Source organism: Oncorhynchus gorbuscha, linkage group LG06, assembly GCF_021184085.1.
Source record: "Oncorhynchus gorbuscha isolate QuinsamMale2020 ecotype Even-year linkage group LG06, OgorEven_v1.0, whole genome shotgun sequence".
Taxonomy (NCBI): Eukaryota; Metazoa; Chordata; class Actinopteri; order Salmoniformes; family Salmonidae; genus Oncorhynchus; species Oncorhynchus gorbuscha.
The window spans coordinates 44,550,175-44,622,263 of record NC_060178.1 but is presented as its reverse complement, the minus strand read 5'-3'; the positions used below and the strand labels follow the sequence as shown (position 1 = coordinate 44,622,263).

The window sequence follows — 72,089 nt, the reverse complement described above, 5'->3', positions numbered from 1 at the left end:
TGTTTTTCGCTCATTTCGAGTTCGTTATTTCTTATCGTCCGGGCACTAAGAACACCAAGCCTGATGCTTTATCCCGTCTCTTCAGTTCTTCTGTAGCCTCTACCGACCCCGAGGGGATTCTCCCTGAGGGGCGTGTTGTCGGGTTGACTGTCTGGGGAATTGAGAGACAGGTAAAGCAAGCACTCACTCACACTCCGTCACCGCACGCTTGTCCTAGGAATCTTCTTTTCGTTCCCGTTTCTACTCATCTGGCCGTTCTTCAGTGGGCTCACTCTGCCAAGTTAGCTGGCCACCCCGGCGTTCGGGGTACGCTTGCTTCTATTCGCCAGCCTTTTTGGTGGCCTACTCAGGAGCGTGACACGCGCCGTTTCGTGGCTGCTTGTTCGGACTGCGCGCAGACTAAGTCCGGTAACTCTCTTCCTGCTTCTGCTCCTGGCCTTGCTGGGTCTCAGTCTGTCCCCAGCCACCGCATCTCTCCTGCCCTTGCTGTGTCTCAGTCTGTCCCCTGCCACCGCATCTTTCCTGCCCTTGCTGTGTCTGTCTGTCCCCAGCCACCGCATCTCTCCTGGGCCTGCTCCTGCACTTGCTGTGTCTCAGTCTGTCCACAGCCACCGCCTCTCTCCTGTTCCTGGTCTTAGCCTTGCTGTGTCTCAGTCTGTCCCTAGTTGTTACTCTCCTGGCCTGTTTGGTCCTGATTGCTCTAACTCTTACAGTTCTCTACCCGTGTCTCATTTTTATAATAGTAATTGCACTAGATTCCCTCTTCATCGTTTCCCGTTACGGTCCTGAGGAGAGGAGTTGGGTTCCATCTCGGGACGTGCTGGACCGTTCGTTGATCGATGATTTCCTCCGTTGCCGCCAGGGTTCCTCCTCGAGTGCGCCAGGAGGCGCTCGGTGAGTGGGGGGGTACTGTCATGTATTGTCATATATTGTCATGTCTTGTCCCTGTGCCTTCTCTTCTATTCGTTTCCCCCTGCTGGTCTTATTAGGTTTCTTTCCCTCTCTCTATCCCTCTCTCTCTCTATCGTTCCTTTCCTGCTCCCAGCTGTTCCTCATTCTCCTAACGACCTCGTTTACTCTTTCACACCTGTCCCCTATTTTGCCCTCTGATTAGGTCTCTATTTCTCTCTCGGTTTCTGCCTCTGTCCTTGTCGGATCCTTGTTTGCTGTTCGCTGTGTACTTGTTCCGTCCTGTCGTGTTTTGCCTTATCTTCAGATGCTGCGTGTGAGCAGGTGTCTCTGTCAGCTACGGCCCGCGCCTACCCGAAGGGATCTGCAGTCGGTTGCCGCTTATCCTGCAATTACCCTCTACAACTAGAGGATTTCTGTTATCCCCGTTTGGACATGTCCTGTTAAGGATTGAGTATTATGTTATTTCTGTTTGGACTAAATAAACTCAGTTTCTGTTAAGTCGCTTTTGGGTCCTCACTCACCTGCATAACAGCCTTGGTGGAAGAGTGGGGTAACATCTCACAGCAAGAACTGGCGAATCTGGTGCAGTCCATGAGGAGGAGATGCACGGCAGTTCTTAACGCAGCTGGTGACTGTTACTTTTGATTTGGACCCCCCCTTTGTTCAGGGACACATTATTCCATTTCTGTTAGTCACATGTCTGTGGAAATTGTTCAGTTTATGTCTCAGTTGTTGAATCGTGTTATGTTCATACAAATATTTACACGTTAAATTTGCTGAAAACAAATGCAGTTGACAGTGAGAGGACGTCTTTTTTTGCATAATTCCTATTAGAATACAGGCTGAGTGGAGATATCCAGCACCCACAACCTGCATTCAGAATTACTAGCAGGGTTAAGAAGAATATGATATGAAACTACCTAAAACATCTAAACTGGAACAACCATTTCAGTAATGGGTGCAGTAAGTCCAAGTAACATATTGGATTAGTTTAGAAAATGTATGGCATTGATATTTTAGTAGCATGAGATGAATAAATCAATCAATGTGCACATCACTTTGCAAGCCAGTATAATGTGACTTGTAGGCCTGCTGTGGTCTGTAAACCATGTGTTTCAGGCCAGTATAAAATACCTATTGTGTTGTGTCGCAAAAAGTGTTTAATTGTTAACATATTCACTTAGGATCTCACTGAAAATGGATAAATGCAACAACAATGTATATGTCACTAACAAAATAATCATGGGTGGTACTGTAACTCTACAATTCACTAAAAAGGCAAGGCTCTCTGGGAAAAATGCAAATAAAGCTTTACACTAAGCAGTGTGTCAATATAACACAGTTCCAGTATCTGTATGGGACCACACTTTCAGTGTCAAATGCTCTCAGTGTTGATTTAACACTGGATAATTTTCTGTATAATCTTGAGCAATTTCAGTATTACTTCATTATGATTCACTATTAGCCAATAAATAGTCAAATGGAATAAAAAAATAATGTAATTGTGCATCATATCTCACTGCAGTACTTGATGTGCTAGTCCCTTGCTTCAATATTTGAGTTGGGCTGTAACTCTTTGCTGTCACAGATAGTCACTGTACCTCCTTTTGCCCACATATTAATCTCTGGCCAGGCCTTGTGTGGGACAGATGCTGATACATCAGGCCCCCGATCATCTGTCTGGCACAGCTTCACAGCCACCGGAGTAAAGGAGGATGAAGCGAGTGAGTAGGGATCAGTGTTAACTGGCCTGGAGTGTGACTCTGAGCTATGAACGCAGGGGGCCTTGACACACACACACACACACACACACACACACACACACACACACACACACACACACACACACACACACACACACACACACACACACACACACACACACACACACACACACACACACACACACACACACACACACACACACACACACAGGGAGGGAGGGTGCAGAAGTCATTACTACCATTAGTCAGCAGTTTGGCCAACTGAAGATGAAGGATGATGACAGTTAGGTCAAAACTTTTTGGCACACTTGATAAAAAATGACTGTATGAAATAAATATTACAAATACTGAGCTATACTGTATGCACATTGTTTTTTACATTTTCAATTAATACAATTTCTCAGAGACAGAGATTTTGTTTAACAAGTAAGAAGAGAAAATATATAAAAAATACAGGGGTCAAAATTATTGCCACCCCTGTTTATAAATACTCAGGCACCATCCCCTTGCTAGGATAATGACACTGAGCCTTTTTCTAAAATGTTTTATGAGATCGGAGAACACATTGGGAAGGATCTTAGACCATTCCTCCATACAGAATATTTCCAGATCATTGATATCCTGTGTCTGTGCTTCTGGTGGTAGATCATCAAAGATCTACCACCATATTTTACAGTAGGTGTGAGGCTATTTTCTGCATATACATCTGTTTTTTTTTACACCAAATGAGGACACTTTAGCCAAAAACCTGGAGGCTGAAACTTGGCCTCAAGTGGATCTTCCAGGAAGACAACCCCAAGTCCACATTAACCTGTTACTCCTACCCCCTACTTTTTCGAACATTCTGTTAAAAATCGCGCAACATTTCAGCGCCCTGCTGCTCATGCCAGGAATATAGTATATGCATATGATTAGTATGTGTGGATAGAAAACACTCAGACGTTTATAAAACTGGTTAAATCACGGCTGTGACTATAACAGAATGTGCGTTTCATCGAAAAGCGCAGGAAAATCTGATCACTGAAAATTGGAAAATATATCAATGCGCCACTTGCATGTATTGTCTATGGGAAAGCAAATTACCTGGAGCCGAGATTGCAATTCCTACAGCTTCCACACGATGTCAACAGTCTTGTCATTTGCCTAGGCTTTGTTTCTTAACCTTTATGTTAATGTCATCATATATGCAAATACACCCATCGAATTTATGCAAATGAGACACAATTTATTTTTATTATAAAAAATATATATACCTGATAATATAAGAAAATGTGTAAATAAGAACATTCTAAGAAAACAGTTGTGAAATTTTACAAAAAGAATAGAATCCCACCAAATTCCCTGAACTGTTTTACAGTTGAAGTCGGAAGTACACCTTAGCCAAATACATTCAAACTCAGTTTTTCACGATTCCTGACATTTAATCGGAGTAAATAATCTTAAATCATTGGGATCACCACTTTATTTTAAGAATGTGAAATGTCACAATAATAGTAGAGAGAATTATTTATTTCAGCTTTTATTTCTTGCATCATATTCCCAGTGGGTCAGAAGTTTACATACACTCAATTAGTATTTGGTAACACTGCCTTTAAATTGTCTAACTTGGGTCAAATGTTTCGGGTAACCTTCCACAAACTTCCCACAATAAGTTGGTTGAATTTTGGCCCATTTCTCCTGACAGAGCTGGTGTAACTGTGTCAGGTTGGTAGGCCTCCTTGCTCGCACACGCTTTTTCAGTTCTGCCCAAAAATGTTCTATGGGATTGAGGCCAGGGCTTTGTGATGGCCACTCCAATACTTTGACTTTGTTGTTCTTAATAAGCTATTTTGCCACAACTTCGGAAGTATGCTTGGGGTCATTGTCCATTTGGAAGACCCATTTGTGACCAAGTTTTAACTGATGTCTTGAGATGTTGCTTCAATATATCCACATATTTTTCGTTGCCCATGATGCCATGTATTTTATGAAGTGCACCAGTCCCTCCTGCAGCAAAGCACCCCCACAACATGATATAGCCACCCCCGTGCTTTACGGTTGGGATGGTGATCTTTGGCTTGCAGGCCTCCCGCTTTTTCCTCTAAGCATAAACATAAAGGGAAAAAGACAAGAGGATATTTCTCCAAAAAGTTTGATCTTTGTCCCCATGTGCAGTTGCAAACCAAAGTCTTGCTTTTTTATTGCGGTTTTGGAGCAGTGGCTTCTTCCTTGCTGAGGGGCCTTTCAGGTTATGTCGATATAGGACCTGTGGATATAGATATTTTTGTACCTGTTTCTTCCAGCATTTTCACAAGTTCGTTTGCTGGCCTCCAGTACGCCTCCCCAGTTCGGTACATCCTGTGCCAGCTCCACGCACCAGGCCTCCAGTACGCCTCCCCAGTTCGGTACATCCTGTGCCAGCTCCACGCACTAGGCCTCCAGTACGCCTCCCCAGTTCGGTACATCATGTGCCAGCTCCCCGCACCCGCCCTGAAGTGCGTGTCACCAATCCGGTGACACCTGTGCAGGCTCCTCGCACCAGGCCTCCAGTACGCCTCTCCAGTTCGGTACATCCTGTGCCAGCTCCACGTACCAGGCCTCCAGTATGCCTCCCCAGTTCAGTACATCCTGTGCCAGCTCCACGCACCAGGCCTCCAGTACGCCTCCCCAGTTCGGTACATCCTGTGCCAGCTCCACGCACCAGGCCTCCAGTACGCCTCCCCAGTTCGGTACATCCTGTGCCAGCTCCACGCACCAGGCCTCCAGTACGCCTCCCCAGTTCGGTACATCCTGTGCCAGCTCCCAGCACTCTTCCTGAAGTACATGTCACCCGCCCTGAAGTGTGTGTCCGGTGCCACCTATTATTCTGACATTTCACATTCTTAAAATAAAGTGGTTGTCACGCCCTGTTTAGGGCAGTGCGTGACTAGGGGTGTGTTCTAGTCATTGATTGTCTTTGTGGCTGGGTTGTATGGTTCCCAATTAGAGGCAGCTGGTAATCATTACCTCTGATTGGGGATCATATTTAGGAAGCTCTTTCTCCCACTTGCTTTGTGGGATATCGTGTTTGTGCTTGTGCTCGTTGCATCACTGATGTCACATTTTCGTTGTTGGTTTATTGTTTTTGTTTGAAGTTTCACCGTAATAAAGATGTGGAACTTTAATCATGCTGTGCCTTGGTCCGTCTCTCCTCACGACCGTGACAGTGGTGATCCTAACTGAACTAAAACAGGGATTTTTTTACTCTGATTAAATGTCAGGAATTGTGAGAAAATGAGTTTAAATCTATTTGGCTGATGTGTATGTAAACATTTGACTTCAACTGTATGAAGCTGTCCATAGTGCTGAAGTTAGAGATACTGGTACAGGTAATGTGGAAGCCTACTGATTGCCAGCACACCACATCAACGTGGCCAGGGGTATAGTATGTTGTGCATTTTTTTAAATGCTCTATAACAATGAGAATCCCATCCCCACCCATTGTATAACTTGTTATGGCTGCAGGGGCAGTATTGAGTAGCTTGGATGAAAATCTGCCCATTGTAAACGGCCAGCTCCTCAGTCTCACTTGCTAATATATGCATATTATTATTAGTATTGGATAGAAAACACTCTGAAGTTTCTAAAACTCTTTGAATTATGTCTGAGTATAACAGAACTCATATTGCAGGCAAAAGCCTGAGAAATTACACTTCCTGTTTGTATTTTTTCTGGGGGTGGCAGATTTTCAACCAAGCTCTCATTGAAATTACAGCGAGATATGGATGAGTTTCCACTTCCTATGCCTTCCACTAGATGTCAACAGTCAATAGAACTTTGTCTGATGACTCTAATGAGAAGGGAGGTCGAATGAGAAAGGAAATAGTCACCACAGCCATGAGTGGACCATGCTTTCACCATGCGCGTTCACAGGGGAAGGACCTACGTTCCACCGGTCATGTGAAGTCATCCTAATTCTCCGGTTGGAACGTTATTCAAGATATATGTAAACAGCATTCTAAAGATTGATTCAGTACATGGTTTGACATGTTTCTACTGACTTTTACATAACTTTTGGACATTTCATCACGTTATAGTGGACGCGCTTTGTGACTTTGGAATTGTTTACCGAATGCGCTAACCAAAGTAGCTAATTGGACATAAATAACGGACATTTTCGAACATATCAAGCATTTATTGTGGACCTGGGATTCCTAGGACTGCATTCTGATGAAGTTCAACAAAGGTAAGGAAACATTTATCATGTATTTTCTGGTTTCTGTTGACTACAACTTGGCGGCTAATTTGACTACTGTTCTGAGCTCCGTCTCAGATTATTGCATGGGTTGCTATTTCCGTAAAGTTTTTTTGAAATCTGACACAGCGGTTGCATTAAGGAGATGTTATGCACGTGAGTGAGGACCCAAAAGCGGTTTAACAGATACAGAGTCTTTTAATGTCAAAACACAGGGAAGACATAGATCCTCTTCAGATGTATAAAAATGGCAAAATAGCCAACCCGCAGAGAGGGCGACAAAAGAATAATAAAGTCCCTCTGAATATTACAGAAGAGTCCCCTTCTTAGCAGCAGAGGAGAATAGCTGGGTTAGAGTCCCCTTCTTAGCAGCCGAGGAGAATAGCTGGGTGAGCGGCGACAGACTGCTGGTCTCTCTGGGTAGGCGCGGGTCGTAGAGGACAGAGGTACCTGATCACACGTAGCATCAGATGAACAGGTAGATTCCGACAGGACGGGACAAGGGTGAAGCAAACAAGACGATAGTTTGGTTCTGGCATGAGAAACTCAAACGAGAATCTGACAAAGACAGAAGCAGGAACAGAGAGAGAAATAGAGACCTAATCAGAGGGAAAAAGGGAACAGGTGGGAAAAGGGTGAATGAGGTAGTTAGAGAAGATGAGGGACAGCTGGGGGAAGGAAAGGAAGAGAAGGTAACCTAATACGACCAGCAGAGGGAGACTGAGTGAAGAGAAAGAACAGGAACAAGACATAATATGACAATACATGACAGTACCCCCCCCCCACTCACCGAGCGCCTCCTGTCGCACTCGAGGAGGAAACCTGGCGGCAACGGAGGAAATCATCGATCAGCGAACGGTCCAGCACGTCCCGAGAGGGAACCCAACTCCTTTCCTCAGGACCGTACCCCTCCCAATCCACTAAGTACTGATGACCACGGCCCCGAGAACGCATGTCCAAAATCTTACGGACCCTGTAGATAGGTGCGTCCTCGACAAGGATGGGGGGGGGGGACGAGCGGGGGCGCGAAGAACGGTCTTAACACAGGAGACATGGAAGACTGGGTGGACACGACGAAGATATCGCGGGGAGAAGAAGTCGCACTGCGACAGGATTAATGATCTGAAAAATACAGAACGGACCAATGAAACGCGGGGTCAACTTGCGAGAAGCTGTCTTAAGGGGAAGGTTTTGAGTGGAGAGCCATACTCTCTGACGGCGACAATATCTGGGACTCTTAGTTCTACGCTTATTAGCGGCTCTCACAGTCTGCGCCCTATAACGGCAAAGTGCAGACCTGACCCTCTTCCAGGTGCGCTCACAACGTTGGACAAAAGCCTGAGCGGAGGGGACGCTGGACTCGGCGAGCTGAGAAGAGAACAGCGGAGGCTGGTACCCGAGGCTACTCTGAAAAGGAGATAGCCCGGTCGCAGATGAAGGAAGCGAGTTATGGGCGTATTCTGCCCAGGGGAGCTGTTCTGCCCAAGACGCAGGGTTACGAAAAGACTGCGTAAGATGCGACCAATAGTCTGATTGGCCCGTTCTGCTTGACCGTTAGACTGGGGATGAAAACCGGAAGAGAGACTGACGGAAGCCCCAATCAAACGGCAAAACTCCCTCCAAAATTGAGACGTGAATTGCGGACCCCTGTCCGAAACGACGTCTGACGGAAGGCCATGAATTCTGAAAACATTCTTGATGATGATTTGTGCCGTTTCTTTTGCAGAAGGAAGCTTAGCGAGGGGAATAAAATGAGCCGCCTTAGAGAACCTATCGACAACCGTAAGAATAACAGTCTTCCCCGCTGATGAAGGCAGTCCGGTGATAAAATCTAAGGCGATGTGAGACCACGGTCGAGAGGGAATGGGAAGCGGTCTGAGACGGCCGGCAGGAGGGGAGTTACCGGACTTAGTCTGCGCGCAGACCGAACAAGCAGCCACGAAACGACGCATGTCACGATCCCGAGTGGGCCACCAAAAACGCTGGCGAATGGAAGCAAGCGTACTCCGAACGCCGGGGTGGCCGGCTAACTTGGCAGTGTGAGCCCACTGAAGAACTGCCAGACGAGTAGGAACGGGAACGAAAAGAAGGTTCCTAGGACAAGCGAGCGGTGACGGAGTGTGAGTGAGTGCTTGCTTTACCTGCCTCTCAATTCCCCAGACGGTCAACCCGACAACACGCCCCTCAGGGAGAATCCCCTCGGGGTCGGTGGATACTACTGACGAACTGATGAGACGAGATAAAGCATCAGGCTTGGTGTTCTTAGAGCCCGGACGATAAGAAATAACGAACTCAAAACAACACCCAACGAGCCTGACGCGCATTAAGTCGTTTGGCAGAACGGATGTACTCAAGGTTCCTATGGTCAGTCCAAACGACAAAAGGAACGGTCGCCCCCTCCAACCACTGTCGCCATTCACCTAGGGCTAATCGGATGGTGAGCAGTTCGCGGTTTCCCACATCATAGTTACGTTCCGACGGTGAAAGGCGATGAGAAAAATACGCGCAAGGATGGACCTTGTCGTCAGAGAGGGAGCGCTGAGAGAGACTGGCTCCCACGCCCACCTCTGACGCGTCAACCTCGACAACGAACTGTCTAGAGACGTCAGGTGTAACAAGGATAGGTGCGGATGTAAAACGATTCTTGAGAAGATCAAAAGCTCCCTGGGCGGAAACGGGCCACTTAAAGCACGTCTTGACAGAAGTAAGGGCTGTGAGAGGAGCTGCCACCTGACCGAAATTACGGATGAAACGACGATAGAAATTCGCGAAGCCGAGAAAGCGCTGCAGCTCGACACGTGACTTAGGAACGGGCCAATCAATGACAGCTTGAACCTTAGCGGGATCCATCTTAATGCCTTCAGCGGAAATAACGGAACCAAGAAATGTGACGGAGGAGGCATGAAAAGTGCACTTCTCAGCCTTCACATAAAGACAATTCTCTAAAAGGCGCTGGAGGACACGTCGAACGTGCTGAACATGAATCTGGAGTGACGGTGAAAAAATAAGGATATCGTCAAGGTAAACGAAAACAAAGATGTTCAGCATGTCTCTCAGGACGTCATTGACTAATGCCTGAAAGACAGCTGGAGCGTTAGCGAGGCCGAAAGGAAGAACCCGGTATTCAAAGTGCCCTACCGGAGTGTTAAACGCCGTTTTCCACTTGTCCCCCTCCCTGATGCGCACGAGATGGTAAGCGTTACGAAGGTCCAACTTAGTGAAAAACCTGGCTCCCTGCAGGATCTCGAAGTCTGAAGACATAAGAGGGAGCGGATAACGATTTTTAACTGTTATGTCATTCAGCCCTCGATAATCTACGCAGGGGCGCAGGGTCCCGTCCTTTTTCTTAACAAAAAAAACCCCCGCTCCGGCGGGAGAGGAGGAGGGGACTACGGTACCGGCGTCGAGAGCTACAGACAAATAATCTTTGAGAGCCTTACGTTCGGGAGCCGACAGAGAGTATAGTCTACCCCGGGGGGAGTGGTTCCCGGAAGGAGATCAATACTACAATCATACGAACGGTGCGGAGGAAGAGAGGTGGCCCTGGACCGACTGAACACCGTGCGCTGATCGTGATATTCCTCCGGCACCCCCGTCAAATCACCAGGCTCCTCCTGTGAAGAAGAGATAGAGGAAACAGGAGGGATAGCAGACATTCAACATTTCACATGACAAGAGACGTTCCAGGAGAGGATAGAATTACTAGACCAATTAATAGAAGGATTATGACAAAGTATTATACACCATTTTAACGATAAACTTCTTGTAAAACCAGCCACAGTGTCCGATGTCAAATAGGCTTTACGGCGAAAGCACACCAAACGATTATGTTAGGTCAGCACCTCTTCACAGAAAACCATATAGCCATTTTCCAGCCAAGGAGAGGGCTCTCAAAAGACAGAAATAGCGATTTAAATGAATCACTAACATTTGATGATCTTCATCAGATGGCACTCACAGGACTTCATATTACACAATAAATGTGTGTTTTGTTCGATAAAGTTAATCTTTATGTCCAAAAACCTAATTTGAAATTGGTGTGTTATGTTCAGAAATGCATAGTCTCAAACAAACATCCGGTGAAAGTGTAGAGAGCAACATCAAATTACAGAAATACTCATAATAAACATTGATAAGATGGAATTATAGATAAAGGTCTCCTTAATGCAACCGCTGTGTCAGTTCTCAAATTACAGAAATACTCATAATAAACAACTTGTTAAGGCTAGGCAGTATACAGCCCCCTTGGGATGAATTGCGTGCCCAAAATTGCTAATATATGCATATAATAATTATTATTGGATAGAAAACACTCTAACGCTTCTAAAACCATTTGAATTATGTCTGTAAGTATAGCAGAACTCACAGGGCAGGCAATCTCCCAAACTGGTTTTGGAATCCTGAAAGTTGGGGCAACTTTGACGTCATCGCCCCCACCCTTCCCAACCAGCTATGGATCTGGAGACACTTTCTATGTCTTCCACTAGATGTCCTCATTCAGTAGAGCATTGTTTATTGTGTAAATTCCACGAGCTTTGACCCTTTGGGAGGCGAAAGAGTGAGTGTCGCGAGAAAATACATGGGCGTTAGAGCTCGCTTTTGGAACAGACCTTCCTTTGTTCCAGAATGCCTGAGAAAGAGTATGATTGTCCGGTTGAATTGAGAATTGTTTTGTATGTTTATAACATCCTAAAGCTTGATTCTGCACTTAGTTTGACCAGTTTAGTCGACATGTAATATGTAATTTTGAAGTTTTGATGCGCAACTGTTCGGGACCAGAAGTAATTTTGGATGCATTTCAGCTGGAACTCGTAGCATAAGGACACACGAACTGAAACAAAACAATATATTAGGTAAGTATGACTCCTTCCACTACATTCTGATCGAAGACCATCAAAGGTAAGGGAATATTTATGTTGTAATTTTGTATTTCTGTTGACTCCAACATAGAGGAGAAATATTGCTTACGTCTGAGCGCCGTCTCAGATTATTACATAGTGAACTAATTCTGTAACGTTAAAAATAAATGTGGCACAGCGGTTGCATTAAGAAGCAGTGTATCTTTCTAACTATATGTAGAACATGTATTTTTGTCAAAGTTTATGATGTTTATTTCTGTTATCTGGCGTAGCTATCTATAATTTCTCCGGACATTTTCTGAACATGCATCAATGTAAACAGAGATTTATGGATATAAATGTCATATTATTGAAAAAAACATGTCCTATTACTGTCCTATTACTGTCATCTGATGAAGATTTTCAAAAGGTTAGTGAATTATTTTTCTTTTAATCCTGCGTTTGTGATTGCGTCTTTTGTTCGACAAAATGGCTGTATATCGTCTGTGTCTTTGTGGTGGTTTGACATAAATATGTGCTATGTTTTCGCCGTAAAACATTTTAGAAATCTGACAAGCTGGGTAGATGAACAAGGTGTTTATCTTTCATTTGAGCTATTGGACTTGTTAATGTGTGGAGGTTAAATATTTCTAAGAATATTTTTGCCTTCTGTGCGCCACTGTTTTATTTGAGCGGGGGTGTGTGGTACCCCTTGGGGAACATGTACCGTTAACAGGTTTTAATAAAAGATGGAATTATGGATAAAGGTCTCCTTAATGCAACTGCTGTGTCAGATTTCAAAAAGGCTTTACAGCAAAAGCACACCTTGCGATTATGTTAGGTCAGCACCTAGCCACAGAAAAACATACACCGATCTTCCAAAGAAGGGGAGGTGTCACAAAAGTCAGAAATAGCGTTATAAATCTTCACTTACCATTGATGATCTTGATCGGAATGCACTCCCAGGAATCCCAGTTCCACAATAAATGTTTGTTTTGTTCGATAAAGTCCATAATTTATGTCCAAATACCTCCTTTCTGTTCGCGCGTTTAGCCCAGTAATCCAAATGCTCAATCACTTAGTTCCGACGAAAAGTATAAAACGTTATATTACAGTTCATAGAAACATGTCAAACGATGTATAGAATCAATCTTTAGGGTGTTTTTAACATAAATCTTCAATAATATTGAAATGAAAAGGAATGCAGCTACCTCTCACGGTCAAGCGCATGATTTAGCTCATGGCATTCTGCCAGACACCTGACTCAAACAGCTCTCATTCGCGCCCCCTTCACAGTAGAAGCCTGAAACAAGGTTCTAAAGACTGTTGCATCTATGGAAAGCCGTAGGAAGTGCAATATGACCACATAGACACTGTGTATTGGATAGGCAAAGACTTGAAAACCTAAAAACCTCAGATTCCCCACTTCCTGGTTGGACTTCTCAGGTTCTTTCCTGCCATATGAGTTCTGCTATACTCACAGACATCATACAAACAGTTTTAGAAACTTCAGAGTGTCTTCTGTCCAAATCTAATTATATTCATATGTTTGCTTTTGGGCCTGAGTAGCAGGCAGTTTACTATGGAATCCTTACTATCCAAGCTACTCAATACTGCCCATCAGTCCCAAATAAGTTCAAATAAATCATGTACAGTGCTTCCTCTGCGCCGATGTCTAGGCACGGCGTCCAGTCCTGCTCCATGGTCGGAGCCGCCTTCTGCGCCAGTGCCCAGTCCAGGCACGGCATCCAGTCCCGCTCCATGGCAGGAGCCTTCCTTTGCGCTGATGTCCAGTCCAGGCACGGCGTCCAGTCCCGCTCCCTGGCAGGAGCCTTCTTCTGCGCTGGTGCCGATGTCCAGGCACGTCTTCCTTTGCATCTGGACCCAGTCCGGGAATGGCATCCAGTCCAGCTCCAAGGCTGGAGCCTTCCTCTGCGCTTATGCCCAGTCCAGGCATGGTGGCCAACTCAGCTCCATGGCCGGAGCCTTCCTCGGCGCCGGTGCCCAGTTAGGGTGCGGCATCGAACCCAGCTCCATGGCCGGAGCCTTCCTCGGCGCCGGTGCCCAGTTAGGGTGCGGCATCGAACCCAGCTCCATGGCCGGGGTCTTCCTCTGCGCCGATGCCCAGTCCGGGCACGGCGATCTATCCGGCTCAATGGCCGGACCCGTGGTCTGGGTAAATGTTTGCTAATTTATTAAAAATAAAAAACAGAAATATCTAGTTTACATAGGTATTCAGACCCTTTATTCAGTACTTTGTTGAATCATCTTGAGTATGACGGTACAAACTTGGCACACGTATATTTGGGGAGTTTCTCCCATTCTTCTCTGTTGATCCTCTCAAGATCTGTCAGGTTAGGTGGGGAGCGTTAATGCACAGCTATTTTCAGGTCTCTCCAGAGATATTTGATCGGGTTCAAGTCTGAGCTCAGGCTGGGCCACTCAAGGATATTCAGAAACTTGTCCCGAAGCCACACATGTGTTGTCTTGGCTGTGTGCTAAAGGTTTATGTCCTTTTAGAAGGTGAACATTGACCCCAGTCTGAGGTCCTGAGCGCTCTGGAGCAGGTTTTCATCAAGGATCTCTCTGTACTTTGGTCCGTTCATCTTTCCCTCGATCCTCACTATCCTCCCAGTCCCTGCCGCTGAAAAACAGCCAGAACAGCCAGATTCTGCCACCACCATGCGTCACCACCATGACACTTGGCATTCAGGCCAAAGAGTTGAATCTTGGTTTAGTCAGACCAGAGAATCTTGTTTTTCATGGTCTGAGAGTCTTTAGGTGCATTTTTTGGCAAACTGCAAGTGGGCTGTCATGCCTTTTACTGAGGAGTGGCTTCTGTATGGCCACTCTACTATGAAGCTCTGATTTGGTGGAGTGCTGCAGAGATGGTTGTCCTTCTTGATGGTTCTCACATACCCACAGAGGTACTCTGGAGCTCTATCAGAGTGACCATCGGGTTCTTGGTCACCTCCCTGACCAAGGCCCTTCTCCCCTGATTGCTCAGTTTGGCCGGGTGGCCAGCTCTTGGAAGAGTCTTGGTGATTCCAAACTTCTTCTATTTAAGAATGATGGAGGCCACTGTGTTCTTTGGAACTTTCAATGCTGCAGAAATGTTGTGGTACCCTTCCTCCAAATCTGTGCCTCGACGGACAATTCTTTCGACCTCATGGCTTGGTTTTTGCTCTGACATGCACTGTCAACTGTGGGACCTTATATAGACAGGTGTGTGCCTTTCCAAATCATGTCCAATCATTTGAATTTACCACAGGTGGATTCCAATCAAGTTGTAGAAACAGCTCAAGGATGATCAATGGAAACAGGTTGCACCTGAGCTCACTTTCGAGTCTCATACCAAAGATGACTCATTAAGACTTTTTTTTATACATTTGCAAAAATTTCTAAAAACCTGTTTTTGCTTTGTCATTATGGGGTATCATGTTTCGATTGCTGAGGATTTAGATTTAGGATTTATTTTATAATAAGTCTGTAACTTTACAAAATGTGGAAAAAGTAAAGGGTCTGAACTTTCTAAAGGCACTGTACGTATTCTTGCACAAGATGGAATCAACTATAACTGTGTTTAGTGGAAATACATGAAAATAAATGAATGTTTGAAGTCTGGTTGTCTCTCTGTGAACATTGATCACTTTCTGTTGGATACTATAGCAATCCATGGAACCTGTCACAGAGACAGAGAGAGAATTACAAGAGGTGGAAGACAAAGAGAGGGAGAGAGGAGAGAGAGCAAGAGGGGGAGGAAGAGAAAGAGGGGAACATCGGATGGAGCCACAGTGTCTCCTGACTCCTCCTGTCTCAGCCTCCAGTATTTATGCTGCAGTAGTTTATGTGTCGGGGTGCTAGGGTCAGTCTGTTATAAATATCTGGAGTACTTCTCCTGTCTTATCCAGTGTCCTGTGTGAATTTAAGTATGCTCTCTCTAATTCTCTCTTTCTATATTTCTTTCTCTCTCGGAGGACCTGAGCCCTAGGACCATGCCCCAGGACTACCTGGCATGATGACTCCTTGCTGTCCCCAGTCCACCTGGCCATGCTGCTGCTCCAGTTTCAACTGTTCTGCCTAGGGCTATGGAACCCTGACCTGTTCACCGGACGTGCTACCAGTTCCAGACCTGATGTTTTCAAATCTCTAGAGACAGCAGGAGCGGTAGAGATTTTCTTAATGATCGGCTATGAAAAGCCAACTGACATTTACTCCTGAGGAGCTGACTTGCTGCACCCACGACAACCACTGTGATTATTATTATTTGACCATGCTGGTCATTTATGAACATTTGAACATCTTGGCCATGTTCTGTTATAATCTCCACCCGGTACAGCCAGAAGAGGACTGGCCACCCCTCATAGCCTGGTTCCTCTCTGGGTTTCTTCCTATGTTTTGGCCTTTCTAGGGAGTTTTTCCTAGCCACCGTGCTTCTACACCTGCATTGCTTGCTGTTTGGGGTTTTAGGCTGGGTTTCTGTACAGCACTTTGAGATATCAGCTGATGTACGAAGGGCTATATAAATAAATTGGATTTGATTTGAACAGAGGGAGGAAGAGAGAGGGAGAGTGTTCGGGAATTCAACCAGCAGTAAAACCCCATCTCTGCCACACTGAACCTTATAAGGCCCACAAGCACCCAACCCAAGCCATGGAAGCGGAGCTTGCTGAGGAATTCGACAGAACCAAAATAAAGTAAACATCTATTCAGTGTCGAAGAAAACGCTCCACATCAGAATATGAAAGGGGGAAAAAGGAAGGGCTGAAAGAAATTGCTTCGCCGGTGCTGTGTTTTTGCTGGATGCCATGAATGGAGGCGTTATTGGTTGGCCTGGATGTAAGGGTGGGTGCAGGTGTAGACAATCAAAAGACGCATTGTGATCTGATTGTAATTAGATCTTCCTGATCACCTAAGGAGGCAGAGACAGTAGAGAAAGCGAGACATCTCATTCCCTAATTTTTTCTGATCTGGGCGGGGCCACTCTGGTCTATTTATTGCCCCTGCCCCACGGAGGGAGTGCCCCCAGAGAGATACACCTTACTGGCATTTCTTTTTGTCAGGGCATGTGGGGGAGCGGGGAGAGACAATAAGTACACCAAAGCTAGCTGTTCCCCAACTCTTCTGAGCATGAAAAATATTATGGAGGAACACGAGCTGACACGGGAAATCTAGCTCACGCAAAAAAAGAGGGAACGCTCACTTACACAGACAGGAATATTGAATATTTTTAACCATGGTAAACAATTTAAATTAACTATCTTCATTTATCCACCATCTTTGTCCAAGGGTAGTCGAAGATGCATCTTGTAAGATGTCCTAGAAGTGTAAATGACTCCTGACAACACAGCCATATACATTTGGCAAACACCACGGTTGTCCCACCCTCTCCGAAACTTCACACTGGCTAGTAATTATGGACAACGATACCGCTACCATTCCTCCAGAATTAAGATCATGGTGCTCATTAGACACCAAGTGCCTACTGGTACTGTGGTCGGATGCCACAGTCCAATCGAAATTAGATCAAGCATAGGCTTTAGAAATAAAGATACATTATTTATGAAGAGATATCGTCCCTAATGAAAGAAAAAGGCTTCTCCCTTTCCAATGCCCAATGCCAGTGCAAAACCAATATCTGAAAACATCATACAGAAAGGCCAAAGACTGTAATAGCAGGAGTGGGAATGGGAGAACCCAAAGACCATCCCACCAAAAGCTCGCCTTCCCATGCATCCCCAATACATGTATAGTTCAGTTTAAATGACTTAATGCTAGTACATTATATCAGCCTATCAACCCTCAATGAGTGAAAGAGACTGTCAGTGAATTATCACTGATTAATGTTGGAGGAAACCAAACCACGGTCGTATGGTTTGGTATGGTTTAGACCTGTACTAATTAAGAATCTGTAATAATGAAATCCTGTACATTATATTCGGTGAAACTTCTAGCATTTTCCAGACAAATTGCTATAGCGATGAAGTACAGAAGATATCCAGACTAATGTGTAAAGGTGCATAGATTCCAATACGCATGAGTGAGGCCACTGTCTAATATAATGTACAATATGAAGGACTCTTTAGGCAAATTTCTGATTTACACGTTATTCCTTTATTGGTATTTGCTTTACATGTGTGCTCCTTTGCGAGGGGGAGCTAGCATTGCTCCTTTTCCTTTTCAATAAATATTGATTACCCATTCATTTGTCTCTGCCGGCAAGTCATCCTCCTAAAATGTAGGCTATATCCTATATGCAAAACATTGCTCAAGAGAAAGTTTAAGTGTTTGCTCTCATCATTCTTGCTGCTTCAAGTTCAATAGCCATAGGTGGAGATTCAACCTCAACATCAGGTGCGTGTGTGGTCTCAATTAAATAGGCCATAGCATATGCATGGGTGGAAAAACAGGGGGCAGCTATCTTTCCAATGAAATTTACTTCATAAATATGATTAGGCTATAGTTTACTACATTGCCTAGAAATAAATATGTATCACCGATATTTTCCTCCAACTGAAAATCGTCCCACTTAAGGTAGGCTATACGTAGCTCAAGAAAAAGTGCAAGTCTCTCAAACTCTGCCCTCTGTAAACTATGTCTAGCCTATTGGCTGATATAGCCCAGTAATACCGATAGCCTAAAATAATGGGCCATGTGAGAATCTGTGGTTATTTAACCTATTTCTTAGGTTATTGCGCATTTTGATATTACCTATAGGGCTCAACATTTCTGCAACCATGGCTGGCAAGTGAGCTGCGTCACATACGCCTTAGATAACATTTGCATGGTACTGTGCAATGACTATGATGGGAGACAGAGTGCTGGTTTCAAGCACAGGGCGCAGCAGGTGTTTATTAGTAAAGGACCACAGGAGGAGGCAGATAGCTGGGTCCAGGGACAGGCAGAAGGTCATACACAGTGACTCCAAAAAGGTAGCAGTACAGGCAGGGAAAAGTTTAATAACGTAGTCCGGGAGATCAGGCAAGAGGTTGATGACAGGAAATCTGATAGGCAAAAGTACAGGCAGGGAATAGGTAAGAAGGTGTCGTTAGCGAGGATGGCCAATAACTATGATACATGGAAGGACTAATACGGAACTAAAACAGAGCTCCGACTAGACGTGTATCAAAACAAAACGATGCCTCACAATGATGGGGTGCAAAGAACTGAACTAAATAGTGTGTGATAATGACATACAGGTGTGTGAACAGGTGATCAGAATTCAGGTGATTGAGATCTGGAGAGTGGGCTGCGTTCAGGCGATCTATGTGTTTGAAAGTGTGAGTTGGAAGCAGACGTTACAGACTGTAGGACCAGTCAGTAGGTGTAGGCAGGTATGGTATGAAAATCTGCGGTATGGGTAGGAGCGGGATGAATAAATCAGTCTTGTGCTGCCTTAAGGCTTTAATATGTAACTTTTTGGGTGACCTGACCAAATTCATATGAAAATATGTCATTCTTATTGAAGGCAAGAAATGTGAGTTATATATATGTAATTCGCATTTAAAATCTAAGAATCGGTAGATCTGTTCTATGTGTGCTATATCTATGCTTCCCGTTCTTACATTTAGTTTTTGTTTCTCTTACTTTCGGTTTTGTACACCAGCTTCAATCAACTGAAAATATATTTCCACAGCAGTTTAGATGGTACAATGATTCTCTACTTGCTTGTTTTGTCACATAAATTGAAAATAGGAAAATTAATAGAATTTTAGCAACCAGAAATTGAGTAGCGATTTTTGCTTATTGCACCTTGGTGTCATTTTTATTTATACAATCCACTAATTGTATTTTATACATACATTCAGATATACTCAGCTCTTTCTTTCCGACTGATGTGGAGACCATTTAAGATTCTTGGAATATTTATGTGTATAGCTGTTATCGGGACAGTAGCCTATTAAGCCCAGTCTTAAATCACTGGAAAACAAATATAGTAGGGCTGGGAATTGCCAGGGACCTCACGATACGACATTATCATGTTTGGGGCCAATATGAAATGTGATGGACATTTTTACTGGTTGTGCTTTGGTCCTTCTGTAGCTCAGTTGGTAGAGCATGGCGCTTGTAACGCCAGGGTAGTGGGTTCGATCCCCGGGACCACCCATACGTAGAATGTATGCACACATGACTGTAAGTCGCTTTGGATAAAAGCGTCTGCTAAATGGCATATATTATTATTATTATATTATAATAGCCAATGCAAGTGACTGATTGAACAAATCCTCACTATCAGTATCTGCAATTTGGTCGTACACCCAGACCCTTGTTTTGAGAAAGAAAGATATCTCAGTTTTAAGGTCTCAGTTTAGAGAGAGAAGCCTCGTGAGGTCAGTCACATGTTATGAACCAGTATTGGTTGGTCACATGAAGGAAGCAAAGTTATTGATAAATTAATTATGAATGATGAATTAGCTAAATCATGCAAGTATAACTTGTCTGTGTAAAAGAGAACTAACGGGACTGCCCCGGGTGGAGCTCCTGATCGACATGTGTACTTGTTGCATTGATTGGTACCTCTCCAGCATGAGGTACCTCTCCAGAGTTGGTACCTCTCCAGCATGCTGATAATAAAGGATGATTAATTTAAGATTGACTTTGAGTGTCCCTTTGTAGAATTTTCACTACAATATATATTGTGATTCCCACGATTCTATATGTATTGCGATTTGATACAGTGATTTTATTGCATTTTGATGTTCTAAACGTATTGCTCACCATATGTTTGCTGCAGAGTGACAAGAGAAATTAGAAAAAAAGTCATGGAAAGTACTATGAAGAACAAGCTATGAAGGACATTTCCAGATTTCTTGGTCCCTGCCTGTAAATAAATTATTTGCCAAATATGATTTAAAAATATTTATTTATTTGCATATTGACGTCATAAGTCAATGGTGCCACCTGTCAATGATTTTAGAAGTCAGGATAGTGATGACTTAAATGGTTTCACTGTCTAGATCCATATACACTTGTGAGATATCCAGACACAATGTGTGCCTGACTATCTCCAAAGGTGTTCAGTAAGATCTGATCGCAATCAGATCACAATGTGCCTTTTGATCATCTCACCCTATCTACAAAAGTGGGCACAATTAGGATTTGGACACAATCAGAACAAAGGGCGCACCAGGTATAAGCAAGGTGTTAGAGAGGCTGAGAGAGTTGGGATTGGAGGGCTGCCGTCACAACACATGCTGAACATGTGTTTTACCTCCCTCCTCGGCCACCCTCCCAGACCAGAGAGGTGAGGGGGGGAGCTAAGGTAGGGTTAGGCATGGCCGGCCCTAGCCTTTTCGGGGCCCTAAGTAGCTCTTTACATTTTGCCATGGGGCGGGGAGAAAATGTCAGTTCTACAACTAATTTCCTGCAATTCCATACATTTTGCCATGACTTATGCCAGGTTAATATGGTATCTGAGTGAGAGTGACTCGCAAAATCTATGTGGGCCCCCTGGAGGTCAGGGCCCTGGGCACATGCCCTGCATGCCTGATTGTAAATTCAAACATGATTACAACAAGTTTAGATAGCTGGCTAGACTCATTTACCAATCTACAAAATGTTAGCTGACATGGGCTAATTGGGTGACTGTCAGTGACTGATATACTGTACCAAGAGGAAAACTGCTGATGCACAACCTAATTTCAAAATTGCAACTTGTGTATTCTATTGTTCTAACACTCAACAGTATGTTGAGACTAGGGCTGTTGCAGTGACCGTATTACTGCCACACCGGCGGTCACGAGTGATGAAGCCTGTCAAATTCCACATGACCGTTTAGTCACGGTAATTAGGCTTCTCCAAGCTCTGATGCTGCTGCTGGTCATTAGTAGCCTACCAAACTTGCTAACTGCCTGGAACTCAGCACTCTATTGTCCCTCTAATCACTCTGACATCAATACAAATGAAATTGAAAATCTAATTAATCACTTAATGAGAGCTCATGAGCTCATGTTGTGCAACATTTATATAGGCTATGCAATTGTGGGAGAAAACAGAGTGATGGCCGCTAATAAAATATCCTAATACTAAGCAAATTGCTTATATTTACAACAGCGGTATAACTTACCTGGCTAACAGGAAAATAAACCAAGAGGAAAAGCATCCTCCATTCGCTATTTGGATAGATAACCTATTTTTCCCCTGCTGCCCCTGTTTCGATACAGGTGCATGATAATGCTCCATTCTAAATAAATAAAAATGTCAAACTTATATTATTTAGTGTATGTAAAGGACAAGATTAAATCAATAATAGTCTGATGGGTGGCAATATTAGCCTATCACAGAAAATGCCTTTAAAACTTTTTTTTTTAGAATCACGGTCACACACCTCATATATCTTAGCCCATAGGCCTATATGTTTTAATAAAAAATAACTTTTCAAAATGAAGCACGTTCGTTTGTTTCACAAGGGGTGTAGAGCCTAACTGTTGTATATAATACCTTGGCGTGATCCTGGACAACACCCTGTCGTTCTCAACTAACATCAAGGCGGTGGCCCGTTCCTGTAGGTTCATGCTCTACAACATCCGCAGAGTACGACCCTGCCTCACACAGGAAGCGGCGCAGGTCCTAATCCAGGCACTTGTCATCTCCCGTCTGGATTACTGCAACTCGCTGTTGGCTGGGCTCCCTGCCTGTGCCATTAAACCCCTACAACTCATCCAGAAGGCCGCAGCCCGTCTAGTGTTCAACCTTCCCAAGTTCTCTCACGTCACCCCGCTCCCCCGCTCTCTCCACTGGCTTCCAGTTGAAGCTCACATCCGCTACAAGACCATGGTGCTTGCCTACGGAGCTGTGAGTGGAACGGCACCTCAGTACCTCCAGGCTCTGATCAGGCCCTACACCCAAATAAGGGCACTGCGTTCATCCACCTCTGGCCTGCTCGCCTCCCTACCACTGAGGAAGTACAGTTCCCGCTCAGCCCAGTCAAAACTGTTCGCTGCTCTGGCTCCCCAATGGTGGAACAAACTCCCTCACGACGCCAGGACAGCGGAGTCAATCACCACCTTCCGGAGACACCTGAAACCCCACCTCTTTAAGGAATACCTAGGATAGGATAAAGTAATCCTTCTCACCCCCCCCTTAAAATATTTAGATGCACTATTGTAAAGTGGCTGTTCCACTGGATGTCATAAGGTGAATGCATCAATTTGTAAGTCGCTCTGGATAAGAGCGTCTGCTAAATGACTTAAATGTAAATATAAGCAGCACGTGAGTTTCAAGATTGGGGAAGATCATTTTCACCATAAAAATACACCTTTATAATAAAGGCATTACATGCATTTGAGGTCACTTTTGATAATTGTGTTTTCCGCTAACGGAACATTTGCACGTATTGCCTATTACCGTGCATTGATGCACATATAATGTGAAGAAAAAGCCAAATATTTTTTTAAGCCTCATTGTAAAAAACGTTTTTGGGATTCTAGTGGTTCTATTAATTTTGGGATCTATCGCATCTCACAACTATTGTGAAGGTGTAGGCTATATTACATAGATTGTTCAAACTTTTCAAATGGCTTGTAGGCTATGTGTGGAAGCGAGGAGATGCTTAATGTGTCCATGGTAATTAACGGACAATTATCGTGAGACCGACAGTTATTTGCTTGACAATCACCGGCTGACAACATTTCGTGACTGCCACAGCCCTAGTTGAGACCCCGACTGAGTTCCCCCCGAAAAAGAAACAGTCGCTTTGTGGCTAGGGTTAGGTTTGGGTTTGAAGCTAAAAAATAATATGTTTATCCAACTCAAAGTAAAAAGTTCACTCAAGTCAGTTTACCCAAATCTAAATAATAATAATTAAAATGTATATTTAATACCCAACTCAAACTCCTCAATCAGTTTACCCAATTCAAAATGGAATGTTTAAATTAAATACTGGGAAAATACTTAATGCCGGCAAGTGGCAAATGCAAATAATAATGTCAATAATAATTATATCCAACTTAAAATAATAAATTTATCAAGGGAAAGGGATAGATTATATCAGATCTGCGCTAGCTAGCGCCCAAATAGTGGTTGTTTTGGCGGTGTCAGAGGTGGAACTGCATTAGAGCTGTCAAATCGACAAGCGGCTCATTGTGTTAGCTTATTGTGGGCACTGCCATCAGATGCAACAAAACTACCCGACTTAATAATCGCATGCAGCCATGTTAGAAGTGCATGTAGCCTCCTTCAAACACTTGAATGCATGATGTTCATTTGTCTGCACCTCATTAGGCAAATAGGCTATAAACCCCCCCCCCCCATCCAATTAATATGAAAACGTGCATTAGCCTACACTTTCTATCGCTGTTTCGAACTTCTAATGTGGATGAAAAGGAGGGAGTGGTTTGTGACACACAAAAGCAGTCGCTCAACTACTGTATTTGTCTGCTCATACTGGAGTTACACCTCCAACATCACCAATGCGGGTTAATGCTCGATCTGATTGAATCGAGGCCAAAATTACGGGAACATTTTTGGAAAAATGCTGGAAAGGGGGAAATGCTATCGCTAGGGTTAGGGTTAGGATTACGATTAAGGCAAGGATACAATTAAAAGATCTGGGTTAGGGCTTTGTTGTCCCCCTTCACACTTATAATTCAGAGCCTTTGAAATATTTTGGAGGGAAAAACCCAACTTTAAAAAAAGTGCCTTTGGGAACTGCCTTCGTCAAACTGGTCGAGACAGGGAATGCATCTTTTGAAAGTGCCTCTTGAGTACCTCAGAGTGATGAGGATCTAATGAAACTGAGGGAGGAGGGCAGAGCTGGAAATGAGCAAATGGAATACTAAACAAGGGCAGGTTGCATAAATACAACACAAGCATGGAAATGTATTTGAAATACTGTAGCAGCATGTTGTGCTGTTAGTAGAAGAAATTTGAGTTTTAGTGTTAATGTTCATCTGGTGATGACCCCCAAAACACACACACGCACACAGACCCTTTCTTTCTCTCGCTCCTTTTCTTGAGGTCGTGTCTCCAAGCCGCCCATTGACGGAATAAACATAACACTAGAGGACTAGTGGGCCTGGGCCAATGAGGTTCATTACAGTCCATACAGCTATTCCAACATTGGCTCACTTTGTCACACCATCCAACTTTTTCAGTTGTTCACAACTTTCTTACACACTCCCTCCTACACACAGTCTCCCCTCTCAAATACAACATTTCACATGTGAATGAAAATAAGGTCAGTTGAGAGGCGTCTGGCGCTTAATGTGTGCACTGAGTGTGCTCACATGTATGTTTTTTCAGACAGACTGCCCAGGAAATTCAACCCTTTCCATGTACCTTTACTACTCCATCACCGGTGAAGGGGGCTGCCTGCACAGCCAACCCAGCTCTGCTCAGCCCAGCAAAACCCTTCTCCCATCACAACCTCACTCTCTTCTCAGGCTAATTATACACTCAGTACACTGAGAGGGGGTGGGGTCAGGCATAGAGAGAAAGGGGTGAGAGAGGGAGACGAGGGAGTGCCGTAGAGAGACAGAGAGTCTCAGAGCGAAAAAGAAAGAAAGAACCCTCTGGGTATTTTTACACCCTTTTATTACCAGGCCTGTTCTGATGAATGACATGGAAAAGAGAAGTTGGGAGTTTGGTGGAAAGTTGGAAAGTTCTTTCCCCAGTGTTAACATGAAAGGAGTTTCACTTCATCAGACTGAGACAGAAAAGAGGAGGTGGAGAGGAGGAGGAGGAGGAGAGATGGAGATGGCTCGAAAGATGCACTGAATCCCAGCTGGGTTAACAGACACACATTGTGCAAACACATCACGCCAAGTTAGTAAAAGAATGATCTAATGTTCATACCGACCACATACATGTCCCAGGGTTTTGTTTGAGTGTGTGTGTGTGTGTGCGCATGCGTTATTTTAAAAGCAAAAATAGGAAACAAACTCAAAACAAGCTTTTTTTAAATCATGCCAATCCAAATACATCTTTAGTCAAGCCCAGGTTAGAAGCAATGGGGAAGTCCAGAGGAAGGCCCGGGCTGAAAGGTCCCTTAGAGGTCTGGAGGGTGGCTGTACTGTGTTGTGCTGTGGTTTAGTATGGGATCATCTGACCCTCACGACGTTCCCCATTAGTCACACAGACCAGGCAGTCATTCAGTTTATTGTCCATTGAGGGCTGTCCATGACAATACATGGTCAGCTGATGGAGAAATACTGGACTGTTAGAGAGAGAGCCACTTCCTCTATTGTCACAATGTCTGTCACACTGAACAACAGTGGATGCATCAATTCAGTCTACAAGTGTAGGCCTATTGACAACACGTAGGTGTTTTGTAACTGATGTCTCTCTCCGTTCATCAAATTGCTGGTGCACAGTGCACTGTTGGGGTTTGGAAGCTGAAATTATTTTGACAATCAGATGAAAACATTATGGCTGGTTGTGTTTATGTCACATTAAAAGGCATAGGGGGCTTGTCCATAAGGCTAGGGGGAAACAAGGTTTCCCTAAAGTAAATTTAATTAACTTATCAAAATGATGAAACCTAATTAGCTTACTCCAGTCGACATAAATACATACAATTAATTCAAAATAGGCTACTACACCAGAAAGCATAATTTGGCCACAGAGGATCATTAGCTTCTTTTAAAAAAAGCTATGGATTGCTTAAAATCGCAAAGCCTACAATCAGCAAATACTAAATAGATGATTGTTAGGTTGTTACTGTCAGTGAAAAGCAAAGAGAGCCAGTCTGGCATATCGCAATATTTAAAAATATAATCGCAGAAAAACTGTTTGGAAAGCTATTCTGTGAAGTGTTGACATTGAAAAGACTCTAATCTGTCTTTTAGTTATCAAATTTCTTAACTTAATGGAGCAAACAGTAGCCTATCTTATTGGCACCAATGGAGAACATTGGCCATTTCAATGTCTTTCTCATTGGGTTAGTGCTTGTTTTGGGACAATAATTTCCTCCTCCAGGTTAGATGACCGTCTTATTGTATTTGTGTCAAATCAAATCAAATGTTATTTGTCACATGAGCCGAATACAACTGGTGTAATCCTTACAGTGAAATGCTCAAGTTAAAACTTCTTAAGGAAGTAGCAGAATACAGTTCCCTGGCAGGAACATCACTGAGGGCGGTGTTTCAGAGCGCCAGCTATAGTTTTTGATAAAACTCAAACTGTCATTAAACTTTCATTAAAATACACATTCAAGGTAGTGAATTAAAGCTACACTCGTTGTGAATCTATCCACCAAGTCAGATTTGTAAAATGCTTTTCGGCGAAAGCATGAGAAGCTATTATCTGATAGCATGTACCCCCATAATACCTAACGACCGGGGCTACCCAAAACGCTACCCAAAACGCAGAAATAAAATATAAAACATTCATTACCTTTGACGAGCTTCTTTCTTGGCACTCCTAGATGTCCCATAAACATCAGTTTGGGTCTTTTTTCGATTAAATCGGTCCATATATAGCCTAGATATCGATCTATGAAGACTGTGTGAACAACGAAAAAAATAGAGTTTTCTAACGTAACGTCATTTTTTAAAAATTAAAAAAGTCGACGATAAACTTTCACAAAACACTTCGAAATAGTTTTGTAATGCAAATTTAGGTATTAGTAAACGTTAATAAGGGATCAAATTGATCATGAGGCGATGTATATTCTTTAGCTGTCCGTCTGGAAATAATGTCCGGGTAAATCTCAACCAAAATATCCGGTCGGAGACCTGAACAAATGGCTTGTCTCTTCTTCGTTTGACCAAGAAACAAATCGTAGGCAAATGACAAGACTGTTGACATCGTGTGGAAGCTGTAGGTATTGCAAACTCAGCCCCATTTAATGTGGTTCGCCTTTAACAATGGGTTGAAGTGGCAGATGGATATATTTTTCCATTTTCAGTGATCAGATTTTCCTGCACTTTTCGATGAAACGCACGTTCTGTTATAGTCACAGCCGTGATTTAACCAGTTTTAGAAACGTCTGAGTGTTTTCTATCCACACATACTAATAATATGCATATACTATATTCCTGGCATGAGTAGCAGGGCGCTGAAATGTTGCGCGATTTTTAACAAAAAGCTGCGAAAATTCGCAACAGCCTTAAGATTAACTAACAAGGCATTAAGAAGCCTTTAACCAGCAATGCAGTTTCAAGAAATGTAGAAGGGGGTAGAAGGGGGGGGTGCAATGCAAATAGTCTGGGTAGCCATTTGATTAGCTTCAGGAGTCTTATGGCTTGGGGTAGAAGCTGTTTAAAAACCTCTTGGACCTAGATTTTGCGCTCCGGATACCGCTTGCCGTACGGCAGCAGAGAGAACAGTCTATGACTAGGGTGGCTGGAGTCTTTGACCATTTTTAGGGCCTTCCTCTGACACCACCTGGTATAGAGGTCCTGGATGGCTGGAAGCTTGGCCCCGGTAATGTACTGGGCTGTATGCATTACCCTCTGTAGGGCCTTGCAGGTCGGAGGCCGAAGCAGTTGCCATACCAGGCAGTGATGCAACCCGTTAGGATGGTGCAGCTGGGATCTGAGGACCCATGCCAAATCTTTTCAGACTCCTGAGGGGGAATATGTTTTGTCGTGCCCTCTTCACTACTGTCTCGGTGTGCTTAGACCATGATAGTTTGTTGATGATGTGGACGCCAAGGAACTTGAAGCTCTCAACCCGCTCCACTACAGCCCCGTCGATGAAAATGGGGGCGTGTTCAGTTCTCCTTTTCCTGTAAACTTCTATTTTGTCTTGATCATATTGAGGGAGAGGTTAGCAAGCCCTGCCACATCCGATTCGATCTTTGTCCTGTATCGATGCTTTGCCTGTTTGATGGTTCGACATAGCGGGATTTCTTATAAGCTTCCGAGTTAGAGTCCTGCTCCTTGAAAGCGGCAGCTCTACCCTAGCTCAGTGCAGATGTTGCCTGTAATCCATGGCTTCTGGTTGGGGTATGTACATACGGTCACTATGGGGACGACATCATCGATGCACTTATTGATGAAGCCAGTGACTGATGTGGCATACTCCTAAATGCCACCGGAAGAATCCCGGAACATATTCCAGTCTGTGGGAGAGGGAGAGCTTTGTACGCGTCTCTGTGTGTTGAGTAAAGGTGGTCTAGAGTTTTTTCCCTCTGGTTGCACATTTAACATGCTGGTAGAAATGAGGTAAAACGGATTTGAGTTTCCATGCATTAACTTCTCTAGGGTAGGGGGCATTATTTGGAATTATTGGATGAAAAGCATGCCCAAATTAAACTGCCTTCTACTCGGACCCAGAAGATAGGATATGCATATAATTTATAGATTTGGATAGAAAACATTCAAAATTTTCCAACACTGTTAAAATAATGTCTGTGAGTATAACAGAACTAATTTGGCAGGTCGAAAACCTGAGAAAAATCCATTCAGGAAGTAGGGTTTTTGTTGTTGTTGTAGTTTTCTGTTCATTACAGTATCCATTGACTTATGCCTTCCACTAGATGTCAAAAGTCTTTACAAATTGTTTCAGGCTTGTATTCTGAAAAATGAGGGAGTAAGAGCAGTCTGACTGAGTAGACCCTGCCGTGTCACAGAGCTTTTTCATGCGCGCGACCAGAGAGAGTGAGAGTGCCTTTTTTGTTTACCTTTTATATTGACAACGTTATGGTCAGGTTGAAATATTATAGATAATTTAGGCTAAAAACAACCTGAGGATTGAATATAAACATCGTTTGACATGTTTCTATGAACTTTACGGATACAATTTTTTTCTTTGCCTGTTGTGACTGTGTTTGAGCCTGTGGATTACTTAAGAAAACGCGCAAACAAAACAGAGGTTTTCGGATATAAAGAGAGACTTTATCGAACGAAAGGAACATTTATTGAATAAATGAATGTCTTCTGAGTGCAAACATATGAAGATCATCAAAGATAAGGGATTAATTGTATCTCTATTTCTGACTTGTGTAACTCTTCTACTTGGCTGGTTACTGTTCGTAATGATTTGTCTGCTGGGCTATGTTCAAATAATTGTTAGGTATGCTGTAATTGTAAGGTATGCTTTCACCGTAAAGCATTTTAAAAATCTGACACCGTGGTTGGATTCAAAAGAAGTTCATGTTTAAACCTATGTTTAATAGTTGTATCTTTTCTGAATTTTACAATGAATATTTCTGTATTTGAATTTGGCGCTCTGCAATCTCACTGGATGTTGGCCAGGTGGGATGCTTAGCGTCCCACAAACCCTAGAGAGGTTAAAGTCCCTGGCTACTAGGTGCGCCGCCTCTGGATGAGAATTTTCCTGTTTGCTTATGGCCGTATACAGCTCATTGAGCGAGGTCTTAGTGCCAGCATTGGTTTGTGGTGGAATATAGACAGCACAGAAAACTACAGATGAACCTTCCTGATAGATAGTGTGGTCTACAGCTTATCATGAGATACTCTACCTCAGGCAAGCAAAACCTCAAGACTTCGTGCACCAGGTATTGTTTACAAATATACATAGACCGCCACCCATTGTCTTACCAGAGGCCGCTGTTCTATCCTGACGAAAAAGCTGTTTCCCCGTCTCATTGACCGATTATATGGATCAGAAAATATAGTTTTTATTGATCTGTTTGTCAGTGTCAGCAGAATAGGCGACCCTGTAATTTGTGTGGTATTAAAAAAAATGTGTTCCCGTGCACTTGGGTATCCCGTACCGGTGAGAAATGAAATCTACTTTCACCCCTGGTCATGTGAGAACTACAATAATGGTTTCTACAACAAATAAGACAACAAGAGGGAACACACTCTTTCACAATCATAACAGTACAATGACAATAGCTGAAACCATAGCAGTGTAACCATAACAGACATTCATGAATGGAGGCAATAGTATAGACAAAAAAAATATCTGCAGGGTCATCCAAAACGTGAGTGTGAATGGTTCCTTCAATGGGGCAATGAGGCCCTTTATCCATTTCCCCAGAGTCAGATGAACTCGTGGATACCATAGAGGTAATTTTGTGAGCTAATGCTAACTAGCATTAGCGCAATGACTGTAAGTCTATGGGTATCTGCTAGCATGCTAGGAGATACCCATAGACACCCAGACGTACATAAGAGAAATGCATTAAACTTCCTATCCATTGAGATGTTTAGAATATTTGAGGCTCAGCTTAGTTCTCTGAGCCAGCTGCCGGAAGTGCTAGGTTTGGCAGAACACAACAGAGAACAGAACAGATAATATACGCTGAAGCATTGTGGGAAGTGTGAACATGACCGAGACCCACAGACATGCATCAGGAGAGAGCCCATCCATTGCCTATACACACACAGGCCCGGGCCTATACTTATGTTTCCACTGAGAGAGCGGGATGGAGAGGAATGTGGAGGGACAAAAAGAAAGAGAAAGGGAGGGAAGAAAAGGGAAAGGAGATTGAGCGAGAGGGGAAACAGGGATTGATAGACTTTTTGGAAATGTTAAGAACTATTTTTCCCTCAGTGGGTTTCCAAAGGCAGTGTTCTGTTCCTTGTCAGACCTTGTCTCTGGTACAGAGTTACTAGTCAGTCACTCCTTCTGTATAAGACAACAGCACAGCACACAAAATCACAATTGTACATAGTGCCTGCCTGTCTTTAGTTACAGGTGCTCCGCTTCTGTCTCTATGCTTATACAACAGGTTTCTGGTTATAAAACAAACACACACACAAACACACAGGCATGCACACACACGCAGAACCATTGCCAGCCACATTGCCAGCTCTCTAAAGTGGAAACACCTACACAGTCTAATGTGAGAGAGAGGAGAGAGAGAGAGAAAGCGTGAGAGAGAGAGAGAGAGAGAGAGCGAAAGAGAGATGTTTTCATGATGGATTTAAGACCAGTTGTTCTAGTAACAAAGAGGTAGAACTGATTGGTCAGTCAGTAACTTTGAGTAAGAATGTTTAATATAAATCTAGTAATGATTGGGAGCAAACAAACAGATGGATTGAAGCCTGGGACCACAGAGGATAAACTATAAGGGCACAAGGTGAGACCCAGAAGCAGACAGGGGAGGCAGATGGTTTTAGCCTTTGATAATTATTATAATCCAAAAGGGTAGGCAAGAGAAAGGTCGTGGACAGGCAAAAGGTCAAAACCAGCTCAGAGTCTAGGAGGTACAGAGTGGCAGGCAGGCTCAAGGTCCAGAAACAGGCAAGGGTCAAAACCAGGAGGACTAGAAAAAGAAAATAGAAAAAGCAGGCGCACAGGAAAAACATGCTGGTTGACTTAAACATACAGTACAAAACGAACTGGCACAGAGAGACAGAAAACACAGGGATAAATACACCAGAGAAAATAAGCAACAGCTGGAGGGGGTGGAGACAATCACAAGGACAGGTGAAACAGATCAGGGCGTGTCAGAAACAGATGGACAGACAGAAACAAAGGAAGGCATTGGGTTATGTTTTAAATTCTCCGACAGTTGGACTGAAATATCACTCTCAGCTCACATAACCGGACTCTTTGTTCGGAAGTTGACACATCAACTTTGTCACATTACTTACTGACCTACCCTGCTCTGCCCTTCAAGACTGTTGAGACACCTGCACCTTCTCACCACCTCACACATTCATGTACCAACACACGTGTGCACATACACACATACACACAACCACTGCAAACACAGACACACACAAATTCGGTGACTCGCATGCACACACACACACACACACACACACACACACACACACACACACACACACACACACACACACACACACACACACACACACACACACACACACACACACACACACACACACACACACTCCACCCATGTGGTCAACGTTGTCCACTTATCTAGCCCCCTTCACGTACATGTCTCTCCGCTCTGTCCCTATCTGCCCATTCTGACAGCTCCTGGTATCACAACAGCCCAGCCCTCCAATCACACGCTCTGAACCAACTCTCTCTTAGCCAATAGCTGCCTAGTTGCTAGGTTTTATTTCCTGTCCATGCTATTGCTGAACGTCATAGCCCAATCTTACCGTTGATTACGTGACACAAAATAAAACAAACAGAGATGTGAGGGTGGGCGCAAAAAGAAGATAGAGGGGTCTTCCCACTAATTAAATATTTTTTTATGAATGTTTTGAAAAGCTTTCGCAGTGTATTGACGGCAGAAAATTGTTCTCACTCAAGCCAGGGAAGCCACATGATAGCCGCATGAGAGTCCTGTACGAACAGACAAACAGACAGACCAACGAACAGACAGACAGGAGGCAGTGACCACAAGGTGGCACTCTTCATGTCTTTTACAGTGGAAAGTGTGGTGACTCACCACCCTGTTCTCTCTGTATAAGATCCATACAGACACACATACACGCTGAACATAACATAACATGCTGACCAAACCGGATCCGCACATACTTCCCTGTTGATTTTGTTCACCCACAACAGAAGCGATCAGGACACACAGGTTGAAATATCAAAACAAACTCTGAACCAATTCTATTAATTTGGGTAGAGGTAAAGAAGCATTAAACATGTATGGCAATTTAGCTAGCTAGCTTGATGTTGCTAGCTAATTTGTCATGGGATATAAACACTGGGTTGTTATTTCACCTTAAATGCACAAGGTCCACTCCTCCGACAATTCATCCACAGATAAAACGGTAAACCAAATTTGTTTCTCATCATCTCCCCTCCTTCCTTCAGGCTTCTTTTTTTCTCTTTGGACTTTATATGAAGATTTGCAACCAACTTTACAGTGCATTACTGCAACTGACTGGAGTGCGGACCTCAGTTCATCTTTCAATCACCCACGTGGGTATACGCTCCTAAAAACCAATGAGGAGATGGGAGAGGCCGGACTTGCATCGCGTTGACCGTCACAAATAGAACCAATTTCTATTTTAGCGCCTGGCCTTGCAGACGCTCGCTGACGCGCGCGAGCAGCGTGGGTGCAATGATTGAATAACATGTATGTGTACATTTATTTTGCAGCGCTCGCGCACGCAATGAGAGCGGTGTGGTCAGCATGTCATGAACAGCGTCCAAACTGATTCCATTACATCTCCCATACACACACACACACAACCTTATATGCCCTCACACACACTCTATACTACTCATAGTGCAAGGATGGGAGCTGAGCAACACACAGTATTTTATACGTAAGCGCCCTGTGGGTACTGTGGGGTCCCAGTTCCCTTCTTGACCCATAGTCAACCATGCTCAGAGCCAATGCAGCTCTACATCACTAATGATTTAGGGGGAAAAGGGGGAAAACATACAACTCTCTTTATATCTGGTACCTATCTCTCCTTTCTCTCTTACCTTTACTTTAATTTCGTTTTGTTTTCTTTCATCTCCTCTCCTCTCCTCTCCTCTCCTCTCCTCTCCTCTCCTCTCCTCTCCTCTCCTCTCCTCTCCTCTCCTCTCCTCTCCTCTCCTCTCCTCTCCTGTCTCTGAGTTCACAGCTGATTCTGACTGGGGATGAAATATGAAAGGCAGAAATCTTTCCCTCTGATGTTTTCTTCATGGTGTCTATCTTCTACACTGGACACATACAAAAATATGGAGAGGGGGAGCTCCTCACATGGCTGTGGATACAGGGGTCCATGGGTGAATGGCAGCCACAGGCACCGCGGGGTCCCGCCTGCAGGACGGGATGGGCCCACGGTGAATGGAACTTCAGTCTTTTGAAGCAGTGCCTGATTTATCATGGAATTGGGCAATTCTGACTGTACAAATGAGTGAATCCCTGGTTGTCTACTGGCTATGTTTTGGATGTAGGAGAGAGAGCATACTAATAGACTGGAGGGAGCCTACGTCACCTCCAAACCATGACTGAGTGACCAGGCGGCATGATATGACTTGGACTAAGGACAGAGAATATCATCCCCAAACTTCTCCTTCTAAACAAAAGCAATTACATCTTGGTTGGTTTCTTCTATACAACATACAGTAGCTAGGCCTTACTGTATAATGTGGACTAGAAGTCTACACTACTTGGTTGGATATATTTGTTGATTTGTTGTGGTTAGTTGGAGCTTGCACTGTTGTTTCCTGAAAGTATGAAATGTGCTGTAAAAATATCTATCTTCATGATCATTATTCAAAAAACAAGAAGAGTGAGCCCGTTTCAGCAAATCTCTCCTTCCCCTGCTGTCTGTCTGTTCGTGAATCAGTTGATAATGTGACAACTTTATGGCCACTAAGAGAATGTGTAATGTACCCTGACACCTTGATTTGTTTGGTGACTCACAGCACCCATTGTTTCATTTCAATACCTCCTGAGGAAAGATTGTCTATGGGCTCTATTCAATCTGTACTGATGAAACGTTGCAGATTGCGCGATAGAACTGTAAAGGTCATTTCCGTTTGAGCCGACATCGCTTACCGTGACTGTAAGTCTCCGCTATAACACTGGAACGTTGCCTTTAAATTTCAATCATGCTGTTACTCTGAACTTCTGCGATATGGATAGAATGGAGCCCTTATGACTCCCCGAACTCATTCAGCTACATACGGCAGCAGCTATGAAATGGGAGAAACACAACATTTCCGCATCTGGGTTGTAATTGTGTGGCGAACGCACTTTCTGTTTTAGCAAACAAAGGCCGTTCTGTTGTGTTGCGCCTCTCTGGATGTGGCCCGTGATCATATCGGTGAACATTCACAACCACCATGGCCATACATTTCCCCATGTAAAAACATAATTACTGCCTATCCAAGTCACTGCAAGGCTTTACTGTTAATTACAATTCAATTTATGGGACAACGGGAGAGAAACAAATCTGCTGTTTCAACACTTTGGGATATAATGGATGCTTTATGAAATGATCAAGGAATGCAAAGAAGAAGAAAGCAAATGTGGGATGGCTATGGAAGCTGTTGTCCATTGCTGTGAAATTTCAAGAGTTGCTGTAAGGTAGTTTTATGTGCTGTTGGTAGGAGTTTACAGTCCTATATTTCACTTATAGGTCCTCCTCCTCAGTCACAGGGTTCACAGCATTAATCATTGAATGGGAATCAATTAAATAAGCACATTTTTCCCAATCTGATGCTTGGCTGGCCAGGACTTGAGGAGGTATATCGGTCTGTATATGGGTCTATATAAGTAGTGTGACAGTCCCTGCCTCCCTGTAATAAATGGCTAGTCAGGGGCTGAATGACTCATGTCTACTGTATGTGTGAGCCAACGTGGCTGGAGCGCATGGCTGGGTTTATATGTGCCGGAGAGAGAGAAAGTGTGTGCCCACGTGTGCGCGGGCTGGATTCAATACATATCGCAGAAGTATAGCGGAGGACTGCAGATCAATTTAATTTTCTTTCTTTTTTCCTGCTCTATGTTGGGCCACGTGTTTTCATTTAAACAATGAGTTATTGTGTCCGTAATTGCTACAAAATAATGTGTTTGAGGTGACAGAAAAAGCAATACAGTACACTGAAGCAATAACATGAGGTCATTAAAACTGTGGTCAGGGTGTGTTAGCTAACCGCTGAACCATTAACCCTTTAGGCACCATAATGCACACATGCTAGACATGCTGTTGCAAGGGGAACAGTGGAAGGTTGAATATGTCATTTGTAAAACAGTGCCACATAGTGAAAGGTTGATTACACACCCTGCTCTCATAGTTTCCTTTCTGAATTTTCCTTAATTGGATGAACGTAGATTTTTGACCCAATACTCGTTGTCACGAGTCCGACCGAGGGTGGTTCCCCTTCCCGGGCGGGTGGCGCTCAGCGGTCGTCATCACCGGCCTATTAGCTGCCACTGATTGTTTTTCCTCCCCCTCCTTGTATGTTTAGTGGTAGCACCTGTTTATGTTTAATTAGTTTGTCTTTATTAGACAGCCGGCCCGCCTGGTTGTTGTGCGGGATTATTTTATTGTAAACCTTCGGCTCTGTTGTAGAGGTACGTGCTTAGTCGTGATTTTTTCTATTTGTACTTTTTTCCCTGTGTTTGGGAACGTTACTTTTGTGTGCACCCTGTGGTGCGTTTGGTGCTAGTAAAGACTCACAGCATTGAACTCTGTCTCCTGCATTTGACTCCACACCCACGACACCCGGAGCGTTACAGAATCCCGCACCTATCAGATTGATGGAGTCAGCAGGAGCAGCAGCCGGCCCTCTCCCATCGATGGAGGAGCGGGTTCTCCACCACACCACCGTCCTCCATCGGATCGGATCCGCGATGGATCAGGTGATGGAGAGAATGGAAAGATGGGAGAGGAGTGGTTTCCTCTCTCCACCTTCGGCACCCCCGGTTCCGGACTCCCCATCTCCCGACTCCAGCACCCTCCGTCTGACGCTACCGAGGGCTTATGATGGAGCGGCGGCGGGTTGCCAGGGGTTTCTGCTTCAGCTGGAGCTATACCTGGCCACCATCAGACCCACTCCCTCAGGAGCAGAGAGGGTGAGTGTCCTCATCTCCTGCCTCACGGGTCGTGCTCTGGAGTGGGCGAACGCAGTCTGGAATGGTCCAGACTCAGCGCGGGAGCACTACACAGAGTTTTCCTGCCGCTTCCGTGCCGTGTTTGATCACCCTCTAGACGGCCGAGCGGTGGGAGAACGACTATTTCATCTCAGGCAGGAGAAGAGGAGCGCCCAGGATTACGCGCTGGAGTTCCGGACCCTGGCAGCCGGATCTGGGTGGAACGACAGGGCCCTTATGGACCACTACAGGTGTAGTCTCCGAGAGGACGTCCGCCGGGAGTTAGCGTGTCGGGACACAACTCTGTCACTGGATCAGCTGATCGACATGTCCATTCGACTGGATAATCTGCTGGCTGCCCGCGGGCGTTCAGAGAGGGTTCTGTGCGTTCCACCACCCAGCCCCTCCGCTCCCATTCCCATGGAGTTGGGAGGGGCTACGCCGAGGGGTACCGGAGGAGGTGGCCTTCCCTGCACCAACTGTGGTCGGAGAGGGCACACGTCTGATCGGTGCTGGGGGGGTCCGTCTGGGAGTAGAGATGGCAGGCGGAACGCTTCTCGGTCACCCCAGGTGAGTCAGCATCAAACTCAACCAGAACCCCTTGTTGGCCATATGTTTGTCTTAATCTCTTTCCTTCACTTTTTTCCCTCTTCCCAGCATAGGGCGCTAGTCGATTCAGGCGCAGCTGGGAACTTTATGGATCGCGGACTCGCCCTTAGGTTAGGGGTTCCGCTGGTGCCGATAGATTCTTCTTTCCCCGTGCACTCCCTAGATAGCCGGCCATTAGGGTCAGGGATGATCAGGGAGACCACAGTCCCACTGGACATGGTGACGCAGGGGAATCATAGGGAGCGTATCAGTTTTTTAATTATTGATTCGCCTGCGTTTCCAGTGGTGCTGGGGACTCCCTGGTTGGCCCGGCACAATCCTAAAATTTCATGGAGACAGGGGGTTCTCCAGGGGTGGTCAGAGGAGTGTTCTGGAAGGTGTTTGGGAGTTTCCATCGGTGCCACGTCGGTGGAGAGTCCAGACCAGGGTTCCACGGTGTGCATTCCCCCCGAGTATGCCGATTTGGCAATCGCTTTCAGTAAAGTGAAAGCGACTAAATTACCACCTTATCGACAGGGAAGGGATTGTACGATAGATCTCCAGGTAGATGCTGCGCTTCCCAAGAGTCACGTGTACCCGCTGTCCCAGGAGGAAACGTTGGCAATGGAGACATATGTCACGGAGTCGCTGGGACAGGGGTACATTCGGCCCTCCATTTCACCCGTCTCCTCGAGTTTCTTTTTTGTGAGGAAAAAGGAGGGAGGTTTGCGTCCGTGTATCGATTATAGAGGTCTAAACGCTATCACAGTGGGGTATAGTTACCCTCTACCTCTCATCGCTACGGCGGTGGAATCATTCCACGGAGCGCAGTTCTTCACAAAACTGGACCTCAGGAGCGCGTATAGTCTGGTGCGTATTCGGAAGGGAGATGAGTGGAAAACCGCATTTAGTACTACATCCGGCCACTATGAGTACCTCGTCATGCCGTATGGGTTAAAGAATGCTCCAGCCGTTTTCCAATCCTTGTAGACGAGATTCTCAGGGACCTGTGCGGGCAGGGAGTGGTTGTTTATATCGATGACATTCTGATCTACTCGGCCACTCACACCGCGCATGTGTCTCTGGTGCGCAAAGTGCTTGGTAGACTGATGGAGCATGACCTATACGTCAAGGCTGAGAAATGCGTGTTCTCTAAACGAGCCGTCTCTTTTCTGGGATATCGCATTTCCACCTCGGGGGTGGTGATGGAGGGGGACCGCATTAGGGCCGTGCGTAATTGGCCGACTCCAACCACGGTAAAGGAGGTGCAGCGGTTTTTGGGTTTTGCCAACTACTACAGGAGGTTTATCCGGGGTTTTGGCCAGGTAGCGGCTCCCATTACCTCACTGCTGAAGGGGGGCCCGGTGCGGTTGCAGTGGTCAGCAGAGGCGGACAGAGCATTCAACAGGTTGAAGGCGCTGTTCACTGATGCGCCCGTGTTGGCGCATCCGGACCCCTCTCTAGCATTCATAGTGGAGGTGGACGCGTCCGAGGCTGGGGTGGGTACCGTGCTATCACAGCGCTCGGGTACGCCACCAAAACTCCGCCCCTGCGCTTTCTTCTCAAGGAAGCTCAGCCCAGCGGAGCGTAACTATGATGTGGGGGACCGGGAGTTGCTAGCGGTGGTTAGAGCTCTGAAGGTGTGGAGACACTGGCTTGAGGGGGCTAAGCACCCTTTTCTCATCTGGACCGACCACCAGAATCTGGAGTATATTCGGGCAGCTAGGAGACTTAACCCACGTCAGGCAAGGTGGGCCATGTTCTTCACCCGGTTCCGGTTTACTTTGTCTTATAGACCGGGCTCCCAGAACGTGAAGGCAGACGCACTGTCCCGCCTTTATGACACCGAGGAGGGGTCCACCGAACCTACTCCCATCCTTCCCGCCTCTAAGCTGGTAGCCCCAGTGGTATGGGAGGTGGACTCGGACATCGAGCGGGCGTTACAGGCTGAACCCGCGCCTCCTCAGTGTCCAGCGGGGCGAAGGTACGTGCCGCTTGGTGTTCGGGACAAACTGATTCGGTGGGCTCACGTCCTACCCTCCTCGGGTCACCCTGGGGTGACGAGGACAGTGGGGAGCCTTCAGGGGAGGTATTGGTGGCCTACGTTGGTTAAGGACGTTAAGGGTTATGTCTCCTCTTGCTCAGTGTGCGCTCAGAGTAAGGCTCCTAGGCACCTTCCTAGAGGGAAGCTACAACCCCTCCCCGTTCCACAGCGGCCATGGTCACATCTGTCCATAGATTTCCTGACCGATCTCCCGCCGTCTCAGGGGAACACCGCGGTTCTAGTGATTGTGGATCGGTTTTCTAAGTCCTGCCGTCTCCTCCCGTTGCCCGGTATCCCTACAGCCCTACAGACTGCGGAGGCATTATTTACCCATGTCTTTCGGCACTACGGGGTGCCGGAGGACATCGTTTCTGATCGGGGCCCCCAATTCACGTCTCGGGTATGGAGAGCGTTCATGGAACGCTTGGGGGTCTCTGTCAGCCTGACCTCCGGTTATCACCCCGAGAGTAATGGGCAGGTGGAGAGATTGAACCAGGAGGTGGGTAGGTTTCTGCGGTCGTATTGCCAGGATCGGCCAGGGGAGTGGGCACGATACATTCCCTGGGCTGAAATGGCTCAGAACTCACTACGCCACTCCTCTACTAACGTGTCCCCTTTTCAGTGTGTGTTGGGGTACCAGCCGGTCCTGGCAGCATGGCATCAGAGCCAGACCGAGGCTCCTGCGGTGGAGGAATGGGTACAGCGCTCCAAGGAGACCTGGAGGGCCGTCCAGGAATCTCTACGACAAGCGAGTGGACGGCAGAAGAGGAGTGCTGACTGCCACCGCAGTGAGGCCCCCGTGTTTGTACCGGGGGACAGGGTCTGGCTCTCGACCCGAAACCTACCTCTCCGCTTGCCCTGCCGGAAGCTGGGTCCGCAGTGTGTAGGGCCCTTTAAAGTCCCGAGGAGAATAAACGAGGTGTGTTATCGATTACAACTCCCTTCTTATTATTGTATTAACCCCTCGTTTCATGTGTCTCTCCTCAGGCCGGTGGTAGCTGGTCCCCTGCAGGACAGTGAGGTACCGGAGGTCCCTCCCCCCCTCTGGACATCGAGGGGACCCCGGCGTACACGATCCGGGCCATTCTGGACTCAAGACGCCGGGTGAGGGGCCTGCAGTACCTCGTGGACTGGGAGGGGTACGGTCCGGAGGAGAGGTGCTGGGTACCGGTGGGGGACATCTTGGATCCATCCATGTTGAGGGATTTCCATCGCCTCCATCCGGATCGCCCTGCACCTCGTCCTCCGGGGCGACCTCGAAGGCCGGTGTCGGCGCGCTGCGGGAGCCGCGCGTCAGAGGGGGGGTACTGTCACGAGTCCGACCGAGGGTGGTTCCCCTTCCCGGGCAGGTGGCGCTCGGCGGTCGTCATCACCGGCCTATTAGCTGCCACTGATTGTTTTTCCTCCCCCTCCTTGTATGTTTAGTGGTAGCACCTGTTTATGTTGAATTAGTTTGTCTTTATTAGACAGCCGGCCCGCCTGGTTGTTGTGCGGGATTATTTTATTGTAAACCTTCGGCTCTGTTGTAGAGGTACGTGCTTAGTCGTGATTTTTCTATTTGTACTTTTTCCCCTGCGTTTGGGAACGTTACTTTTGTGTGCACCCTGTGGTGCGTTTGGTGCTAGTAAAGACTCACAGCATTGAACTCTGTCTCCTGCATTTGACTCCACACCCACGACACCCGGAGCGTTACACTCGTTAAGAGTTCATTGAGGTAAGTGACATGAAAAACAAAATCCAATACAAAATCCATCAAATCAAGCTGGAGTTATCTGTTTTATTGAATGGGCTGTGTCTCAATCCACTGCATCCGACAAGTGTGGCGTTCGGCATCTGCGGTGGAAGGTGTCCGAGCTACAGCAATGTTTGTCAGAACATGAAACATCCCAAAATTCGGTATTCTCACGAAAACGTCTGTAGTGTCTGAACGGTTTGTCTACTATTTTATGGAAAGGGGAGACTCTCACAAACATGATAGTATTCTCCTTTTTGCTCTACGACCCCCACAAGTGTCACAGGACTTTTTTTTCCTGAGATTTCTTATATCTCATAGATATAGGACAGACACTTCAAAACCTTAATCCTGATGATAAATTTTTTTACCGTCTTTTTTTGCCATTTTTCACGTGTTATTCACGTGTTATTCAATGTGTTTCTATGGGATAATAAGTAGTAATAAGTAGTAATAAGTAGTAATAAGTAATAATAAGTAGTAATAAGTAGTAATGAGCAGTAATAAGTAGTAATAAGTAGTAATAAGTAGTAATAAGTAGTAATAAGTAGTAGTAAAGGCAAAATTCTATATTTGATCAAATACAGTGCATTTCCACTTTTTGTTACGTTACAACCTTATTCTATAACGGATTAAATTAAATAAAAATAATTTTCAATCTACACATAATACCCCATAATGGCAAAGCGAAAACAGGTTTTTCAAAATGTTTGCACATGTATTATAAATATTAAAACAGAAATACTGTATTTATACCGTATCACACCCCTGGGCCAGACTACACGCAATTATAGGACAAGTGGCTTAGAGGGTGATGTTTTTGAAAGTGCTTGATTTGGACACTTGTAGCTCGTTTTATATCACAGTCTTCCTGAGATTTGCAGGAATATAGTTAAATGTTTTCGGCTGATTTTACACTGGCCTCCCACTAACCCTCATTATATCACACCCTTGACAGACCTGGGATAGACTGTTACCCGTAGAAACAGAATCTCATTCTAGTTCTGTGCTGTGCATCCAGTCAAACACAGAGCCCTTAACTCCATTGGGGGGAGGGGTGCACTCATGTATGCGAGTGACTGTGTGTTTGTGTGTGAGTACATGTACATGTTTTCCTAGATTATCAGGACGGGAATGTCATGACAGGGTAGGAAAACAAGATTGTTTTTGATGTCCTGAATTTATTAAAATGCTATTTTAGGCTTTTAGTTTTGGGGTTAGTGTAGGATTAACGTTAATGTTAGGGTTAGGTTTAGGGTTATGTTTAGGGTTTGGGATTGGAGTTAGGGTTAAGGTTAAGGTAAGGTTAGGGTTAGAGTTTGGTCAAGAGTTAGGGTTAGGGTTACAGTTAGGGTTAGGGTTAGGAAACACAGGATTTTGAATTAGAATACCTTTTTACTCCCCAAAAAGTCCTGAAAATGCACTTTATAAAAAAAAGCTGTGTACGTGTGTTTGGAGCCTCATTAGACATTGCAGTATGGACTCGGATAACCCCTCCATCTCGCTTCCTTTCCCCAGTGCTATTTCACTCTTTTTCTCAAATCAGTTATTTTCGCAATTCGACAAACGCAGGAGTCAAACTCCGGTCGCCAGTGCTGCTGTGCTTTGGTATTGGCAGGGGCTGGGAGCAGACAGGGAGCGTATCAAATTCAGTATTTTCATCTTCACAAGCAAGGAGCATGGTTTCTGTTGAATGTGGGTTCACATTGAGGCCACAGAGATAATGATGGAGGAACTCTGAGTGTCGACAAGTAGTTGTCTCTGATCTCTCCGATTCCCGTGGGTTACTGGGAGGTTGTGTGCTATTTTATTAGTTGCCTGGATGATGCTACCTGTAGGCTATCATAAATATTAAACATCAGCAAAATATTATGATTCTAACATGAAATTGCAGAAAAAGTTTGGACCAAACCATGTCATCAACAAGTTTGGACCTTGGTGTGATGTCATCAACAAGTTTGGACCTTGGTGTGATGTCATCAACAAGTTTGGACCTTGGTGTGATGTCATTAGTAAAGTATAGTATGTGCAGTCACTTCAACATCAGATTTGCAACTTTTCTGTTTACACTACATTTACCTTGAATGTGGTGTTGCCAAATGTACCTTCCTGCTTCTCCGTGTGTATGCGGCTATTTGCGTACCGTAAATACCATAGTGTGTACATATACGATGCCTTCGGAAAGAATTCACACCACTTGACTTATTTCACAGTTTGTTGTGTTACAGCCTGAATTTAACATGGACTGAAATATATGTATTGTTTCATCTACACAACTGCCTATAATGGGTTTTTGCACATTTATTGAACATTAAATATAGAAATATCTCTTTTAGATAAATATTGACACCCCTGAGTCAATACTATGTAGAAGCCCCTTTGGCAGTGAGTAAGGCTGTGAGTCTTTCTGGCTACATCTCTAAACTTTCCTGGATTGTGCAACATTTGCACATTATTCGTTGCAAAATTCTTCAAGCTCGGTCAAATTGGTTGTTGATCATTGCTAGACAGCCATTTTCAGGTTGTACCATAGATTTTCAAGTATATTTAAGTCAAAACTGTAACTCGGCCACTCATGGACATGCACTGTCTTCTTGGTAAGCAATTCCAGTATAGATTTGGCCTGGTGAATTCATCTCCCAGTGTCCGGTGGAAAGAAGACTGAACCAGGTTTTCCTCTAGGATTTTCTCTGTGCTTAGCTCCATTCCGTAAATGTGCTTTTTGTGAAGAGAAAAAAAACTCCCTAGTCCTTAACGATTACAAGCATAACAATAACATGATGCAGCCACCTGAGAATATGGAGAGTTGTACACATTAATGTGTTATATGGGATTTGTCCCAAATATAACACTTTTGTATTCAGGACAAGAAGTTAAATGACTTTGCCACATTTTCTGCAGTATTACTTTAGTGCCTTGTTGCAAACAGGATGTATATTTGGGATTTTTTTGTTGTTGTTGCTCAACAAGCTTCCTTCTTTTTTACTCTGTCAATGAGGTTACTGTTGTGGAGTAACTATGATGTTGTTGATAGATCCTATCACAACCATTAAACTCTGTTTTAAAGTCAGCATTTGGCCTCATGAGAAAATCCCTGAGTGGTTTCCTTCATCTCCGGTAACAGAGTTGGGAAGGACGCATGTATCTTTGTAGTGACTGGGTATAATGTGTAATTAACTTCACCTCAAAGGGATATTCAAGGTCTACTTTGTCAAATAAAAAAAATACAAAAACCTGGTCTTTGTGGTGGAATTTGTGTTTGAAATTCACTTCTCGACTGAGGGACCTTACAGATAATCCCATGTGTGGGGTACAGAGATGAGGTAGGCTTGCCATACCAAAGGGGTTGAATACTTATTGACTCAATACATTTTAGTTTTAGATGTTTTTATGCATTTGTAAAAATATATATATTGAAAAACATTATTTTACTTTGACATTATGGGGTACTGTGTGTAGGTCATTGATAATCAATGTTAAATTCAGGCTTTATCACAACAAAATGTAGAAAAAGTGAAGGGGAATAAATAGTTTCTGGAGGCGCTGTAGACAAAGAATAGGGTTTCAAACTATACAGGAGCTTCTCATCTCAGCCATATTGCACATAATGTTGGTCACTTGATTAATAAAAAACGATTCTCAAATGTGTGGATATTTTCAATTTGGCTAACAAAACAGAAATGCTGTCTACTGCTATTAAGGTAAGGTCATTTTTGCAGGGACATGTGGCTTTAGAAAGCCATGGTCTTTATACTGTACCACTCAGAGTGGGCTATGTACCACTCAGAGTGGGGTATGTACCACTCAGAGGGGGGTATGTACCACTCAGAGTGGGTATGTACCACTCAGAGGGGTATGTACCACTCGGGGGGTGTACCACCCAGAGGGGGTATGTACCACTCAGAGGGGGGTATGTACCACTCAGAGGGGGTATGTACCACTCAGAGGGGGTATGTACCACTCAGAGGGGGGTATGTACCACTCAGAGGAGGTATGTACCACCCAGAGGGGGGTATGTACCACTCAGAGGGGGGTATGTACCACTCAGAGGGGGGTATGTACCACTCAGAGGGGGTATGTACCACTCAGAGGGGGTATGTACCACTCAGAGGGGGTATGTACCACTCAGAGGGGGGTATGTACCACTCAGAGGGGGGTATGTACCACTCAGAGGGGGGTATGTACCACTCAGAGGGGGTATGTACCACTCAGAGGGTGCCTGCCTCACTAACGATGCCTTTTTGCCTATTCCCTGCCTTTCAGATTTCCTGTTATCTACCTATCTACCTATTGCCTGATCTCCCGGGCTACGTTACTAGTCTATTCCCTGCCTGTACTGTTGACCTTCTGCCTGCCCCTGGACCCTGCTACCTGTCTCCTCCTGTGTATGACCTTCTGCCTGCCCCTGGACCCTGCTACCTGTCTCCTCCTGTGTATGACCTTCTGCCTGCCCCTGGACCCTGCTACCTGTCTCCTCCTGTGTATGACCTTCTGCCTGCCCCTGGACCCTGCTACCTGTCTCCTCCTGTGTATGACCTTCTGCCTGCCCCTGGACCCTGCTACCTGTCTCCTCCTGTGTATGACCTTCTGCCTGCCCCTGCACCCTGCTACCTGTCTCCTCCTGTGTATGACCTTCTGCCTGCCCCTGCACCCTGCTACCTGCCTCCTCCTGTGGTCCTTTGCAATAAACACCTGCTGTGCCCTTGAAACCAGCTCACTGTCTCCACTCGTGTTCATGACACTTGCAAGTTTCCATTGATCCGTAACATAATGATTAGAGGATTAATAGGACCCATTGTGATTTATTGGTCGCCTACTGGGTTTAACAATTAATTGTACAGTATTTATAATTGGAAGATTATTTTTGATATTTGGTTAAATTTGGTACAGTGACGGAAGGTGAAGGTACAGTGACGGAAACTTGACACTGAAGCGATTTATCTACCAGTACCTCATCTAGGGCCTCTTTCACTACACTAGTTTGACTACACACACTAGTTCCAGGACACATATTTTAGTAGTGTTAAGAGACATAATGACATACAGGTGTGTGAGCAGGTGATTACAATTCAGGTGATTGGGATCTGGAGAGTGAGCTGCGTTCAGGGGATCTGGGTGTTTGAGAGTGGGAGCTGGAAAGTGAGCTGCGTTCAGGGGATCTAGGTGTTTGAGAGTGGGAGCTGGAAAGTGAGCTGCATTCAGGGGATCTAGGTGTTTGAGAGTGGGAGCTGGAAAGTGAGCTGCATTCAAGGGATCTAGGTGTTTGAGAGTGGGAGCTGGAAAGTGAGCTGCGTTCAGGGGATCTAGGTGTTTGAGAGTGGGAGCTGGAAAGTGAGCTGCGTTCAGGGGATCTAGGTGTTTGAGAGTGGGAGCTGGAAAGTGAGCTGCGTTCAGGGGATCTAGGTGTTTGAGAGTGGGAGCTGGAAAGTGAGCTGCGTTCAGGGGATCTAGGTGTTTGAGAGTGGGAGCTGGAAAGTGAGCTGCGTTCAGGGGATCTAGGTGTTTGAGAGTGGGAGCTGGAAAGTGAGCTGCGTTCAGGGGATCTAGGTGTTTGAGAGTGGGAGCTGGAAAGTGAGCTGCATTCAGGGGATCTACTTGTTTGAGGGTATGAGTTGGAAGCAGATGTTACAGCAGGTGTGTTAGCAGAATGTGTGGAAGAAATAGTGAGTTTGTGGCACCAACAATAGTGATCAATAAGGCTTCAACTCCACTACCAATGCCTAGCACCTAGAACCACAGCGTCCATTTTGTGCCAAACGGCTCAGCAGACACGGGCCAAAGCAGAGAGGTGTGTAACAGTGTGTAACTGTGCTGTAAAGGATCAGTGAGCCATTGATCAGCAGCTTAATGTGCCTTACTGGAGTCGCTGCGTAAACGACCGCTATTGTTTTCTCCTTAATTTAATGGTTCTATTTGCAGTAAACCGTTCCCCATCCACCTCATCAACCACAGACTACGGTCACACAGAGACTCAACACACACATGCAGGCATGCACACACACGCACACAAGCAATCATGCTTGCAAACACAAAACATTTAAAGGAAACAGACAGAAGAAACGAGAGCCATTCCTCCCACTGTAGCCATCATCTCTCCTGCACAGGCATCATCTCCCCTACACAGGGGTCTTAAGTGAGCTTAAATTGGAGATGAGTCCTCTGTGTGTGCTTTATGAGTGTGACAGTGAGCCAGGCCTGTCAGTCTGTCAGACATATTGTACACTCAGCTCCTCAACATGGAACCAGGATGGCTGAAAAGATATAGAAACGGATTCTCTCTCTATCTCTCTCTCTCTCAGATGAATTCAGAATGGTTGTGGGAGTGTTACTAATGTAATACCTTTTGTTGTCTATTCTGTTCAATGGAGGAATGACGTGCATAATGCAAGAAGGCCTGTACCTCGATATTTGTAATCATGTATTCTCTCTCTCTCTCTGTGTGAGGAAACAGACCAGGGTCATTTATAATTTAAACTGGACTTACACCTTTATGGTGCATCACTCCAGCAATTACAGCAAAGCTGAATTAAAATAAAACCTACAATAGCTGCCAAGATAACAGAGAGAGTGTCAAATCAAATCACATTTTTTGGACTAACAGTGAAATACTTACTTAAGGTCCTTTTCCAACCATACAGAGTTAAAGATAAAGAATCAACATTTTAAAATGTAAATAGAAATAGCGGCACGAGGAATAACAAATAACAATAACAGGTTAAAAAAGAACATGGATATATACAGGTAGTACCAATACCAGGGGTGTCAGTGTAAGTATGTGTGAGTGTGTGGGTCGAGTCCAGCACGCGTTCATAAAGTCAGAGCGAGAGTCCCAACAAAAAGTGTCAGTGCAGGTCGTCCAGGTAGCCATTTGATTAGCTATATATTAGTCTTGTTTAGCAGTCTTATGGCTTGGGAGTAGAAGCTGTTCAGGGTCCCGTTGGCTCCTGGTTTGTTTGCCATGCGATTGCAAAGAGAACAGTCTATGGTTTGGGTTTCTGGAGTCTTTGACAATTTATTGGGGCTTGTCCTCTGACACCGCCTGGTATAGAGATCCTGGATGGCAGGGAGTTTGACACCAGTGATGTACTGGGCCGTACTCACCGCCCTCTGTAACATCTTGCAGTTGGGTGCCTAGCAGTTGCCATACCAAGCCGTGATGCAACCAGTCAAGATGCTCTCAGTGGTGCACCTGTATAACTTTCTGAGGATCTGAGGGCCCGTGCCAAATCTTTTCAGCCTGAGAGGGAAGAGGTGCTGTTGTGCCCTCTTCACAACTGCGTGGGTGTGTGTGGACCATGTTAATTGCTTAGTGATGTGGACACAGAGGAACTTGAAGCTCTCAACCCGCTCCACTATAGCCCCATTGATGTGGATGGGGCCATGCTCACACCTCTGGTTCCTTTTGTCCATGATAAGCTCCTTTGTCATGCTGACATTAAGGGAGAGGTTGTTGTGCTGGCAGCACACTGCCACGTCTCTGACCTGCTCCCTATAGGCTGCCTCATCGTTGTCTGTGATCAGTCCTGCCACCATCGTGTCGTCAGCAAACTTGATGCTGGTGTTGGAGATGGAGAGAGAGAGAGCAAGAGAGAGCGGACGTGACAGACATGAAAAACTAGTCACACATGCACACACACTAGTGGAGGCTGGTGGGAGGAGCTATAGGAGCTCATTGTAATGGCTGAAATTGAATAGGAACGTAGTAAAAATTGGTTTCCATATGTTTGATGTGTTTGATACCGTTCCATTGATTCCATTCCAGACATTACACTGAGCCTGTCCTCCTAAAGCTCCTCCCACCAGGCTCCTCTGACACACATCCTGGTCGACCCAGGGGATCATTCATCATTCAGGAATAATATAAAGTGAGTGAGTGTGTAAAGTAGAAGAGTGTAATTGGGGCGTCCAGTAATTGACTTCTGTGTTGGTAATTGATCACATGATGACAGATAGGATTGAAGACGGACATGACTTAAAGAAGGAAGGCTGGATTTGTGCTGATATGAGGTGATCTGATCCATTCTATACCAGAGTACGACATTTCCATACACTGGAAGCGGTGCAGGTTCTAATCCAGGCACTTCCGTCTGGACTACTGAAACTCTCTGCTGGCTGGGCTCCCCGCTTGTGCCATCAAACCCCTTTAACTCATCCAGAACGTCGCATCATGCCCGGTGTTCAACCTTCCCAAGTTCTCCCATGTCACCCAGATCTTCCTCACTCTCCACTGGCTCCCAGTGGAAGCTAGCATCCACTTCAAGACCCTGGTGCTTGCCTATGAAGCTGCAAGGGGAACCTACCTTTAGGATATGCCCTACCCTACACCCTAACCCAAGCACTCTGTACTGCCACCTCTGGTCCCTTGGCCTCCCACCCCTACGAAGCATCGGCTCCCGCTCATTCCAGTCAAAGCTCTTCTCTTTAAAATACCTTCAGGCTATGCCCTACCCTACACCCCAACCCAAGGACTCTGTTCTGCCACCTCTGGTCCCTTGGCCTCCCACCCCTACGAAGCTCTGGCAACCGCTCATTCCAGTCAAAGCTCTTCTCTTTAAAATACCTTCAGGCTATGCCCTACCCTACACCCCAACCCAAGCACTCTGTTCTGCCACCTCTGGTCCCTTGGCCTCCCACCCCTACGAAGCTCTGGCAACCGCTCATTCCAGTCAAAGCTCTTCTCTTTAAAATACCTTCAGGCTATGCCCTACCCTACACCCCAACCCAAGCACTCTGTTCTGCCACCTCTGGTCCCTTGGCCTCCCACCCCTACGAAGCTCTGGCAACCGCTCATGCCAGTCAAAGCTCTTCTCTTTAAAATACCTTCAGGCTATGCCCTACCCTACACCCCAACCCAAGCACTCTGTTCTGCCACCTCTGGTCCCTTGGCCTCCCACCCCTATGAAGCTCTGGCAACCACTCATGCCAGTCAAAGCTCTTCTCTGCCCTGCCACTCAAATGGTGGAACAAGCTTCCCCCTTACTTCAGGAAAGCGGAGTCCCTGGCCATCTTCCCAGAACATCTGAAAATCTACGTCTTCGCTGAGTATCTTAACAAAGAAACAAACACTAACACTCACTTTTGTCTATTCCTACAAGCGCTGACTTTGCTGACAACTACATTATTGAGTAAAAATGTACTTTCTATGACTCTGAAATGTTGTCTCACCCAGCTATCTTAAGATGAATGCACTAACTGTAAGTCACTCTGGATGATACTAACAATAATTACTTTCTATCTATACCTCTTTTCAATACGAGTGAAATAGCGCTTCACATTTTAAACTAATAAGATAAACGTACTTACAAAGAAACAAAGACAGGAGGAAGGAGAATGAAAAAAATATAGCTAATGAAATCGATACATTGAAATCCTACATTTAAAGCATCTTTATAAAAGTGTGTCTTCAGCAGTGATTTTTAAAAAGAGGCACTGAATCTGCAAGCTTGATCTCCTCTGGTAGATCATTCCAATGTCTAGGGGCCCTAATGGAAAATGCCCAGTCTCCTTTCATTTTCAACCTATACTTTGGAATAATCAACAGTGCCCTGCCAGAGGATCTCAGGATGTGTCCAGGCTTGTAGGAAGAGAACATATTTGAGCTATAGGATGGGCCTAAACCAAGCCTTAAACGTGAATTATACCATTTAAAAATAAATATATTCTAAATGTAACTGGTAGCCAGTGTAGAGAAGTTAAAATGGGTTGGTTACATTTCCTGGTGCCTGTTAAATAGCCGAACTGCAGCATTTTGAACAAACTGTATACGATGGAGTGATTTATAACTGAGACATGTACAGTATACAAATAGCTACAGTAATCTATACATGAGGAAATAAAAGCATGCATAACTTTCTCCGGATCAGTGACTGAAATTAAATCCTTGACTGTAGCTATATTTGTAGATTATACAAGGCAGAGTTCATCTCAGCCTATGCCTCCCTCCAGTCCCTCGACTTCTTGGCACTGATGGAAACATGGATCACCACAGACAACACTGCTACTCCTACTGCTCTCTCTTCGTCCGCCCACGTGTTCTCGCACACCCCGAGAGCTTCTGGTCAGCGGGGTGGTGGCACCGGGATCGTCATCTCTCCCAAGTGGTCATTCTCTCTTTCTCCCCTTACCCATCTGTCTATCGCCTCCTTTGAATTCCATGCTGTCAAAGTTACCAGCCCTTTGAAGCTTAACATCCTTATCATTTATCGCCCTCCAGGTTCCCTCGGAGAGTTCATCAATGAGCTTGATGCCTTGATAAGCTCCTTTCCTGAGGACGGCTCACCTCTCACAGTTCTGGGCGACTTTAACCTCCCCACGTCTACCTTTGACTCATTCCTCTCTGCCTCCTTCTTTCCACTCCTCTCCTCTTTTGACCTCATCCTCTCACCTTCTGTTATGCTGGTGAATGAGGACCCAAAAGCGACTTAACGAAAACAGAGTCTTTATTCCAGTATATGACAAAAGTAATAATCCTGGAAAATCAAGAAGAAAACAAAACAGGAAAAAACTTAAATCCACTCGTAGTAACGAGGACAGACTGGAGACTCGACCATTGACTGCAGGTTGCTTCGGGAAGGCACCGACCGTAGCAGACTAAGACACCTGCTCACACGCAGCATCTGAAGGAGACAAAACACGACAGGGCGAGACAAGGACACAGAACTGCGAACATCATACAAGGATCCGACAAGGACAGAAGCGGAAAACAAGGGGAGAAATAGGGACTCTAATCAGAGGGCAAAATAGGGGACAGGTGTGAAAAGAGCAAATGAGTGAGTTAGGAGAATGAGGAACAGCTGGGAGCAGGAACGGAACGACAGAGAGAAGAGAGAGAGGGAGGGGGAGAGAGGGACAGAAAAAGGGAACGAACCCAACAAGACCAGCAGGGGGAAACGAACAGAAGGGAAAGCACAAGGACAAGACAATATATGACAAAACATGACACCTTCCCCCCCTACTCACAAGGCAGGCAATACGCTCGACCTCATCTTTACTAGATGCTGTTCTTCCACTAACCTCATTGCAACTCCCCTCCAAGTCTTCGACCACTACCTTGTATCCTTTTCCCTCTCGCTCTCATCCAACACCTCCCACACTGCCCCTACTCGGATGGTATCGCGCCGTCCCAACCTTCGCTCTCTCTCCCCCGCTACTCTCTCCTCTTCCATCCTATCATCTCTTCCCTCTGCTCAAACCTTCTCCAACCTATCTCCTGATTCTGCCTCCTCAACCCTCCTCTCCTCCCTCTCTGCATCCTTTGACTCTCTATGTCCCCTTTCCTCCAGGCCGGCTCGCTCCTCCCCTCCCGCTCCGTGGCTCGATGACTCATTGCGAGCTCACAGAACAGGGCTCCGGGCAGCCGAGCGGAAATGGAGGAAAACTCGCCTCCCTGCGGACCTGGCATCCTTTCATTCCCTCCTCTCTACATTTTCCTCCTCTGTCTCTGCTGCTAAAGCCACTTTCTACCACTCTAAATTCCAAGCATCTGCCTCTAACCCTAGGAAGCTCTTTGCCACCTTCTCCTCCCTCCTGAATCCTCCTACCCCCCCCTCCTCCCTCTCTGCAGATGACTTCGTCAACCATTTTGAAAAGAAGGTCGACGACATCCGATCCTCGTTTGCTAAGTCAAACGACACCGCTGGTTCTGCTCACACTGCCCTACCCTGTGCTCTGACCTCTTTCTCCCCTCTCTCTCCAGATGAAATCTCGCGTCTTGTGACGGCCGGCCGCCCAACAACCTGCCCGCTTGACCCTATCCCCTCCTCTCTTCTCCAGACCATTTCCGGAGACCTTCTCCCTTACCTCACCTCGCTCATCAACTCATCCCTGACCGCTGGCTACGTCCCTTCCGTCTTCAAGAGAGCAAGAGTTGCACCCCTTCTGAAAAAACCTACATTCGATCCCTCCGATGTCAACAATTACAGACCAGTATCCCTTCTTTCTTTTCTCTCCAAAACTCTTGAACGTGCCGTCCTTGGCCAGCTCTCCCGCTATCTCTCTCTGAATGACCTTCTTGATCCAAATCAGTCAGGTTTCAAGACTAGTCATTCAACTGAGACTGCTCTCCTCTGTATCATGGAGGCGCTCCGCACTGCTAAAGCTAACTCTCTCTCCTCTGCTCTCATCCTTCTAGATCTATCGGCTGCCTTCGATACTGTGAACCATCAGATCCTCCTCTCCACCCTCTCCGAGTTGGGCATCTCCGGCGCGGCCCACGCTTGGATTGCGTCCTACCTGACAGGTCGCTCCTACCAGGTGGCGTGGCGAGAATCTGTCTCCTCACCACGCGCTTTCACTGGTGTCCCCCAGGGCTCTGTTCTAGGCCCTCTCCTATTCTCGCTATACACCAAGTCACTTGGCTCTGTCATAACCTCACATGGTCTCTCCTATCATTGCTATGCAGACGACACACAATTAATCTTCTCCTTTCCCCCTTCTGATGACTAGGTGGCGAATCGCATCTCTGCATGTCTGGCAGACATATCAGTGTGGATGACGGATCACCACCTCAAGCTGAACCTCGGCAAGACGGAGCTGCTCTTCCTCCCGGGGAAGGACTGCCCGTTCCATGATCTCGCCATCACGGTTGACAACTCCATTGTGTCCTCCTCCCAGAGCGCTAAGAACCTTGGCGTGATCCTGGACAACACCATGTCGTTCTCAACCAACATCAAGGCGGTGGCCCGTTCCTGTAGGTTCATGCTCTACAACATCCGCAGAGTACGACCCTGCCTCACACAGGAAGCGGCACAGGTCCTAATCCAGGCACTTGTCATCTCCCGTCTGGATTACTGCAACTTGCTGTTGGCTGGGCTCCCTGCCTGTGCCATTAAACCCCTTCAACTCATCCAGAACGCCGCAGCCCGTCTGGTGTTCAACCTTCCCAAGTTCTCTCACGTCACCCCGCTCCTCCGTTCTCTCCACTGGCTTCCAGTTGAAGCTCGCATCCGCTACAAGACCATGGTGCTTGCCTACGGAGCTGTGAGGGGAACGGCACCTCAGTACCTCCAGGCTCTGATCAGGCCCTACACCCAAACAAGGGCACTGCGTTCATCCACCTCTGGCCTGCTCGCCTCCCTACCACTGAGGAAGTACAGCTCCCGCTCAGCCCAGTCAAAACTGTTCGCTGCTCTGGCCCCCCAATGGTGGAACAAACTGCCTCACGACGCCAGGACAGCGGAGTCAATCACCACCTTCCGGAGACACCTGAAACCCCACCTCTTTAAGGAATACCTAGGATAGGATAAGTAATCCCTCTCACCCCCCCCCCCCTTTAAGATTTAGATGCACTATTGTCATAAGGTGAATGCACCAATTTGTAAGTCGCTCTGGATAAGAGCGTCTGCTAAATGACTTAAATGTAATGTAAATGTAATAAAATCAGGACTGGACAACCTAATTTACACGCAGCTCCGTGTTTAGGTCATGGTCAAAGAAGACCCCAAGGTTTCAGGCTGCAGGCTTTACAATTGTGAAGAAATGACTAAGGTTATTTACAATCCATGTTCCCGGCAAGGTTGGGGTTCAAATAAAACAACCTCTGATTTCTTATCATTGAGCAAGAGAAAATTGTCAGATATCCAACATTGATTTTCAGCAAGACACTTGTGAAGGATAGCTATGCTATCTTGGTCCGTGGGTCTGATTGGTCTCTTTATTTCTCTCGCTCTGCCTCTCTCTCTCTGCTACCGTTTCAGTGCTGACCTCAGGGTCTGAGGGGTGTCTGTGTTTCCTCAGAGTGTATAAACATCCTCCTGCAGGTCATTCAGAATACACATACACAGACACACACACGCACACACACTACGAGCTGACTGAGGGGGAGCCAAGCCAAGTCACAATGACACACTACAGATCTTTACATAGGCTATACACACACTCTGGAGGGGAATACAGTGTGAGGTTATGAGTTATCACTGTGTATGTGGTGCTGTAAAATATAATGCTCTGAAGGGTATACTATGGTACTAAATGTTGCAGAGGTATAGTTTAACATTTCCCCATATGGCATGGAACAACACAGCATCGTGGAGTCAAATTCATCACCAATTGTTTCTCCTTCCAGTATTCTGCTTCTGCTCCTTCTAGAACAAAGAATTACAGCCAGTCTAAATTAGTGCTGTGAAACTTCATAAAACCAAGACACTGGGCGAACAACCCACAACTCAGATTACCAGATTGAACTGATTATTGAGCGACATCAACTTTTCTAGTTTACCCTACTGTATAATCCCAGCTAAACCCACCTCATCCCCTGTGTATCCCTCATCCTAGAGTGTGTGTGTGTGTTACTGTTGTCGCTGAAAGTCTTTTTATTTGACAATGTGTCCAGACAGACTGAGATGGAGACTAAAGCATTTTTTACTTTACTTTATTTTCTGAACTCTTCATGAACTGCACTGTTGGTTAAGGGCTTGTAAGTAAGCTTGTAAATAAGTAAGGTCTACACTTGTTGTATTACAGACTACAAAGGGAAACCCAGCCGTGAGCTGCCCAGTGACGCGAGCCTACCAGATGAGCTAAATGCCATTTATGCTCTCTTCGAGGCAGGCAACACTGAAGCATGCATGAGAGCACCAGCTGTTCGGGATGACTGTGTGATAACGCTCTCGGGAGTTGATGTGAGCTAGGCCTTTAACAATCACAAAGCCGCGGGGCCAGACAAATTACCAGGACATCAAATCAAATCAAATGTATTCATATAGCCCTTCGTACATCAGCTGATATCTCAAAGTGCTGTACAGAAACCCAGCCTAAAACCCCAAACAGCAAGCAATGCAGGTGTAGAAGCACGGTGGCTAGGAAAAACTCCCTAGAAAGGCCAAAACCTAGGAAGAAACCTAGAGAGGAACCTGGCTGTGCCGGGTGGAGATTATAACAGAACATGGCCAAGATGTTCAAATATTCATAAATGACCAGCATGGTCGAATAATAATAAGGCAGAACAGTTGAAACTGGAGCAGCAGCACGGCCAGGTGGACTGGGGACAGCAAGGAGTCATAATGTCAGATAGTCCTGGGGGCATGGTCCTAGGGCTCAGGTCCTCCGAGAGAGAGAAAGAAAGAGAGAAGGAGAGAATTAGAGAACGCACACTTAGATTCACACAGGACACCGAATAGGACAGGAGAAGTACTCCAGATATAACAAACTGACCCTAGCCCCCCGACACATAAACTACTGCAGCATAAATATAGGAAGCTGACACAGAAGGGGTCAGGAGACACTGTGGCCCCATCCGAGGACACCCCCAGACAGGGCCAAACAGGAAGGATATAACCCCACCCACTTTGCCAAAGCACAGCCCCCACACCACTAGAGGGATATCTTCAACCACCAATTTACCATCCTGAGACTAGGCTGAGTATAGCCCACAAAGATCTCCGCCATGGCACAACCCAAGGGGGGGGCGCCAACCCAGACAGGATGACCACATCAGTGAATCAACCCACTTAGGTGACGCACCCCTTCCAGGGACGGCATGAGAGAGCCCCAGCAAGCCAGCAAGCCAGTGACTCAGCCCCTGTAATAGGGTTAGAGGCAGAGAAGAGCGGAACCGGCCAGGCAGAGACAGCAAGGGCAGTTCGTTGCTCCAGAGCCTTTCCGTTCACCTTCCCACTCCTGGGCCAGACTACACTCAGGCCCCCATTAACATCGATGGGGCTGAATTGGAGCGGGTCGAGAGCTTCAAGTTCCTTGGTGTCCACATCACCAACAAACTATCATGGTCCAAACACACCAAGGCAGTGGTGAAGAGAGCACAACAACACCCCCTTTTCCCCCTCAGGAGACTGAAAAGATTTGGCAAAGTTCTACAGCTGCACCATCGAGAGCATCCTGACCTGTTGCATCACCCCCTGGTATGGCACCTGCTCAGCATCTGACCGTAAGGCACTATAGAGGGTACCGGAGTGCAAATCTAGGACTAAAAGGCTCCTTAACAGCTTCAACCCCCAAGCTGAACAATTAATCAAATGGCCACCTGGACTATTCACATTGACCCCCCCCCCCCGCCCTGTTTTTACACTGCTGCTATTCACTGTTTATTATCTACCCCCTGTATATAGCCTAATTATTGTTATTTTATTGTGTTACTTTTTTATTCTTTTTTACTTCGATTATTTGGTAAATATTTTCTTAACCAACAGTGCAGTTCAAGAAAGAGTCAAGAGCTTGTAAGTTAGCATTTCACGGTAAATTCAACACCTGTTGTGTTTGTGACAAATAAAGTTTGATTTGATTTGATTTACTCTCAGCATGGCTGTGCTGTAACCTGCATCCATTCTCTCTCTTTATCCTACCAAGGCCACACAAATAATTATCAACGCAGAAAAGTCTTCAAAATGTCTTTAAAATATTCCTTCAGATCTAGGGAATAATTGTTCTAAAGACAGAAACGGATTTCACGTGTGGCCTATTTCAATGCAGTGAGTCTGTCAACCTACAATACAGACCACTTTGTCATGGTGACTATATAAAAAGGTCATCAATTGGTGTAGATTAATAGATTGATCAACCTGATTGGCCCCGCTGATCAATTGACTGATCTGTGGACTAATTGATTTGTAGCTGGCATTCTCAGAAGGATTTGGTCCACCAGTGAAGATGGTGAATGTTTTCTCTCCACATGACCCTGTGGCAATAGAGCAACAAAGGGCTGGATCTGCATCATTCCATTGTTAGTAGAGAGAGAGGCCTGCTGCTGATAGGCCGACTGCTGGTGGAGGAAGTCACGGTTTATGTGGTAGAGATACAACTATCAGAGTGAAGAGAGAGAGAGACAGCGAGACAGAAAAAGAGAGAGAGAAATCTCTTGTCATAATATGGTCCTTGATGGTCCTCCTCCAGAGCACTCAGGACCAAGGGTTCACCTTCCAACAGGCCAACGACCCTAAGCACTTAGCCAAGACAATGCAGGAGTAGCTTCGGGACAAGTCTCAGAATGTCCTAGAGAGGCCCAGCCAGATCCCGAACTTGAAACCGATCGAACATCTCTGGAAAGACCTGAAAATAGCTGTGTAGCGATGCTCCCTATCCAACCTGACAGAGCTTGACAGGATCTGTAGACAAGAATGGGAGAAACTCCCCAAATACAAGTGTGCCAAGCTTGTAGTGTCATACCCAAGAAGAATCAAGGCTGTCACCGCAGACAAAGGTGCTTCAATAAAGAACTGAGTAAACGGTCTGAATACTTCTGTAAATTTAAATGTATTTTATTTTTAATACATTTGCAAACGTTTCTAAAAAACTGTTTTAGCTTTGTCCTTGTGGGGTATTGTGTGTGGATTGATGAGGGAAAAAAAACAATTTAATACATTTTAGAATAAGGCTGTAACGTAACAACATTTTGAAAAAGCCAAGGGTTCTGAATGCTTTCCAAATGCACTGTGCATTGCTTTGGCAACAGTAGCAACCACCCATTCATGCCAATAAAGCATTTATTGAATTGAAAGCGAGGGATAGAGAAGGGGGGGAAGAGAGAGAGAAAGAGAGAAAAAGAGGAAGAGAAAGAAAAGTGAGAGGGAGGGAGAGAGAAAGGGAAGATTATTGAAAGAAAGATAGAGAGCGAGAGAAGAAGGGGGAATTGCAATGTGTGGATGCTTGTGCATGTGAACATAGAGAAAGTGTATTGCATGTGAACAGGTTGTATTGACCTATAAAGAGGTTGTATTGATCTGTGGAGTGTCTTCATTATAGGTGGTGATGATGCTGACAACCTCCAGAGACCAGAGACGGACCACAAGCTGCTTCATTCTCCATTCACAACATCACAACATGGGGACATTCTTCCCCCGCCGTATAACGCACAGGCACAGACACACACACACCACTCCCTCTCTCCTTTACTCTACATGTTGTGAATGATAATAGCGACCCACATCATTGATTAAGATGTTGAACCACACAAAAATGAACACACGCACACACAGACATGCACACATTCACATGATGGTTTGCCAAATAGCACTGGCGATATGAGCAAACGTCTCTAGTCTCTAGCTAATGTAGCCATGGGTCTCAACCTATGTTCAGTACACCCACATGCACTATTCATTAATCAAGAGATAGGGCTGCAGTAACAGGGCCAACTTATGATGGAGTGCCACACACACACACACAAACACATTAAACATACACAGACTTGGAACACACACACCGTTACAGAGGACCAAAAAGAACCAACCACCGCACACATAGGCTCACTTAATAATGCTAAATCTCATAAAGCTATAGGCCTGGTGAATAATAGATGTATAATAGATGTATCTCTCCGTCCCCCATTATAAATATACATATTTTTGACATATTACAAATATTATAAATGAATATTTTATACATTAATTTCACACGCTCTTCTGGGACTGGACATCTCACGGTACAGTAGCACCTTTCCTCCGAATCAGAACTCATCGCTGCCATTTTTAAAACAAACCTAAATGGGACTTCTACTGACATCACATGTTTATCATGGTAATGGTAGACAGTCAAACATGTTGGAGATGGGGATATAATAACCCCTAGCATATGTGCAGCATCCCTAGATCTATTCAACCCCATCACAGGATTAGTGGTACACTAGGGAGCAGAGACAATCCGTGGGTCCAGTTTAAAACATTACAGATAAAATAGCATTTTATTTGTCACAAGCTTCATAAATAAGAAGTGCAGACTAACAGTCAAATGCTTACGGAACCCTCCCAACAATGCCGATTCTTTATTTATTTTCTTTTTTTTCTATAAAGGAAAATAATAACAGAAGGAATAAGTACAAAATGAGTAATGATAACTTGACTATATACACAGGGTACCATTACTGAGTTGATGTGCAAGGGTACGAGGTAATTGAGGTCGATATGTACATGAAGGTGACTAAGCAATGGGATAGATAAGATAATAAACAGTAACAGCAGTGCATGTGATGAGTCAAAGGAGATTAGTGCAAAAGTGTCAATTTTAGATATTCCGGGTAGCAGTTGGATCCCTGTAAAGTCCCCTATTTAGGAGACCTGCGCGGTTCTGACCGTCATTTTTGACGAATCAATCGTTCTGTGGACAGCGTAGATCGAAATGGCTTGCAATGAGCTGTAGCCCTGATTCTTAAGGACACAGGAGTGTTTCTCTTCTGCCTGTTTGAAGCAGGATGTGAAATCTGACACCACTTGAAGCTCCTAAAATTTAATTCGCTTTTCCGACTGCCTATCAACTCCTGAATCCACCTTGAATCCTAACATCATAACGCAGCAGGACAGAGAGGTTTCATCTCAGCACATTCAGAGATCGATTTATAACCAGGAATATAAAGTCATTCATCGATTTTAAACAAACAACACTTTCTGTTTGCCATGGACAGACAAGATGAGATGAAAGGCGAGCTCCTTTATTTCCAAGATGGCATAGCAGTTCAGACGTCTTTTGTCCTTATCTTTTGTCCTCGTCAAATTTTTTACAACTTTTTTCACATACCTTTTTATATATATTTTTTCATTTTCCATAAACTCATCTTCAAAACACTCTCCTGCAACCCGCCTCACCAATTTATATTTATAAAAAAAAGAATTATTTACCTCAAATCTGTAATCCTCCAAGAAGCTAGCCAGAAACTAGCCAGAAACTAGCCAGGAGCTAGCCAGAAGCTAGCCAGAAGCTAATCCAGAAGCTAATCAGAAGCTAATCAGAATCTAGTTAGCTTCTTTACTGGCTAATCGTTTAGTATCCAGCTAACCACGGTTTGTGGTCATCAGCTATCCATTTACATTTACATTTAAGTCATTTAGCAGACGCTCTTATCCAGAGCGACTTACAAATTGGTGCATTCACCTTATGACATCCAGTGGAACAGTCACTTTACAATAGTGCATCTAAATCTTAAGGGGGGGGGGGGGGTGAGAGGGATTACTTATCCTATCCTAGGTATCCTTTAGCTCGAAAATCTATCGGCAGTTTTGTACGGCGCAGCGCGGCTAAGGAACATACCGGACCAATTTTTCTCTCCATGTCCATGGATTTCAACCGCTAACTCTGGACATTCATACCTGGATCTCACAGCTAGCTAGCTGCTATCCGTGTGACTATCGGCTTTCGTCGATTCCGGAGCAAACATAAATTATTCTGGAGCTAGCCAGCTGAAGAGTTCCATCAATCACTCCTGGGCTACAATCACCTATCCGGACCCGTTTTACTGCCTACGCAGAGCCCCACCGGGCCTTCACAACTGGACTGCCGACGTTATCTGGACTGCCGAAGGAGTTATCCGGCTGGCTCCTCCGTTGCGACGTTACCTGAACGCCCATCTGCGGCCCGCTAACCATTAGCTGTCTTATCGGCTGCTATCTGAATAGACAATCCGACAATTTATTTCTTTATTTTTATTATAAAAAAAAAAATCTTCTTGGGCCTCTATCTATATCTATTGTTTTTTGTTGTTGTTGTGTGATTTGGATTAATCCCCTCTACCACACGGAACCCCACTAATCTACTGACGGAATGCAAGAGGTGGCTAATAACAGACCTCCATCCTATGCTAGCTTGCTACCGATTACCTGGCTAGCTGTCTAAATTGCCGTGAACCCCAACCAACCTCTCTACTCACTGGACCCTTTTGATCACTCGACTAAGCATGCCTCTCCTTAATGTCAATATGCCTTGTCCATTGCTGTTCTGGTTAGTGTTTATTGGCTTATTTCACTCTAGAGCCTCAGTCCTGCTCACTATACCTTATCCAACCTATTAGTTCCACCACCCACACATGCAATGACATCTCCTGGTTTCAATGATGTTTTAAGAGACAATATCTCTCTCTTCATTACTCAATACCTAGGTTTACCTCCACTGTATTCACATCCTACCATACCTTTGTCTGTACATTATACCTTGATGCTATTTTATCGCCCCCAGAAACCTCCTTTTATTCTCTGTTCCAGACTGTTCTAGACAACGAATTCTCATTGCTTTTAGCCGTACCCTTATTTTACTCCTCCTCTGTTCCTCTGGCGATGTAGAGGTGAATCCAGGCCCTGCAGTGCCTAGCTCCACTCCTATTCCCCAGGTGCTCTCTTTTGACGACTTCTGTAACCGTAATAGCCTTGGTTTCATGCATGTTAACATTAGAAGCCTCCTCGCTAAGTTTGTTCTATTCACTGCTTTAGCACACTCTGCCAACCCGGATGTTCTAGCTGTGTCTGAATCCTGGCTTAGGAAGATCACCAAAAATTCTGAAATTTGAATTCCAAACTACAACATTTTCAGACAAGATAGAACTGCCAAAGGGGGCGGTGTTGCAATCTACTGCAAAGATAGCCTGCAGAGTTCTGTCCTACTATCCAGGTCTGTACCCAAACAATTTGAACTTCTACTTTTAAAAATCGACCTCTCTAAAAACAAGTCTCTCACCGTTGCCGCCTGCTATAGACCACCCTCTGCCCCCAGCTGTGCTCTGGACACCATATGTGAACTGATTGCCCCCCATCTATCTTCAGAGCTCGTGCCGCTAGGCGACCTAAACTGGAACATGCTTAACACCCCAGCCATCCTACAATCTAAACTTGATGCCCTCAATCTCACACAAATTATCAATGAACCTACCAGGTACCTCCCCAAAGCCTTAAACACGGGCACCCTCATAGATATCCTCCTAACCAACTTGCCCTCTAAATACACCTCTGCTGTCTTCAACCAAGATCTCAGCGATCACTGCCTCATTGCCTGCATCCGTAATGGTTCAGCGGTCAAACAACCTCCACTCATCACTGTAAAACGCTCCCTGAAACACTTCAGCGAGCAGGCCTTTCTAATCAACCTGGCCGGGGTATCCTGGAAGGATATTGATCTCATCCCGTCAGTAGAGGATGCCTGGATATTTTTTTTAAATGCCTTCCTAACCATCTTAAATAAACATGCCCCATTCAAGAAATTTAGAACCAGGAACAGATATAGCCCTTGGTTCTCCCCAGACCTGACTGCCCTTAACCAACACAAAAACATCCTATGGCGTTCTGCATTAGCATCGAACAGCCCCTGTGATATGCAGCTGTTCAGGGAAGCTAGAAACCATTATACACAGGCAGTTAGAAAAGCTAAGGCTAGCTTTTTCAAGCAGAAATTTGCTTCCTGCAACACTAACTCAAAAAAGTCCATGGAGAATAAGAACACCTCCTCCCAGCTGCCCACTGCACTGAAGATAGGAAACACTGTCACCACTGGTAAATCCACCATAATTGAGAATTTCAATAAGCATTTTTCTACCAATGGCCATGCTTTCCACCTGGCTACTCCTACCCCGGTCAACAGCACTGCACCCCCCACAGCAACTCGCCCAAGCCTTCCCCATTTCTCCTTCTCCCAAATCCGTTCAGCTGATGTTCTGAAAGAGCTGAAAAATCTGGACCCCTACAAATCAGCCGGGCTAGACAATCTGGACCCTTTCTTTCTAAAATTATCTGCCGAAATTGTTGCCACCCCTATTACTAGCCTGTTCAACCTCTCTTTCGTGTCGTCTGAGATTCCCAAAGATTGGAAAGCAGCTGCGATCATCCCCCTCTTCAAACAGGGACACACTCTTGACCCAAACTGCTACAGACCTATATCTATCCTACCATGCCTTTCTAAGGTCTTCGAAAGCCAAGTCAACAAACAGATTACCGACCACTTCGAATCTCACCATACCTTCTCTGCTATGCAATCTGGTTTCAGAGCTGGTCATGGGTGCACCTCAGTCACGCTCAAGGTCCTAAACGTTATCTTAACCGCCATCGATAAGAAACATTACTGTGCAGCTGTATTCATTGATCTGGCCAAGGCTTTCGACTCTGTCAATCACCACATCCTCATCGGCAGACTCAACAGCCTTGGTTTCTCAAATGATTGCCTCGCCTGGTTCACCAACTACTTCTCTGATAGAGTTCAGTGTGTCAAATCGGAGGGTCTGCTGTCCGGACCTCTGGCAGGGGTGCCACAGGGTTCAATTCTTGGACCGACTCTCTTCTCTGTATATAATCAATGAGGTCGATCTTGCTGCTGGTGAGTCTCTGATCCACCTCTACGCAGACGACACCATTCTGACACCAACCCTCCAGGCAAGCTTCAATGCCATACAACTCTCCTTCCGTGGCCTCCAATTGCTCTTAAATACAAGTAAAACTAAATGCATGCTCTTCAACCGATCGCTACCTGCACTTACCCGCCTGTCCAACATCACTACACTGGACGGCTCTAACTTAGAATACGTGGACAACTACAAATACTTAGGTGTCTGGTTAGACTGTAAACTCTCCTTCCAGACCCATATCAAACAACTCCAATCCAAAGTTAAATCTAGAATTGGCTTCCTATTTCACAACAAACCATCCTTCACTCATCCTTCGCTGCCAAACATACCCTTGTAAAACTGACCATCCTACCAATCCTCGACTTTGGCGAAGTCATTTACAAAATAGCCTCCAAAACCCTACTCAACAAATTGGATGCAGTCTATCACAGTGCAATCCATTTTGTCACCAAAGCCCCATATACTACCCACCATTGTGACCTGTACGCTCTCGTTGGCTGGCCCTCGCTTCATACTCGTCGCCAAACCCACTGGCTCCATGTCATCTACAAGACCCTGCTAGGTAAAGTCCCACCTTATCTCAGCTCACTGGTCACCATAGCATCTCCCACCTGTAGCACACGCTCCAGCAGGTATATCTCTCTAGTCACCCCCAAAACCAATCATTTCTTTGGCTGCCTCTCCTTCCAGTTCTCTGCTGCCAATGACTGGAACGAACTACAAAAATCTCTGAAACTGGAAACACTTATCTCCCTCACGAGTTTTAAGCACCAACTGTCAGAGAAGCTCACAGATTACTGCACCTGTACATAGCCCACCTATAGTTTAGCCCAAACAACTACCTCTTTCCCTACTGTATTTAATTAATTTATTTATTTTGCTCCTTTGCACCCCATTATTTTTATTTCTACTTTGCACATTCTTCCATTGCAAATCTACCATTCCAGTGTTTTACTTGCTATATTGTATTTACTTTGCCACCAGGGCCTTTTTTGCCTTTACCTCCCTTATCTCACCACATTGACTCACATCGTATATAGACTTGTCTATACTGTATTATTGTCTGTATGTTTGTTTTACTCCATGTGTAACTCTGTGTCGTTGTATGTGTCGAACTGCTTTGCTTTATCTTGGCCAGGTCGCAATTGTAAATGAAAACTTGTTCTCAACTTGCCTACCTGGTTAAATAAAGGTGAAATAAATAAATAAAAATAAAAATGAATTTAGAGCTCTCTGAGGCGTTCACAGCGATGAAGATCTTTAGAAAATATGCACATTTTATCTAACACTAAATACACAGATATGTATTTTACGGTTATAAGGAAGGTGAAATCTTATAGTTAGTCTATTAATAAATTGGTTATTCTAAACTCGGCAAAAAAAGAAACGTCTCTTTTTCAGAAGATAATTCGTAAAAATCCAAACTTCACAGATCTTCATTGTAAAGGGTTTAAACACAGTTTCCCATGATTGTTCAATGAACCATAAACAATTAATGAACATGCACCTGTGGAACGGTCGTTAAGACACGTTAAGCTTATAGACAATTGGCAAATAAGGTCATAGTTATGAAAACTTAGGACACTAAAGAGGCCTTTCTACTGACTGAAAAACACCAAAAGAAAGATGCCCAGGGTCCCCGCTCATCTGCGTGAATGTGCCTTAGGCATGCTACAAGGAGACATGAGGATTGCAGATCTGGCCAGGGCAATAAATTGCAACGTCCGTATTGTGAGACGCCTAAGACAGCGCTACAGGGAGACAGGATGGGCAGCTGATCGCCCTCGCAGTGGCAGTAACAACACCTGCACAGGATCGGTACATCCGAACATCACACCTGCGGGACAGGTACAGGATGGCAACAACAACTTCCTGAGTTACACCAGGAATGCACAATCCCTCCATCAGTGCTCAGACTGTCCGCAATAGGCTGAGAGAGGTTGGACTGAGGGCTTGTAGGCCCTCACACCACTGGCAACAACAACGCCTATGGGCACAAACCCACCATCGCTGGACCAGACAGGACAGGCAAAAAGTGTTCTTCACTGACGAGGTGCGGTTTTGTCTCACCAGGGGTGATGGTCAGATTCTCGTTTATAGTCGAATGAATGGCCTGTACTCTGGAGCGGGATTGATTTGGAGGTGGAGGGTCCATCATGGTCTGGGGAGGTGTGTCACAGCATCATCGGACTGAGCTTGTTGACATTGCAGGCGATCTCAATGCTGTGCGTTACAGGGAAGACATCCTCCTCCCTCATGTGGTACCCTTCTTGCAGGCTCATCCTGACATGACCCTCCAGCATGACAATGCCACCAGCCATACTGCTCGTTCTGTGCGTAATTTCCTGCAAGACAGGAAATGTCAGTGTTCTGCCATGGCCAGCGAAGAGCCCGGAACTCAATCCCATGGAGCACATCTGGGACCTGTTGGATTGGAGGGAGAGGGGTAGGGCCATTCCCCACAGAAATGTCCGGGAACTTGCAGGTGCCTTGGTGGAAGAGTGGGGTAACATCTCACAGCAAGAGCTGGCAAATCTGGTGCAGTCCACGAGGAGGAGATGCACTGCAGTACTTAATCTGGTGCAGTCCACGAGGAGGAGATGCACTGCAGACTGTTACTTTTGATTTTGACCCCCCCTTTGTTCAGAGACACATTCTTCCATTTCTGTCCATCACATGTCTGTAGAACTTGTTCAGTTTATGTCTCAGTTGTTGAGTCTTGTTATGTTCATACAAATATATACACATTTTAAGTTTGCTGAAAATAAACACAGTTGACATGTAATGATCTTCGTCTGTTGTTTGTAGAAAGTCAGACCGAAATGCAGCGTGTAGGTTACTCATGACTTTTAATGAAGCTAATACGGTACATGAAATAACGGAAGAAGAAAACAACAAACGAATGAAACTAATACAGCCTTTCTGGTGACTAACACTAAGACAGGTACAATCGCCCACGAAATACAACGCGCACTCAAGCTACCTAAATACGGTTCCCAATCCGAGACAACTAGAATCAGCTGACTCCAATTAGGAATCGCCTCAGGCAGCCAAGCCTAACTAGACACACCCCTAATAATACACACTCCCAATTAATACAAACCCTAATACGAAATACAACATATAAACCCATGTCACACCCTGGCCTACCCAAACATATAACAAAAACACAAGATACAATGACCAAGGCGTGACAGAACCCCCCCCCTAAGGTGCGGACTCCGGGACGCACCTCAAGAGCATAGGGAGGGTCCGGGTGGGCGTCTGTCCATGGTGGCGCTTCTGGCTCGGGACGTGGACCCCACTCCATAAATGTCCTAGTTCCTCCCCTTCGCGTCCTAGGATAATCCACCTTCTCCGCCGACCATGGCCTAATAGTCCTCACCCTGATCCCCACATAACTGAGGGGCAGCTCGGGACAGAGGGGCAGCTCGGGACAGAGGGGCAGCTCGGAACAGAGGGGCAGCTCGGAACAGAGGGGCAACTCAGGATAGAGGGGCAACTCAGGATAGAGGGGCAACTCAGGATAGAGGGGTAACTCGGGACAGCGGGGCAGCCCGGGACAGAGGGGCAGCCCGGGACAGAGGGGCAGCCCGGGACCGAAGCAGCCCGGTACTGAGGGGAAGCCCGGTACTGAGAGGAAGCTCGGTACTGAGAGGAAGCTCGGTACTGAGAGGGAGCCCAGTACAGAGAGGGAGCCTAGTACTGAGAGGAAGCTCAGTACTGAGAGGAAGCTCAGGCAGGTAGTAGGCTCCGGTAAATCCTGGCTGGCTGGTGGACCTGGATGATTAAGGTTGTCTGGCCGATCTAGAAGATCTTGGTAGACTGGCACTTCTGGCGGATCCTGGCAGACTGGCACATCTGGCGGATCCTGGCAGACTGGCACTTCTGGCGGATCCTGGCAGACTGGTGACGCTGGGCTGACTGGCGGCGCTGGGCAGACAGGAGACTCCGGCAGCGCAGGAGAGGAGAAAGGCTCTGGCTGCGCTGAACAGGCGAGGCGCACTGGACGCGCTGGGCCGACTGGGAGCACTGGTGGCGCTGGACAGACAGGAGACTCCGGCAGCGCAGGAGAGGAGAAAGGCTCTGGCTGCGCTAAACAGGCGGGAGACTCCGATAGCGCAGGAGAAGAGAACAGCTCTGGTTGCGCTGAACAGGCGAGGCGCACTGGAGGCCTGGTGCGTGGTGCTGGAACTGGTGGTACTGGCGCGAGGACACGCACAGGAAGCCTGGTGCGGGGAGCTGCTACCGGAGGACTGGTGTGTATAGGTGGCTCTGGATAGACCGGACCGTGCAGGCACACTGGAGCTCTTGAGCACCGAGCCTGCCCAAGCTTACCTGGCTCGATGCCCACTCTAGCCCGGCCAATAGGAAGGGCTGGTATAAGTCGCAGCTGGCTCTGCACCCGCACTGGAAACACAGTGCGCTCCATAGCATAACACGGTGCCTGCCCGGTCTCTCTAGCCCAACGGTGAGCACAGGGAGTATGCACAGGTTTCCTACCTGGCATAACTATTCTCCCTTTTAGCTCCCCCCAATAAATTTTTTGGGGTGACTTTCCGGTTTCCAACCGCGTCGCAGTGCTGCCTCCTCATACTCACGCCTCACGACTATTTCCCCATCCTCCTTGGGACGGCGATATTCTCCCCGGCTGCGCCCAGGGTCCCTTTCCGTCTAATATCATCTCCCAAGACCAGAAGTCCTCATATTGCTGCTCCTCACAATTAACAGGGAGAGTAGGCTCAGGTCTGACTCCTGACTCTGCCACTCTCTCTCTGCGCTTTCCCCGTTACCTACGGTTTTCGCTCTGTATAGCCGTGCTCTCCTATTCAATTCCATCCGTGTATAGCCCTCCTCGCATTGCTGTAGGGAATCCCAGGCGGGCTCCTGCACTCGCACTGGGTCGGCTGCCCACCTGTCGATTTCTTCCCACGTAGTATAATCCATATCGTCCTCCCTCAGATCCTGCCAGTTCACACGCTGCTCGGTCTGTGAATCGTGGTGGGCGATTCTGTAATGATCTTCGTCTGTTGTTTGTAGAAAGTCAGACCGAAATGCAGCGTGTAGGTTACTCATGACTTTTAATGAAGCTAATACGGTACATGAAATAACGGAAGAAGAAAACAACAAACGAATGAAACTAATACAGCCTATCTGGTGACTAACACTAAGACAGGTACAATCGCCCACGAAATACAACGCGCACTCAAGCTACCTAAATACGGTTCCCAATCCGAGACAACTAGAATCAGCTGACTCCAATTAGGAATCGCCTCAGGCAGCCAAGCCTAACTAGACACACCCCTAATAATACACACTCCCAATTAATACAAACCCTAATACGAAATACAACATATAAACCCATGTCACACCCTGGCCTACCCAAACATATAACAAAAACACAAGATACAATGACCAAGGCGTGACAGAACCCCCCTAAGGTGCGGACTCCGGGACGCACCTCAAGAGCATAGGGAGGGTCCGGGTGGGCGTCTGTCCATGGTGGCGCTTCTGGCTCGGGACGTGGACCCCACTCCATAAATGTCCTAGTTCCTCCCCTTCGCGTCCTAGGATAATCCACCTTCTCCGCCGACCATGGCCTAATAGTCCTCACCCTGATCCCCACATAACTGAGGGGCAGCTCGGGACAGAGGGGCAGCTCGGGACAGAGGGGCAGCTCGGAACAGAGGGGCAGCTCGGAACAGAGGGGCAACTCAGGATAGAGGGGCAACTCAGGATAGAGGGGCAACTCAGGATAGAGGGGTAACTCGGGACAGCGGGGCAGCCCGGGACAGAGGGGCAGCCCGGGACAGAGGGGCAGCCCGGGACCGAAGCAGCCCGGTACTGAGGGGAAGCCCGGTACTGAGAGGAAGCTCGGTACTGAGAGGAAGCTCGGTACTGAGAGGGAGCCCAGTACAGAGAGGGAGCCTAGTACTGAGAGGAAGCTCAGTACTGAGAGGAAGCTCAGGCAGGTAGTAGGCTCCGGTAAATCCTGGCTGGCTGGTGGACCTGGATGATTAAGGTTGTCTGGCCGATCTAGAAGATCTTGGTAGACTGGCACTTCTGGCGGATCCTGGCAGACTGGCACATCTGGCGGATCCTGGCAGACTGGCACTTCTGGCGGATCCTGGCAGACTGGTGACGCTGGGCTGACTGGCGGCGCTGGGCAGACAGGAGACTCCGGCAGCGCAGGAGAGGAGAAAGGCTCTGGCTGCGCTGAACAGGCGAGGCGCACTGGACGCGCTGGGCCGACTGGGAGCACTGGTGGCGCTGGACAGACAGGAGACTCCGGCAGCGCAGGAGAGGAGAAAGGCTCTGGCTGCGCTAAACAGGCGGGAGACTCCGATAGCGCAGGAGAAGAGAACAGCTCTGGTTGCGCTGAACAGGCGAGGCGCACTGGAGGCCTGGTGCGTGGTGCTGGAACTGGTGGTACTGGCGCGAGGACACGCACAGGAAGCCTGGTGCGGGGAGCTGCTACCGGAGGACTGGTGTGTATAGGTGGCTCTGGATAGACCGGACCGTGCAGGCACACTGGAGCTCTTGAGCACCGAGCCTGCCCAAGCTTACCTGGCTCGATGCCCACTCTAGCCCGGCCAATAGGAAGGGCTGGTATAAGTCGCAGCTGGCTCTGCACCCGCACTGGAAACACAGTGCGCTCCATAGCATAACACGGTGCCTGCCCGGTCTCTCTAGCCCAACGGTGAGCACAGGGAGTATGCACAGGTTTCCTACCTGGCATAACTATTCTCCCTTTTAGCTCCCCCCAATAAATTTTTTGGGGTGACTTTCCGGTTTCCAACCGCGTCGCAGTGCTGCCTCCTCATACTCACGCCTCACGACTATTTCCTCCTTGGGACGGCGATATTCTCCCGGCTGCGCCCAGGGTCCCTTTCCGTCTAATATCATCTCCCAAGACCAGAAGTCCTCATATTGCTGCTCCTCACAATTAACAGGGAGAGTAGGCTCAGGTCTGACTCCTGACTCTGCCACTCTCTCTCTGCGCTTTCCCCGTTACCTACGGTTTTCGCTCTGTATAGCCGTGCTCTCCTATTCAATTCCATCCGTGTATAGCCCTCCTCGCATTGCTGTAGGGAATCCCAGGCGGGCTCCTGCACTCGCACTGGGTCGGCTGCCCACCTGTCGATTTCTTCCCACGTAGTATAATCCATATCGTCCTCCCTCAGATCCTGCCAGTTCACACGCTGCTCGGTCTGTGAATCGTGGTGGGCGATTCTGTAATGATCTTCGTCTGTTGTTTGTAGAAAGTCAGACCGAAATGCAGCGTGTAGGTTACTCATGACTTTTAATGAAGCTAATACGGTACATGAAATAACGGAAGAAGAAAACAACAAACGAATGAAACTAATACAGCCTATCTGGTGACTAACACTAAGACAGGTACAATCGCCCACGAAATACAACGCGCACTCAAGCTACCTAAATACGGTTCCCAATCCGAGACAACTAGAATCAGCTGACTCCAATTAGGAATCGCCTCAGGCAGCCAAGCCTAACTAGACACACCCCTAATAATACACACTCCCAATTAATACAAACCCTAATACGAAATACAACATATAAACCCATGTCACACCCTGGCCTACCCAAACATATAACAAAAACACAAGATACAATGACCAAGGCGTGACATGACAGTGGTAGAGTTC

At 46.0% G+C, this 72,089-nt stretch overlaps 1 protein-coding gene across 1 annotated transcript; it reads left to right on the top strand.

Annotated features, from left to right (window-relative positions):
* Positions 1–13,448: 13,448 nt before the first annotated feature.
* Positions 13,449–54,623, top strand: LOC124038689. The gene is made up of 5 exons (XM_046354776.1): positions 13,449–13,547; positions 13,636–13,863; positions 49,541–49,669; positions 53,523–53,636; positions 53,829–54,623. The coding sequence occupies exons 1-5, from the start codon at positions 13,449–13,451 to the stop codon at positions 54,621–54,623; spliced, it is 1,365 nt and encodes a 454-aa protein (XP_046210732.1).
* Positions 54,624–72,089: the final 17,466 nt, after the last annotated feature.

Bases quoted from the DNA above. Each gene is read 5' to 3' on its own strand.
- LOC124038689 (XM_046354776.1), top strand. From the start codon at position 13,449: ATGGCAGGAGCCTTCCTTTGCGCTGATGTCCAGTCCAGGCACGGCGTC. The intron at 13,548-13,635 runs GCACGTCTTCCT...GCTTATGCCCAG, and splicing joins GCGCTGGTGCCGATGTCCAG to TCCAGGCATGGTGGCCAACT. The intron at 49,670-53,522 runs GCAAGGGGAACC...CTAGATCTATCG, and splicing joins TGGTGCTTGCCTATGAAGCT to GCTGCCTTCGATACTGTGAA.